This window comes from Miscanthus floridulus, chromosome 8 (assembly GCF_019320115.1).
Source record: "Miscanthus floridulus cultivar M001 chromosome 8, ASM1932011v1, whole genome shotgun sequence".
Taxonomy (NCBI): Eukaryota; Viridiplantae; Streptophyta; class Magnoliopsida; order Poales; family Poaceae; genus Miscanthus; species Miscanthus floridulus.
In genome coordinates, this window is record NC_089587.1 from 200,348,669 (window position 1) to 200,419,406 (window position 70,738).

Consider the following 70,738-nt stretch of genomic DNA (forward strand, 5'->3'; position numbering starts at 1 on the left):
TGCTTTTTGTTTCGGGTGTTAGCTTTTAGCTACCCTCATCGGCGGGCTCAAGCGTCTTTTCAGCTATTTTGCTCTCGGCCGGGATGCTCAGGCATGTTTTCAGCCATTTTGCTTTTTGTTTCGTGAAAACAACTCATTGAAAGTCATGACAAGACATGCTGTGGATGAATATCATCTTTATTGATCATGAATATAAACTAATACATATGTTGTCGAGGAATATTGTCCTTTGTCGATTGTGAACGTTGGTCCCTTGTGGCTTGCATATCTGTTTTTTCTTGAGTTGTTTTTACGCGTAGAATCTTCTTAGCTGGCTGATGTGCCATGTATTGTTGACTTCTCTTCCATCTTCGGTTATTAACTTGTATGTGCCTGGTCCGGTGACTTTTGTGACAATGAACGGACCTTCCCATGGACTGAGTAGCTTATGTCGTCCGTCAGTTTTTTGTATCCTTCTTAGCACTAAGTCTCCGACTTGTAATGATCGAGGATGGGTACTCTTGTTGTAGTGTCGTCTTAAACCTTGTAGGTATCTGGCTGATTGGAGGGTAGCGTTTACTCTGACTTCTTCTGAGCTGTCGAGTTCTAATCTTCTTGTGTGTTCTGCTTCTCCTTCATCGTATTGTTCTATCTTTGGTGATGTCCAGATCAAATCGGCAGGCAGTACGGCTTCTGACCCGTAAACTAGGAAGAAGGGTGAGTAGCCTGTTGCTCTGCTTATTTGAGTTCGTAGCCCCCATACTACTTTAGGTAATTCTTCAATCCATTTGGACCCATAGTCCACTAGTTCTTCGTATAACCTTGGTTTTAATCCGGCTAGTATGAGTCCATTAGCCCTTTCTACTTGTCCGTTGGCTTCTGGATGTGCAACAGACGCGTAGTCTATACTGAAACCACAGTCTTGTGCCCAGCTTTTGAATTCTGTAGCTGTGAAGGGGGAGCCTAGATCTGTGATGATTCGATTGGGCATGCCGAAGCGGTGCATAATGTCTTGGATGAACTCGACTGCTTTGGCTGCGCTGTATTTCGCGAGTGGTTTGTATTCAATCCACTTGGTGAACTTGTCGATTGCTACAAAGATGTACTCGAAGCCGCCTTTTGCTTTCTTCAGAGGTCCTACTTGATCCAGCCCCCAGCAGGAAAAAGGCCAAGCGGGTGGGATGCAGATAAGATTGTGAGCTGGCACATGGGCTTGTCTTGCAAACATTTGGCAACCTTTGCATTTTCTGACAAGTTCTTCTGCGTCTTTCAAAGCGGTTGGCCAGTAGAATCCGGTGCGAAATGCTTTGCCAACCAGTGTTCTTGAAGCGGCATGATTTCCACAGCAACCTGAGTGTATTTCGTCTAGGATCTCTTTGCCTTCTTCAAATGAGACACATTTTAGGAGTACTCCTGATGATGCTGCTCTTCTGTAAAGTCTATCTCCTACTAGAACGTAGTTTTTGCTTCTGCGAACAACTTGGGTGGCTTCTGCTTTATCTGCTGGCAATTTATTTTCTTTGATATAGTCGATGAAAACTTGGCTCCATGAAGTGTTGATTACCAAGATCTGAACGCCTTTAGCCTGAATTTCATGGGTTGTCTCACCGGGTTGTTTGATAGAGGGAACTGATAGCTCTTCTATGAATACGCCGGGTGGAACCTTCGCTCTGTCTGATCCGAGCTTGGCGAGGACATCTGCTGCAATGTTGGAATCGCGCAGGACGTGTAGAATTTCTAATCCTTGGAAATGTTTTTCAAGTTTCCGTATTTCAGCACAGTAAGCACCCATGTTTTCTTTGGTGCAATCCCAATCTTTGTTGACTTGGTTGATGACTACTGCTGAATCGCCGTATACGAGTAATCTCTTTATTCCGAGGGTAATTGCCACTCGTAGCCCGTGGATGAGGGCTTCATATTCTGCTTCGTTATTTGTAGCTTGCCATAATATCTGAAGGACGTACTTGAGTTGTTTTCCTTCTGGAGAAATGAGGAGAACGCCTGCACCGGCTCCGCCTAGTTTGAGTGACCCGTCAAAATACATCTTCCAGTGGTCAAAGATGGTATTTGATATAGGTTGTTGGATCTCTGTCCACTCGGCAACAAAATCAGCAAGGGCTTGAGATTTGATTGCCTTGCGTGGGGTAAAATCGATATTGAGAGCACCAAGCTCGACTGCCCACTTAGATATGCGCCCTGTGGCATCTTTATTGTGTAGGATGTCTCCGAGTGGAAAATCTATCACCACGGTAATCTTGTGGCTTTCGAAATAGTGGCGAAGCTTGCGTGAGGTGATAAGTAGAGCGTAGAGTAGTTTTTGTACATGCGGGTACTAGATTTTGGATTCTGACAGTACTTCGCTGATGTAGTATACGGGACGTTGCACTTTATACACGCGCCCTTGTTCTTCTCTTTCTATGACTATCGCCGTGCTGATCACGGTAGAAGTCGCCGTAATATATAGCATCATATCTTCGTCTTTCTTTGGAGGTGTCAGGACAGGCGACGAGGTGAGGTATTCTTTAAGTTTTTTGAAAGCTTCGTCGGCCTCTTTTGTCCACTCGAACTTGTCTGTCTTCTTTAGTAGTTTAAAGAAAGGTAACCCCTTTTCGCCGAGTCTTGATATGAAACGGTTGAGGGCCGCCATGCATCCTGTTAGTTTCTGCACATCTTTGATACTTCTAGGTGGGCCCATTTCTGTTATAGCTCGAATTTGCTTGGTGCTGGCTTCAATCCCGCGCTGACTGACCAAAAATCCGAGTAGTTGTCCTGAGGGAACTCCGAATACACATTTATTTGGGTTCAACTTCCATCTCCATCTTTTCAAGTTTTCGAAGGTTTGCTTTAAATCTTCAATCAGAGTGTCTGGGTTCTTTGTTTTCACCACTACATCATCCACGTATGCCTCCACATTTTCACCGATTTGATCCCCAAGGCAAGTTTGGATAGCTCTTTGGTATGTGGCGCCAGCGTTCTTTAGTCCAAATGACATGGTCTTGTAACAGTAAGCACCGAACGGAGTAATGAAAGACGTCTTGCTCTGGTCTTGTTCTTTTAATGCGATCTGGTGATACCCTGAATAGCAATCGAGAAAGGATAATAGTGCAGACCCTGCTGTTGAGTCAACTATCTGGTCAATGCGTGGTAGCCCGAACGGATCTTTTGGGCAATGTTTGTTGAGATCTGTGTAGTCGACGCACATGCGCCACTCGTCCAGTGTTCTTCTTCTGCACAAGGACCGGGTTTGCTAGCCAGTCTGGATGAAGGATTTCTCTGATGAATCCGGCTGCCATCAGTTTTGTGATTTCCTTTTTAATCGCTGCCTTTTTGTCGGGTGAGAATCGTCGTAGCCGTTGTTTTACAGGCTTAGAGCCTTCATTGACATCGATTCCGTGCTCAGCCAACTCCCTTGGGACACCTGGCATGTCGGCCGGTTTCCAAGCGAATATATCTTTGTTGTCCCGAAGAAAGTTGGTGAGCGCGAATTCCTATTTTGCCGAGAGGTGGGTGCTGATGATTGCTGTTTTTGAGGCATCACCAGTGCCCAGGTCGATTTGTTTGACGTCGGCTTCTTTTGGTGGTACTAGGATGCCGGGCTTTTTAGCCGGTATCTCTAGCTCCTCTGGGTTTATTTCTGCAGCAACGGTGGCTATTTCTCTTCTACTTTGGTCATCTTGTGCTCTGGCTGCAATCTGGATTGCTTGAACATCGCAGTCAAAAGCGCGTTTCAAGTCACTTCGAAGGGAAAGTACTCCATTAGGTCCTGGCATCTTGAGCAGCAAATACGGGTAATGCGGTATCGCCATGAATTTTGCTAGTGCCGGTCGTCCGAGAATTGCGTGGTATGATGACTCAAAGTCCGCCACCTCAAATTTGATGAATTCTGTACGGTAGTTCGAGGGTGTTCCAAAAGTGACTGGTAGAGTAATTTGTCCGAGCGGCATGGCTGCTTTGCCGGGTACTATTCCGTAAAAAGGTGTGCTTGTTGGTGTGATCATCCCGGCGAGTTGTAGTCCCATCTTCCTTAGTGTTTCTGAAAAGATGATGTTGAGTCCTAGCTCCCCCTGTCGATTAGTACTTTGGTGACAGTCATACCGGCAATAGTTGGGTCTAGAACTAGTGGGTAATGGCCTGCGTTCCCTATGCTAGTCCATTGGTCTTCTCTTGAAAATTGGATTGGATATTGTGACCAATTGAGATATCTTGGAGTAGCCGGCTCTGCTGCCATGATGGTTCGTAAAGCTAACTTTTCTTGATGCTTGCTTCTGGAATCTAAGGCCCCAGCGAAAATCACTGCTACCGTCCCTCTGGATTTTTGGAATCCTTTGTCCTCAGGGTTTTCTTCTTCTTTTTTCTGACCGTCCTGTTTAGTGTCCTTTTTGCTGTCTATCCTTGTGTATCGCTCTTTGAAGGTGTAGCAGTTTCCGATGGTGTGCTTTCCATTTGGGTGCAGGATGCAATGCATACTTTCAATGTCGTCATATCTCCTTGGCCTTGAAAATTTCTTTGATTTGTCAGCCGTTGCCACCGTGTTGTCCGGTCCATGTTTTCTTTCCTGATGCCTGTTGTTTCGATGATTTGTCTTGTCCGGGTTGTCTCGGTTGTTCCTTTCTGGGAACCTTTCTCGCGTCTTCTCTTCTGCAGTAATCATCTTTTCTACCGTTCGTCTGAATTCTTCGTTGCTTCCTTGGGTTTTCTTTGCAGAAGTCCTAAAATTGCCACCTGGCCATGATTCCGTGAGAAAAGGCTTCGATTACTTCTCGTTCGGTGATATCGTGTACTTGAGCACGTAGTTCGCCAAATCATCGATAGTAATCCCTGAGGCTTTCAGCCTCCTTTCTGCTTGAGTCCTTTTAGTTCTGCGTGGGTGATCGGGTGTGTGATGATACCCGCGAAATTTTCACAGAAAGCTCTTTGCAAGTCCTCCCAATTTCTGATCGACCCTGGGTTCAATTTATCGAACCATTGGAGGGGCATAGTTTCGAGGGCCATGGGAAAAAACAAAGTTTTGATGTTGTCATCTCCACCGGCTAGTTCAATCGATTGCGAGTATATTCTGAGCCATTGCCTTGGTTCAGTCTTGCCATCGTACTTGGAGTGATTGGATGGTTTGAATTTGTGAGGTAGTCGTATTGAAGCTAGTCTGCTTGCGAAACAGGGGAATCTATCGCGCGTCCCAGGCTTCTTGGTATTCCGATTCAGCACCTCCTTCTTGCTAGCTATTGTCTTGGTGAGAATAGTTCTGCAAGGCTGTCTGTGCAGGTGCTCTGCTTATGGTCTTTCTTGGCTGTTCAACTCGGTGATTTTGGCTATAATCCCTTTTACTTTCTCTGTTGTGACTTCCACTTGGTCCAAGTCTCGTAAAAGCAGATTTCCTCTTGCTTTGACCTTCTTGCTCATGAGATGTTGACTTCACAGGTGGTCTTGAGCGTGTTCTTCCATCATGCGTCTTTTGAATCGCTGGCTGGAAAAAATTCCAGAGTTGTTCCTGCCTCTCGTCGGGATGCGTAGTCGCTCTAAGTTCTTCCAGTGCTTCTCGGATCCTATCGTAGGGCGTGTTCGCTGCATGCCTTTCTCCGACTTCTTGTTCAGATTTTCTTCTATTGTACTCGGCCAGGTCAGACTCGTATCTTACCCAAGCTTCCTTGCGCTAGCCTGGCACGGTGTTGGCGCCCTTGTTTTAATTTGTTTCTTCTTTCTCTGGCTTGTTTCTGACTTTCGGTCTCACCATCATACCCCTGGATAAATGGTGATATGTTGGATTTAGATTCGTCTGATGACCTGACGTCAGGTGCTTCTGGTGGGTCCAAAGGTGATTGCGGACGACGAACCATGAACACCTCCCGCGTGTGAATTGCTTCGTCATAGGTGTTGTTTCCCATGCTGTCACAGTTGTTGATAATTTCAGTAGATGCTTCATGATTACAGATCGAATCCCCTTCTTGATAGGGTAGGATTGCTGTTGTTGTTGTGCCGACTAGTTGGGTTCCGCTATCTTCAGGAACGGAACCTGGCCAGTGGATGATACAGTCTTGTGATGTTATCGTTAGCACGAGACCCTCCTGGGCTCCTGTCAGTGGTATCCCAAGCATTGGATTGAAGGATCTTTCGAACTGTCCCTGATAGGATTTTGCCATGTTGTCGAGCCCAAATGGAAAAGAATTCGACTTCTTGAAAGAACTCTGAGTGTAATCCGAGTTGTTTTGGGTTGTGCTCTGGAATCCTGCCGAAAAAGAACTCAGTTTCTTGAAAGAACTCGGATAAAACTTCACCTTGGACACAGGAACTTGAATTCGAGTCGGATGCGCGTAGCCGTGAAATCTGATTTGAATCGGATATTATGAGCTGCGCGAATCTTCTGGTGAGCTGATCCGTCGTAGTTGTCGAAATAGGAAATTCTTCATGATGATCCGGATCTTTGAGGAGATGGCCTTGAAGCTTGTCGTAGTTGTTCGCCTCGCAGATCCATGAGCCGAAGATGAAAGTTGATCCCGTCGGGAAGATCATGTTATCGAGGTCCATCGAGCTCCCGGATGCAAAGTCGCCGAAAAGCCCCTACCTGGCGCGCCAGCTGTCGATGTTTTACCACCGATAGCCTGTCACGGGGGTACCCGAGGCAGTATGTTCGGGCTTCAGCATATGCAGAACTCGATGGTGAACGCAAGAGACAAACGACTTATCCTGGTTTGGACCCTCGATCGTTGATCGAGTAACAGTCCTACGTCCAGCCGGCGTTAGCCTCTACGTTGGATTGATTATGAAGTGTCGTACAATTATTGTTCTGTTGTCCTCTTCCCCAGGAGTCCTGCCCTCCTTTATATAGTCAGGAGGCCAGAGTCCTAGTCGGTTTACAATGAGAGTTCCTAGTAGGATTACTGAATAGTACTACTACTAAGATTACATGGGAAGAATCCTAGTTAGACTAGATCTTCTCTCTCCCTTGCGGGGTATCCTGTGGGTCCCGCATCGACAGTGAGGTAGATTCCTATGATATTCTTATTACAGAATCAAAGTATATATATACCCAACTATAGCTAAGACTAACTCTACTCATGTGCACTTTGGGACGCCGCTTAGATGGTAAAGCACCCACATTGGATAACTCTACTGACGCGACTACGGTCCTACAATTTAAGAACCTGCTCAATTCGAAGTGGACTACAAAGGATACACTGGGCCATCACCTCCCGCTACTATCACCCAACCAGAGAACAGGGTGCACTCACAGACAGAGCATCATATAAGCACCATGCTTACACGAGACTCGACTACTTAGCCTAACCGGTAAACTAGCAAGCTAAGCGCTCTATGAACCCGCACACAAAAGTATTGATAACCTTTAACTAAGCAAGATATATATTCAAAGTAAACATAGCCATGTAGATAAGAATATGATAAATTGATAATAAGTCTTACAAGATGTAGAAGTGAAGATATAAGGCTTTGTCGAGCCTCCAAGACTAGATTCGAAATTTGAGCATAAGCCCAACTCGACCCTCACTCCTGAGCTATTAATCTACTACATTGGAGAGCTCCAGATCTAATCCTCCTAGTGTGTCTTGATCTGAATGAGAGATATGAATTAGGGTTTTCAAGATGGCTCTAGGGAGGGGGGGTAGGACTGCTATATATAGGCCGAGGTAGAGTAGGGGCAAGGAATCGAGGTGGAGTAGGGGGCAAGGAATCGCCATATCATCGATCCGCGTCAACTCCCTTGACCACCGTTGGATAAACCGACCTCAAACCGCCTTAAAATCAACGGTGTAGATCGTAGGAAGGAGTATGAAGTGGCGGAGGGCGAGTGGGCTTCATGGCAGGCCGGCCGGCCTATGGGCTGGACCAGTCGGCCCACTTTGGTGGCCGTTTGGCCCAAGCTTCGGCGTGGTGTCTTCTAGAACCTTCTAGTGTTATCTTTCGTAGTTTTCTCGGGTTGAATCACTTGTTGTCGTTGGTTTGATAATGGTCCCGGAAGCTGTTTTATGGATAAATCCAGTAATGCATGGTCCTGTATACCACGTATGTGCTTCCTTTGTTTGCTTGCTAGTCAAAAGCAATGTTGGTTCTTGATTGTGTAAAACTCATCATGCGGCACGTAGCAAATATTGCGAATTTGTCGCAGAATCAGATCGGATCCTATACGAGTTGGGGCAGTTGAAGTCACCGCACCTTTCCTCTGGCGGTGTGAGGGTGGTTTTCTTTCTCCACCCTGTTCCACAGCGGCTGGCAGCAAATCTCCTACGGTCGACACGTCCATAGGAGCAGCAGATATGCGCAGCTTTTGTAGATTGAAACAGCACCGGTCTTCTTGATTGGTCGTTGAAGCTAGCAATCCCGATGCACAGGATCCCTGTGCCGTGATCCGCGATAGTAGATCCTCTCGTGCCAGTGCCGGGTTGGTTGATGCCGCCATCGGAAATCCGGTACCCGAAGCCGAGTAGCACAGGGCTTAGCACAAGCGGGCACCGGCCTAAGACGAAATCGCATCTGGACGAAGACGAGACGACACGTGGTATTCCTAAGGATGGCAACGGGTATATACCCGTCGGGTATCGCTGGAACGTTCTCTTCCCCGTTACGGAGAATTCATCCCGTCCCCATCCCCATTAACTGTCTCGGGTATAGATTCTTGCCCATCCCCGTACCCGTCGGGTATCGGTCGGGTAACAGATACCCAACGGGTACTGTATACCCGATAAATAAGGACACTTGGGGTCGCAGCTTTGCAATCAGAGACGTTTCTTCTTCACCCGGGTATAAGTGTCGGAGTCTCGGAGATGCCGAGGAGAAGGAGCGAGGTTGCGAGGAGGACGAGCAAAGGTGGCAGAGAGACCGAACTGAGGAAGCGAGGGGCACGAGCGCTCGTGAGACAGGCGTACTTGTGCTGCTGGCGGAGACGGTGAGGAAAAATTGAACGAGAGTTCCTAGAACACACAAACTATATATATGACTGTTCAGATTTGGACCAAAATATCTATGTTGAGCTTCTTTGGGCATAATACTCGCATGACAGCTCAAATAGTCGGGTTCCCCAACGGGTAACGGGGACGGGTAAACAGGGAACGTCCCCGTACCCGCTATACCCGTCGGGTATGGATTCTTGCCCATTTAGATGCCCGCGGATAAAGATATGATCCCATCCCCATCCCCTAATAGATCAAATACCCGTCGGGTATCGGGTATCGGGTCCCCGTTGCCATCTTTAGGTATTCCCGATGCCGAACTGTCGTGGATCACGGAACGTAGAATGCCGCGGCCGAACGTCAAAGTATCGCAATGAGTTGCTTAGCGACGTAGAGACGCCGCGAATAGCCTCAAGACGACGACTCCATGGTAGGTGAAGGACGCCGCCGTCAGAATTACGGATGGCGATGATCTCAGGTCCATCTGGTTCGTCTGGGAATCAACACGCACACCTTTTATTTGGCACGCTACTGTCTACGAAATCTGGTCGGCAGTCTATCGGGGGATATGCTCACGATAGTAGATGAATCGATGGAGATATATGTGATGGGAGCTAGATAGTGACACAAAATGCAGAGACAACGATTTAGGCAGGTTTAGGCCGTCAGCTTGACATAATACCCTACGTCATATGTCTTTGGTGAATTGTATTATGAGATGAGATAAAAACGATGGGGTCCCTACCCGTCTTATATAGCTCGGAGGTAGGGTTGCAGGTCAGTTGTATCTATCCTGATCGATTACATAATATGTGTTTATAAGGAATACGATATCTAGCATATCCGATTAGATCTTCTTTCGTCATTAAGGATGCTTCACTCAGTCTTGCGGTGCACGCTGACCTATGTCGTACCCCACACAGTTTGATGTTGTGGGCTGGGCCTCCCCTAGGAGCGCGGCCATGTAAGCCCTGTGGGTATATGGGGTTATACCCCCACAGTTACGAATGTTTATTTGCTTCAGACCTATATACGTTGTATTCAAGTGTTTTATGTTTCATAGAGTCATGGGCATGGCCCAGGCGCCGAGGATAGAGCGCGGTGAGCTGGGAGAAGGGGGCGGCGGATGGATGGAGCATGCTCATCCTCGTCCTGGCTTCTAGGTCTGGCCTATGCGGAGAGAAAGGAGGAGGTCAGGGAAAAGAAGCTGCAGGTGCGACGTTTCTTGTGGACACGTGTGACGGAGGAGGCACGGGTGTCCGGACTCAAGAAGAGAGAAGGGGGCAGGGAAAGGAGCGGTGGGTGCGACAATTTTTTGACAGGCGTACACGATGAAGGAGACGCGGACGTGTGGACTTCTGTCTGGACGTCTAGGTGTTGTGCAAGTTAGGGGGTGTTTGGTTGCCCCTCCTAAATTTTAGTCGCTGTCTTATCGGATGTTTGAACACATGCATGGAGTATTAAACATAGACTAATTATAACATTAATTACATAGTTTGCGACTAATTTACGAGACAAATCTTTTGAGCCTAATGAGTCCATGATTTGACGATGATTTGCTACCGTAAACATGTGCTAACGATGGATTAATTAGGCTTAAAAAATTCGTCTCATGGAGTACTGACGGATTATGTAATTTGTTTTTTTATTAGTATCCGAACACTCTATGCAATATCCTTTCGACACATATCTTAAATTTTAGTAGCCGGATCCTAAGACTATCTCCAACACCGAGAGGCAAACCCAAAATACGTCCCCAACAGTGCTTTGCCTATTCGAAAACACCATCCAACAGCCGACCCAAACCCGTCACCCATTTTGCCTACCGAAGCAATCGATACGCAAAAAAGCATCGCCTCTCTCCTCGCTACGCAAATCGTCCACGCTCGCTCGCGTCCGAGGTGGCCCGCTCCCGCACCGTTGGGGAAGAAGAAGGAGAGGGAGATCCGCCGAGCGCGAGTTCCGCCGAGCCGCGGGCGCGGACGCGAGCTCCGTCGGGGAAGAAGAAGGAGAGGGAGGCGGGCGCGGACGCGAGCTCCGTCCTAGGCGCGAGATCTGCCGGCGTCGGGGACGGCCCGCGCGGCCGCGGGGTTGGACGGGGTGCTCGGGGTGGCGCCCGCGCTGCCGGCGTCGGGAAGGCACGGGTGGTGGCAGCCGTCCTTGCCAGGGTCATCGTCGGAGGCCAGGAGGCCGTGCAGCTGCAGGCTGGAGGTGATGGCGAGCGCCCCGCACGCTGCCCTGCACTCCAGGTCCTCCTTCCGAGGAGTTCGACCTCTTCGGCTCTGGATCGGGACGTTGAGGATGAGGAAAAGAAGCGTGGGCGTCCGGCGGTGTGTGGGCGTGGATTTGGGTCTGTCTGTTGGAGCGGAGATATCTAGGTCGTGACTTTTTTTTACTGTAGACGACCTATAATAGCGAATGGGTATCGTATTTGGGTCTCCTTCGTTGGAGTCGGTCTAACCCCCTTATTTTTCCTGAAGCCGTTTTCTCTTGAAGTAAGAAGAGTCTAGAAGCCGAACCATGGAAGCACCTTCTGGCTACCGGTCATCAGTCGGCGGCGTCAGCTGATACCTATGGGCTGACCTGTGGGCCGCGTACCATAAAGGCATAAACACAGTCAGTAGCCGGAGCCCGGAGTCGGGCCCTCCCCTCCGCCCGCGACCGCGCGAGCTGAACCCGACCCAGCAACCAGGCCACCGCCCCTTTCCTCTCCGATCCGGATCTCCCCACCAGCTCCGGCGAGCCATCGCCGCGTCGCCTCCACGCGACCGACTACTTCCCATATCTATCTATCTATCCGGCATCCCCGCCGCCGCGCGCACCAAGGTTGCGTTCACCATATTGCCTGTTTGCTTATCTGCTCCCGAGCCCCGCAAACCCTAGTCGCCGCCGCCCATGGACATAGAGACCGACGGGCGATTCGGCAACAAGCGAGTGCACAATCGCCTCGGCCCGGGCTCTGGCGGCGCTCCGTCATCTACCAACGGGAAGGTCTGCAACTACTGGCGCGCCGGGCGGTGCAACCGCTTCCCGTGCCCCTTCCTCCACAGCGAGCTCCCCGAGGCTGCGCCGCCCAAGCGCCCCACTGGACCCGGGGGGAACGTGTGGCGCAACCCCCACACCGGAGGAAGAGGCGGCGGCGGTCACAGTAGATGGGGGAAGGGCCCCGGAGGCGGCAGCGGGATTGCGAGCCACAAGCCGCCTGACAGGCCCTGCAAGTACTTTCTCGCCGGTACCGAATGCAGCTATGGCGAGAGGTGCCGCTATCCGCACAGCTACTGCATAAGTGATAGTATTACGATGCTTACCCCGCTCAAGGGCCACGAGAAGGTAAAGTTTGATCTCTGCCAATTTGCCCTCTGGTAAAAACAAGGAGGTTTTCTAACTGAGATGCATTGGATGCCTTCAGGGTGTTACAGGCATTGCACTGCCCGCCGGGTCAGACAAGCTGTATTCCGGGAGTAAGGATGGAACTGTTCGCATGTGGGATTGCCAAACTGGCCAGGTAGCTGAGATGCCATTAGATTGAATCTTCGAGAGTTTTGTATGTTCCTTGTGACAAAATTTCAGTACTTCTTTGCTGTTGGTGGTCTGTTAGTGTGCCGGTGTCATCCCTGTGGGTCGTGAGGTTGGGTGTATGATCATTGAAGGTCCGTGGTTATTTGTTGGAATGCCTGATGCAGTGAAGGTACGTAATACTTCAAATTTGTGCATTGCTCACTGTTTCTGAAGTTGAGGCAACTTAGCACTAGCTCATCAATGTGATAGGCTCAAGGCACGACTCTCCCGCCTATCATCTAATTGGACACTAGGCAGCGCTGCTGCTCCCTTAGCTCTTTTTAAATTCTGATGAAGTTTATCACCATTGGTGTTCTGCATGCATGAATACGTAGTCTTTTCCTTCAGGTTTGGAATATGCAAACAGCAGCGGAAATGAGCCTTACCGGACCAACTGGGCAAGTCTATGCACTCGCCGTTGCCAGTGACTTACTCTTTGCTGCAACACAAGTAAGCTTCCCGTATTTTGGGTTTACCTTTGTTTTGTCTTGAAACTTCAAATTCTTCATTTATTCGATTCTCTTTTCTTGTGCTTGGTGCAGGACGGGAGGATTTTAGCATGGAGATTTAGTGCCTCAACTAACTGTTTTGAACCAGCTGCTTCTCTTGATGGCCATAAGCTTGCTGTTGTTTCATTGATAGTAGGAGGCATGAGGCTTTATTCTTCTTCAATGGATAAAACTATCAGAGTATGCAAAGCTTGTTCACTCGCACTCATGCTCAGTCCTAAGATAGATTCAATTTACGAAGATGTATATGTTGCGTCATGAGATTTTAAGTTCTTGTTGATGTTTGACTCCCTTGCTTTATGCCAACCTTCACTTAAAACCATATTGCTTTTTTATCATTTCTGTTCCCTGTGGTTGAAGTTTACAGTGCACTGCATGCTCAATTAATGCCTCGTGCTCACCATAGTTATAAGTTTCTCTGTATTTAACTGGCGGATGTTGCTATTTAACAGTCATGTAGGATCATCTCTTGAATGTATGATTAGTATTTCAATCAACATAAATTCAGCAAAATATTGAAACTTAATGCAGGTCCAAATCTGGTCCTGATTAGGCACCCTCGTAGTCTCGTTATGTAGGTGGTACAGGCATGCATCATATAGTATCTGCTCTGCGGTTGACAATCCCTTGATTCCCATATAATAGCCAGTTTGCATGGACGTTTTGTGTTGATATTTCAATTGGCTGCAGAACATTTGGAGCTAGTGTTTGAAAAAAGAAAAGAAAAGAAATGCACTATAGTACTGGATAATTTGATTGCCAAAGGATACCTTTCAGTGCTGGGTCTGTGTGCTAGTGGATAGAAGATATGTACATGGTGGTGCATCTGAAAGTTAAATTTATTCCCAGTGCAATGAATGCTTGTTAGTCCAGCATTTTGGTGTCTTTGCTCTTTTGGAGAAAATGGGATGTCACTTGTTGTAATGTGCCTGAATTCTCAATTGAATTCCTTGTTCGTGATAGCTCTCAGATGTTATTTTATTACATTTTCCATTTTTCCATCAAGAAACATCCTTGTCTATCGTGTTAAGTCTCATTCTCGAAATATAATGACCGAAGGTGTGAATTTCAGGTATGGGATTTGGCAACATTGCAGTGCATACAGACTCTTTCTGATCATACCGATGTTGTTATGTCTGTGCTGTGCTGGGATCAATTTCTATTATCTTGCTCTTTGGATCAAACAATAAAAGTTAGTCCCCACCTTCGCCATCATTTTGTTGAGCAATTTCATAAATTTATCTATCTATCCATATTAGGCAATTCCCATGTCAAAGCTGTTCATGGCTCTAATATTTATTTTGGCGCAGGTTTGGGCAGCTACAGAGAGTGGAAATTTAGAAGTAACATATACGCACAAAGAAGATCAGGTACAAGACCGTACACTAGTACAGTCTTAATTGTCTGTTGTGCTATTATAGTCTGTATTGTGACCCACTTTTCCAGTTAAAACTTGGGGCTAATTTGTCTACCTCCGTTCCCCAGGGGATATTTTTTTAGGGGAGGGGGGGCATGTTCCAGATTGTTTTTGGAAACATGTAAACCATCATAAAAGATCAAAATTCCTTTCATGTCACTAAAAAAATTCTTCTGCACCGAACAAGCAAGCGAGAAAGCTACTCTTCCTCCCTTGATTTCTCTCCTCTGAAGAACATTAGGCACTAGCTCTATCCGATTAAGTCCCAAGATCTCCCACATCTTGGACGCAGTCGTGGGCCAGCTCTTGTGCACAGAGCACTGTGCGGTGATGCAGGGGAAGGAGGTGCCAGCGGGATGCTGTGGGGTGTGTGTGTGTTGGGGGGGGGGGGGGGGGGGGGGGTGCCACTTGCTTCGTGCACAAGAAGCGCACTCGTGGATCAGTGATGCGGAGATTATGGAGGCGCATTGTGTGCTGCTGTTTGTGGCGCAGCCGTTGGTATCCGCGGAGGACGTGCAGGGCAGCAGGGTACTCTACTCTGGCGCTGCAGTCGCCCGACAGCCGGCACCACGCCGGTGTCACAAAACGGCATCCTGGCACATCGAAGCGCTCAATGGTACTGAGGTGCGCTGTGGTGGAAGCGGGCTAGGGGAAGGGAAAGGGGTGCGTCCTCAGCGGCAAGCGTCGACGCCGGTGGGGATGCCGTGTTCAGGGCTTGCAGCGACAACGTGGCAGCAAAGGATGACAGCAGCAAGACCTGCCTCTCAACCGCCATGGCAGAGGTGAGTCTAATTGCTGACCGGCGCTCAGCGTATGCGAGGTCGTCCTCGTTGTGGCCCATGTTGATTTGGTAGTCAAGAGGCAAAAGGGAAGGAGAGCACACATTAGGTGACGGACTGCGGACCTACAGCTGCACAACTCGAGCATGAGGCGGAGCACAGGACAGGCATTGGACGGGAGGCCTGCGGTTGCACGCACGGCAGAACGCGAGACAGGCGGCACTGCATCAAGGAACGCCGGCCTCTGACGCACAGTGGCCTATGTGCGTGGTGACGAACACGCGAGTTGCTGAGGTGAAGGGCGTGAGACGTGGCATACGGCAAGGTGCGTGCGATGCAAGCCCGAGGCAGAGCACGGGGCTGGCGGCACCATAGCAGGCTGCACTGACCGCTAGCGCTCAGCGCCTCAGCGGGCCTGCATCAAGCATGCGTCCCCTTTGCTCAGATTCTTTTACAGCTGTGTTCCAGTGACCTTGAGGCCTGTGTGGTGAATGAGAAAGAAGAGCTGGGTAGAGAAGGCAAAATAGACATTGTGGACTCCTGTTAGCCACTGTTTCTGCAAAATTAGATGTCAGTGATAGACAGGGAATAAAAAATCAAAACGATGGCAGAATAGGCATGGCAACAAACTTTTTTTGTGGCAGATATAGGATTTCAATCTTTTTTTAATGGCACATAAGGAATGGTCTTGTTGTTTTTTTAGTGTTAACCATCCAGGTGTAGTTATTGCCTTATGTAAGTTATGTTGAAACTTAAGCAATCCAAGAACTAGACTAGCGGTTCGATCTTGTCAATATATAATGATTTAGTTTTTTTATCAGTAATGTATGTGCACTACTATTTAGCTAACATCTATGCTAGTACTTGTCGCTGAGTAACTGGAGACTTGAACAGAAAAGCCTAGCCTAGCTGATTTCCATCTCTTAATGGTAGGCAGTCGTGTGCAAGGAGCTTGGGCCTTTCGTACCCAGACATGCATGGAAAGACCTCTGGATTAAAATAATATGGCCGCAAGAAGCAGGTCCCCAGGGTCAGCGAGGCATGTTGGTCGGCTGGCTCTGGATCACACCTGTTTCCTTGTGTCAGTTGTTTTTTTCCTCACAGCTCGTGCTAACCTTGCCCAAGTGGGAGAGCCAAATCGGCTCAACTGGCTCAACGAGGATTTTCTTGGTAGCGCCAGCAAGCTTGCCTAGCAAAGCAAGCTCTTAGTACTCCTACCAAATATGTATCCTTCCCAGCAAGGTCAAGTAAGGCTAGGCAAGAGATCGAAACGTGCCCAAGAGGACAACAACAGGCCTTTATTTCAGTCATATTTGTAGTCACCCGAAAAAGTACACCCTAACTGGTAGAGAAGTACACAAGGTTAGAATTTGAGAGAAGAAACGTCAGCCTACAAACAGAAGGTTCTTGAGGTTACGTTTCCCATGCCCACCAGGCACTAAGCCCTTAAAATGCCTTAATCTTCCTAAGGGATAATTGAGAATAGTATTTCGAATTCTTAATGACCAACAGCCAACTCCTTCAAGAATTCCCGGCTAACCACTTAGCTACTGCACTGCACTTTAAAACCAAGAACAGTTGCTATATATGTACTGTTCTTTTTTCTTTCTGAACTTTTGAATTGAGAACTATTACTTCTGCCTGTACTCATTAGTCATTACTGTCCATGAGAATCTTTCATTTTGTCAGCAGTTTAGCATTTCTTTTCATTAAACATGGTTCATGATTGTTGCCAATTTATTCTGTAGCATGCAATGCAATTCTTTATTACCCTTTCTTATGTTTTGACGGTTATGCTAATGGTTATCTTCTGCCTTTAGGGTGCGCTTGCCCTCAGTGGTATGCCTGATGCACAGTCAAAACCTGTGCTATTGTGTTCATTAAATGACAACACTGTCCGCCTATATGATTTGCCATCGTAAGCAAGCTGCAATATTTTGATATTTTTCATGTATTTTATTTATAATGTCCAGGAGTGACTCTTGCTTGTTGTATAGGTTCAATGATAGAGGCAGACTATTCTCCAAACAAGAAATTAGGGCAATACAAATGGGTCCCGGTGGTTTATTTTTTACCGGGGATGGAAGTGGTGAGCTGAAGGTTTGGCAGTGGGTAGATGGAGCCCAAACCTAATGAACATAGTGTGCTAGATTAGTTTCTCTCATGTATTTTATGAGGGAGTTCTTACAAATACGCATAATGAGTTGAGGTTGTGGTTGGTGGCCCGTTCTTTTTGTAATATGCCCCACATTTGTCGCAAAGGATATGAGATTCAGTCGATCTGTGGTATGCCTGATGCAAGCGGTAGAGTCTTACCGCCTGTGACCGGAAGGTCCCGGGTTTGAGAGCGGGAGCTCTCTGCACTGGGTACGCCCTTTGTGGTATGCCTGATGCAGTGAAGCGAGAAGCAGAGTCTGTGTTATGGACTGTAGTTTTGTCCTGGAATGAATTTCAAAACAGGAGAATAATTGGTTGTAATATGTAAGGCACTGGAACCAGCAAGTCTGACGACTGCTTGGAGGTGCTGACAGTTTCAAAAGGATATGCTAATATTAAAGGGTTTGTTGAGCTGCATTTGCAAATGAGTGGATCTTTTCAAAGCAGTGCCATTTTTCATTGTTTGAGGACTATGGGTATCTCTCATTTAGGAACTGTTGAACGATCATGTTTTTTCAAGCAGATCAGCCTCGGTTCATGTAACCTCATTCAGTCATTTGGCTCGGTGTGTGGCAGCAAGAGCAGCACAGTATGTGGAAGCTCCACACAAAACTTGTGACGGTATTTATCTATATTTGTGCTTGGATAGCTTCCAGGCTCTGTTGGTATATACTTCTCGGGGAATCACGAGAAAATAAATGATGTGGTCAATTGGAATTGTGTAGTAAGTACGTGGTGCTGTACTGATTTGTTTTCATGCGTCGTTGGATCAGAAACAGGTGCAACGGTTAAATCTGTACGTGGTACTTGTTTTGATGTCATCATTGTTTGCTTCACTTGAATATTCCATTCCATGATACGTTGCGGCGAAAAAAGTTGGGTTGGAGGCTTGGAGTCATGCTGGTCGTGTGACTCGTGTTGCCTTTTCATCGTTGTTGCTGGTACCATTGTTTGTGATATGATACATTGATCTTGTCAGCCGATCAACAAGAACTTCCGATCAAAAGTACACGATGATCGGAAGAAGTTATTGTGACCACAGAACATGTGATCGAAAGCAGCACTGCACATCCTAGCGCCACTGCACATGACAGATTCATTCTACAGTGGCCCCGCGATATGCAGTGCTTCGAAAGGTTGGAAAAGGAGTTTAAAAAAAAAAGGTTGGAAAAGGAGTTTTAAAAAAAAAGGTTGGAAAAGGAGCATCACAGGATCGATGATAATAGGCGACCCCGACGGCACCGACTGATAGGGAAGCGTCGTCGTCATCGAAGAGAGCACTCTGACGCGGCCTTGCACGAGATGCACTGATGCAGATTGAAGTGTATAGTGGCTGGGATACTGAATAGCAACACAAGAGGCCTTGTCAACCTTCTCATGTTGAAGCCAGTGTTTTTTCTCAACGCTAACCTGTATAGACAGTTGGCCACCTATTAGGCCCGGTTTAGTTGCACCCTAAAATGCCAAATTTTTTAAGATTTCCCGTCACATCGAATCTTTGGACGCATGCATGAAGCATTAAATATAAATAAAAAATAAAACTAATTACACAGTTTAGATGAAATCCACGAGACGGATCTTTTAAGCCTAATTAGATTATGATTGGACACTAATTGCCAAATAACAACGAAAACGCTACAGTAGCGTTTTGCCAAAAATTTTGGCATCCAAACCGGCCCTTATTTGAGCTAAACGATAAATGAGCCACATAGCTAATTAAATAAGATATGCGGCTAATTAAACAGAAAATGACGTGTGACGTTTACCGTTTAGGTCTTGTTTGATGTAATTGAATTCGCATTAATCCACATGTGCCCTGTTTCGCTTGGCTGATAAGCCATGGTTGAAAGTATTGTTGGCTGATTTGTTGTGAGAGAAAAATACTGTTCGTTGGCTGAAAAAGTACGGCTTATAAGCCAAGCGAACGGAGCGATAAACTAAATTTTACCCCAATCCATCCAACCCACTTGGATTGAGGTGAATCCGACAACATTCAAATATGGCCTTACCTGGTGTTTAGATGGGCTGAACGACCATTTAGCGAACAAGCACACATGAAAGGCGAGACGATCGATGCTGCCATTAGCATAAGTACGCTAGAGAAATATGTTTGCATGGGGATTCTGAGCTGATGTGTAGTTGGAACGATCGAGCTGACGAGTGTGCTGATTCTTCCGCCTTCCGGCAGTTTCGCCATCCACGATGACGACCTTCTGAAAGAAGAGATAATATATTTCTCTTTTGAAAAGCTAGCAGTGAGGTTCGCAAAAAACCGGGAAAAGCTAGCAGTGAGGAGGGAATATCCTTGGCACATCCCTTGCAGTCCTGTAGTACGCTAGCTCTTGTACTGTGGTAATATCTAGGAGCCATCCGTTTAGCGATTAGGCTTGGATTTGCCTTTGCCCCATGTGCAACGATATGACGAGAACACGTCTACGTGGCAACTCTCAAAGTCGTCCCAACAGTAGCCTCCTGCAGAAAAGAACGGAGGAATTTGGTTTATCTTTCATCGGCAGCTGCTTGTATTCTTGTTGCAAGTTACGGGTTTTCTTGGGACATTTCAGACCAGTGGTATATCTGAAAAATTTTACCAGGGCGAGGTAAATGCGCCCGTTTGGAATCTCGACATGTTGGTATAAGTTTTGTGGACAGAACAAGTATTTTGTTTGCTGGTAGTACTATGTGTTACTTCATAATCATATGCTCTGAAGAACGTATAATTTTGTTAAGTTATTTGGCACAGGCATGTCATAAGATGCGCTAGACATACAAATTTCGCCATTTTATACCGCAAACATACAAATTTATTTACTAGGTCTCATTATAAAATCATGCTTCTTTGCTCTAACACGACAACAATTATAATCTATAAATAAAATCGAAGTATGGTATTTCTTTGGTCTGCCATCTCACTTCGTTCGTCTGTCGATCCCTCTTCTCTCTCAACTATCACCTCTTCCCCTTTTATGCTGCCATGGCTCCACATAGCCACATTGGTCGACGTTTCTGCCACGTGTGTGCCGTCCTACTCTGTGGCATGCCATCTACATTCAAGGAGTTGGATGTGCGGGTGGGCACGCTCATGAGTATGCTCGTCCGCAAGGACAATGGCATGATGTTGGGCGAGGATGGTGTAATGTAGCAAATGAAAGGGGTAAAAGAGGAAGAAGACGTGGGCAAAATATAAATTCCTCCTCCTTCTATTTCTTCAAAATTAGGAAGGGAGTATTATAGTCGTTGCAGTGTTCTATAGCAAAGACCTAGATTTTTCTAACGGTACCTAGCAAATTTGGTCGTTTGCAGCGTGAAATAGCCAATTCTTTGTAAGTTGTTGGATATCCCAACGCAAAATTTACAATTCATAATTGGTAAGTAGGAAATTTCATGAAATCAGAAGGAAGCCTAAGTGTAGCATTAGACTTCAATAAGAAAATGTAAATGAATAGGCTTAAATGAATTGATTGATGTAAATCTGGGATTATATGGATTCGGTTTTGATATAAATGTAGATAATCACATGCACACTAAAATCTATATCGATACTCGTTTTGTCCCACAAAAAATATCATTCTCACTTTCCGATAAGTCAAACATTTTTTTTTGAAGCTTTAACGTGGGTGGGTGGGTGGGGGGAGATTCCCCACCTGATTTTATTGATATTTAGCTCTGGTTATATGATTACAAAAGGTTTGTAAAGGGGTTTTCGCTTGGGATGGTCTAAATTACATAGATACATTGTTCACCGCAGAATCAAGGATTTTTGCCCAATCCTCTATGACTTTTTTACTCTTATTGGGCATGTTCGTAAAGCATGTTCGCCGCATCTTTGGAGATTCTCTCTCAAAAATCGTCCCCAGCTTTTTGCTAGGAGCTACTCCTACTGATCGGTACTGAGAAAAAAAAAACATGAGGCGGTTGGCCTCTGGCCTTCCGGGGAAAGACGACGAGGTTTTGGCCTTTTGGGTAGGTGTATTGAATATTCTCGGGTTTATTCCCTGAGTGACTGACAGAGTGACAGTCTGTATCATCGGTGTTCCATCACAAAGTACATGGCACAGATTTTTTGCGGGTACTGGATTACTGGATGTTAACGACGAAAGTGATGGGAAACAAGCGTTGTCACGCGATTGGTGGAGCAGTTCTGTTTTACTTCCTCCGTTCACAAAAGATGCGATTCTAACTTTTTAAGGGGTGTTTGGTTTCATAGACTAAATTTTAGTCCATGTCACATTGGATGTTCGGATGCTATTTAGGAGAACTAAATATGAGTTAATTATAAAACTAATTACATAGATAGAGACTAATTTACGAGACGAATTTATTAAGCCTAATTAATCCATCATTAGCACATATTTACTGTAGCACCACATTGTCAAATCATGGACTAATTAGGCTTAAAAAATTCGTCTCGCAAATTAGCCACAATCTGTGCAATTAGTTATTTTTTTCGTCTATATTTAATACTTCATGCATGTATCCAAACATCCGATGGGACATGGACTAAAATTTTCCTGTAGGAACCAAACACCCCCTAAGTTAGATAATTTAAAATTTAACTATAATTACATAAAATACTAATATTTAGGGTATAAAATAATAACTATTAAATTAATTATAAAAAAATATTTTTATAGTAAGTCTAGTTAGAATTTAAATATTAATACTGTTTTCTATAAACTTGATCACGGTTAAAGTAGTTCGACTTATATAAATATCATAATTATATATATATTTTGGATGGATTGGATAGAAAAGAAAATATCAGTACTCCATGTTTGTTAAGAAAAATAGTGGCAGTTCGCAATTTGTTATAGTCTAAAGACAAATAGAGCTTTTGCCGTTTAGCAGCTTACAGCTACATCAAATCAAAGAAATAAGAAGTCTTAACCCTCAAACTTAAATCTGGCACACAACAAGATTTCAAGCTGGGCCTCTCTTCCTTTGTGCCTTTAGGAGAATTTTGCAAAACATATATGAGTACATTAGTTTTGAACTTTTGTCACTAGCCGGGTCGAAACGCCACCTATTTAGGAAGACAAACAACAGCCTTTAGGAAATTTTCTCATTGTTTTGATGGAGTTGTCCTAATTATTGTAATCATTGTTTTCTTCTATAACCTCCGTTGGGGACCATTGTTTATCTAGTCTAGGTCTTCTTTTTCTTTATTCAATAATCGAGAACTTTGCCCGATTTGTTTAAAAAAGAACTACAATGATTTAGAGGGAGAGGGTCATTGCACTTTGCAAGCGGTCTCATCCTTCGTCTCCCGGATGGTACCACATTGTCATTAAGTCTTGAACCAAGCAAACCACAACTCCTCATTAGTATTATTTGCAACAACACTAAGTTGTGTCCTGCTCAAGGCATATGATATGGTGACCAACGATGAACCATCTCCGATGCTACTTTGCTATTTCATTTAAGTTGAGTATATGGTGGGTTCGATGTCTTATGGATCGAACCTATTCCAAGTTGTTTGCCGGAGCTTTCAAAATAGTTTATAGGCTAAACACATGAGGAGCGCTACCAAGCAGGGGCGGATGTAGTGAAGGTGCATGGGGGCGCAGCGGTTGTCGGATATATAGGCCCAGGGTACCTGCACCGCCTGTATATTCGACCATACCTATCGACCAGGCGAAGACAACAAGGAATGAGGCCCAAGAAGGCCCGACAAACTCAGCAGCTTGGAGATCAAGTCGTATCGAGGACATCCAGAGCCGTCATATCCCGGAGATAGGCTAGAATAATTATGTTGCGCATTCCATGTAACGAACTAGAAAGCCAATATGTTTAGCCGATTGGATCTATTGTAACCCTACCCCCGGCTTATATAAGGAGGGGTACCCCCGAACTAGGAAACCAAAATGGCACCACGAGCATCACCCCCAACTAGACTAGGGTACCACGTGCCTGAGCCGGTATAAATCATGTGTCTCGTGTGCTATCATCTGATTCATCTCACGCGGATAGCTGCTAGGTATTGCCGAAGCTAATTCTTTCGACAACTGTACCCAATTTTTTTTGTAAAAATATTAAGTATGTATATCTATAAATATTATATATCTAGAGCACTTTATCAAATAACAATATGATATATCTAGAGCACTTTAAATGCTCATCCAAAAGGGAAAACAACCCATAGCATACTAGGCTACTAGCACTCTTTGTTCTAAAGCCTGGAAGCCTGAAATGAACCAATGCACACATAGCACAAGTACGAGATAAAAATGATAGAACGAGTTATGAAAGATAAATATGTAAAGTTGACTCTTTTTTCCCTTCCAGACCATCATTATATTTCTTTTTTGTGAAGTTTGAATCTTGATCTTGTTTAATAATCAGTAAATTTTGAAAAAGAATCATTTGTACATTACTCAATTAATAATTGATTTTATTTTTCTAGAACGGTCAAGGCATTAAGAGAAATAGTGATTTACTTTTTATGGACTACTCAATAAAGCACAAAAGATTCCACTCTGATTCTCTAAATCACCAAGAAACTAATATGCTTATCAAGACCTTGACAATGATTATCTTTGTATGAATGTTGATGAATTGTAAGCTTATTAATCCATATACCTCACTATTTTATGTCGTTATATTATATCATTAGCAAATTGCATCGCTTAGGTCCGTACTCCCATGTTTAAAATCCTGGATCCGCCACTGCTACCGAGCAATATATTACATTGAAGTAATTCTTTTTTTAGAAAAAGGAAAGTAATTCTATGCTAATTCTAGTATTCTATTCTCTAAAATAAACTAGAGGGCTAGGAGCTGAAAACTAGCTTCTCCTTATCCATTTCTCGCACAAAATCACTTCTTATATTGAGCTTAGTTATTCTATAGTAGAGAATCGCTTGGAGCTCGATCACGTGATACCCGGTATCATAGAACTTTTTGCGGTGCGGTTTCAACGAACAGTCCGCGCGCACCCGACCCCAACCCGTTACCCGTGCTGAAACCCAAACCATCTGGGCCGATGAATCGGGAAGGAGAGGGGGAAGGGGAAAGAAACAGGAGTGGGGAGCAGAGGTCAGGGGTGGCGAGGCATTTTTGGCCACAGGGGCGCTGCCAAAAGGCGTCGTCCCGATCGAATCAGCCACGTCCTCATCGGCGACCCGACAGCAACACGGCCCGCGGGGAGAGTGCCTGTCTCCGCCACCACAACCCCGGCGAGGTCCCCCCTCTCCGTCCACACGGCCGCCACACCTCCTTCCCCTCCGTCTTCTCCCTCCCCTCGCGCGTCGCCGCTATAAATACCTCCTCCCGCCTCCTCCTCCCCTTCCATCTCACATTCTGACTGACACAGACAAGCCTATTGCATTCATTCGCCGCACACGCGCCATTGCCGCGGGCGCACGAGCTCCCGAGGCCCTCATCGCCGTGGCGTTCGTCTCGCCGGATCGATCGCTCCGTCCCTGCGCACGCACCTGCATCAATTTGGCTTTCCTTCCTGGCTCTGAATGATGCCTTCCCCGTAGGGCTTGCGTTCTCTCTGCTTTGATTTGATCGTGCCCAGCTGGAGCAGACAAATTGCCTCAGTTTCCCGGTTCTGTACGTGCGCGATCGAGTTTGGTGATGGTCATCTAGCTAAGAGAGGCGATCGATCATCCGGCGAGATCGGAGGAGGGGACGGAGCCGCGCTCCGTAGCTCGTATAATTCAAAAAAGTGCGCCACGGTAAGCCATCTGTTCTGTCGTTATTCCCCTGTTTAAACCCGAAATAAGATTTATCTTCTCCTCATGTCGAATATACGGAATTTCGGCATTTTAATCAGAACTTGATTTTTTTTTGGCCATTTTGTTTGTTGCGCTTGGAACATACGTAAGTATAATTTCTTCTTTTTTTCGTCTTTTTCATTGGTGGTGGTAGTATATGCTACCTTTTTGTAGGCCTCTACTCTCTCACTATCTCAACAAACAAGTGATTGTGAATGAACGGTGAGAAGCACCGAAACACATTATATGTCTTTGTTTTAGGCAATCATTTCCAAATGGGTACCTTCTATACTGCACATGCCTGTCATTTTTCGTTAGGGAACCTTAGGAGTATCACCACTGATGGTTGAGATCAGAGGCTGCACCAGTTTGTATGTACTGATGAAGAAAGCATCTTCAGATGCAATTATTTTCTTCTTAAGATAATGGCATAATTTCATGGTGAATTTCATCCACTAATTTCCCATCAAAAATTACTTTTCCCGCTAGTGCATCCATTTTTTTTAAGAGTGACCATCCTCAGCTCTACGGGTCTTTTCTTGATCATCTAACCTGATGGTTCACTTTCGTGGTACCACTGCATATCAAGTCCAAACAAAAGTTTTTATTTTTCCTCTTTTGTCTTTTTTTTTAAAAAAAACAGAGTATGCATTGCACCTTCACTTTCCGGGCACAGCACAGTACGGCTTTACAAATGGCATGGCCAGTTCTCTCCACGCGCAGCATGTGCATGAAGAGCGTAAGGATGTCGTCATAAGGTGCTTAGCTCTTGGGAGCCCCTAGACCCGTTTTTGTGTGTTACTCTATAGTGTTACTGCACATATCCTCGACAGCGAAGGAGCATCTGTTCGCTCGGTGGAATTCTAGAGGAATCTGGATGAATCTAGAGGAATTTGTGAGAGAAAAATACTATTCCGGATGAAAAAAGAAACGGATCAAGTCGTATTTAAGGGCATGCGAACGGGGCCTTAAATTGGCTTCATCTGACAATGTCACTAGACGATTCTGTGTCACCTTGCTTGACACGTGCCATATCCTTTTGGATCTGTCTGGAAGAATTTTTGCTTTAGCTAGAAATTTTAATGTTATCTTAGGTTCTCGATTGTAAAGTGACTTTTGTCCAATTACTCATGTCGGGCTCTGGGTTTTTTTTTTTTTTTTTTTTTTTTTTTTTTTGCTTTCATGCAGGGTGACCCTTGATATGCAATTTAGCCTTAAGATGTGTGCTATACTAAATTACGGCAGGAGCCTCATTAAGATTTATTGTTGGGTCTTTTTTTTATCTAAGTGCATAAAACGCGACTGAAAATAGTGTCACAATAACCATCCTTTCAGTTTCAGTTTCAGGTGCTGAAACCAAGATGGTTAATTTCGGTAAGAAATTGATGGCGGACCAATTGGAGGAGTGGCGAGAGTAAGTTACTTCGGTACTCAGAAAATTTTGCAATCATTTTAAGCTACGGTTTCATTATGTAACTATATATGCAAACATAGATATTTAGTTCAAATGTCCTTACTGTTGTCCTTACTTTGCACCTTTGATATTAGAAATGCAACTGAAGCTATATATAAAAGGTTCTTTGTTATCGTGCTTCTTATAAACCCGATAGTTCTGTATACCTGGAATTTTCTTCAGTTCCATTTCTCATGAAACACCATTTCGTTCACAATATGAACAAGTTTTCCCTTAAAAAACCTCAATGACTCTTCTTTCTCTTTTGCTTTTGATAGATACTATATTAATTATAAGATGATGAAGAAAAAGGTAAAACAATATGTACAGCAGACCCAAACTGGTGGAAAAAATCGTGACCAGGTTCTTAAGGAGTTCTCAAGGGTGCTTGATGACCAGGTACCATTGAGCATATTTGCCCCCTACCCCACAGTTTAAACCATCAGCACCGAAATGTCCATCTTCAGTTGCATGTTACTACCTTATTAACAGCGCTCACATAAGCTTCTTTCTTGTAGATTGAAAAGATTGTGCTATTTCTTCTGCAACAACAAGGTCATCTGGCTAGGAGGATCGAGAATTTAGGAGCGCAGCGTGCCATACTTATGGAGCGGTCTGATGTATCCCAAATTTGTCAACTACGCCAGGCTTACAGGGAAGTTGGATATGATCTTGTGAAGCTACTTAGGTTTCTTGATATGAATGCTACTGGTATCCGGAAGATACTTAAGAAGTTCGATAAGCGCTTTGGCTATAAGTTTACAGATTATTACGTCTCTACCCGAGCAAACCATCCTTATTCTCAGCTTCAGCAGATCTTCAAGCAAGTGGTAAACTATCATGCTACTGCATCCTTTTTATTTGAAAAAGGATCATCCTTTTCCTCTAATTGCACTTCGCGAATACAGGGAGTCGTGGCTGTTGTTGGTGCTTTGTCTCGCAACCTTGCTTATCTACAAGATCATCAAGGAAGCTTAGCAAATATCTATGATTACCCATCACTCATCTTGAAGGTCTTACATTCTTTTTCTATCCTCTTAACCATATAATGTATTCCCATATGATCTGAACTCTAAAGTCAACATGCTCACCTTTTCTTCTCATTTGCAGGATCCCGTCATAGAACAAATAAATCATTCAGTACAAAAACTCACGCACTCCACAGGCTTTCTGCAATTTTTAGGGCAAAATGCACTTATCGTTGCGGAGGATATGCAGAGTGGCTCAGATCTCGGTGATGACAAGGATTACCATTTCTTGTCACTGCTGCTAAACTTGGTAAACACGTTTCTGTACATGGTCAATACATACATCATCGTTCCAACTGCTGATGACTATTCAGTAAGCCTCGGAGCTGCAGCGACTGTTTGCGGTGTGATTATTGGATCAATGGCAGTTGCCCAAATCTTCTCCTCAGTATATTTCAGTGCCTGGTCGAACAAATCGTACTTCAGACCCCTCGTATTTAGCAGCATTATGTTATTTCTTGGGAACCTGCTCTATGCTTTGGCATATGATCTGAATTCCCTAACTGTTCTTATTGTTGGACGACTACTGTGCGGGTATAGTTACTATTATCTCCTTGTTTTTCTCGGTAGAAATCAGAAACTGTTGATTGATCAAATTGGCAATCATCTGCAGTTTGGGTTCGGCCAGAGCCGTGAACCGCCGCTACATCAGCGACTGTGTACCCCTGAAAACCAGGATGCAGGCATCTGCTGGGTTTGTCAGTGCTAGCGCTCTTGGAATGGCATGTGGTCCTGCTCTTGCCGGTCTGCTGCAGACAAAATTTAAGATATATGGGCTTACATTCAATCAGAACACCTTACCTGGGTGGGTCATGTGTCTTGCTTGGCTTGCATATTTGTTCTGGTTGTGGATTTCATTCAAAGAGCCGGGCCACATTGCTACAGACAATTCAGTCAGCACGCAGTCATCTGATTCTGGTAAGCTCTTTTACTTTGCGTGATTGAAAAACACGACTGTTGTCACTATCAGGAACCATATGCTTTCAACATGGCTTACAAAATTTCTCGGTCAAAACAGGCCGTCGAGTAGGCGATCATTTGGAGGATGGCCTCGGGGAGCCTTTGCTCATTGATGCAAAACCAGGGCAGGATGACGATGGCGAGGACAATGACGACAACGATGAGGACCCCGAAGAATCTCATAGACCCGCGACATCGCTTGCTGCAGCATACAGATTGCTGACGCCATCTGTGAAGGTTCCATTCTCTACCATTTTTTTCAGATGTTTTGCTTGTAATGCCCTTTACTATCATAGATGCACGGTGCAACTCCTGCTTCTCAGTGTTTCTTCTGCATTAGCTCACGTCTATTCTCTAAAACTTATCAGGTTCAGCTACTGATCTACTTTATGCTCAAGTTCGCCATGGAAATTCTGCTCTCGGAGTCAAGTGTTGTGACCACGTTCTATTTTAAGTGGACAACTAGTACCGTGGCAATCTTTCTTGCAGTTCTTGGCCTGACGGTTCTTCCAGTTAATGTCATCGTCGGGAGCTATGTCACCAACTTGTTCCAGGACAGGTATGTGATGTTCGTTATTCACTTGCTCTGAAAGCCGGAGAGATCCTCAGACCAACCGCATTTGGCTCATTCTGCACTTGTTTTTTCTTGCTCAACTACCAAAGGCAAATTCTGGTGGCCTCCGAGATCATGGTGTTGATCGGCATTGTCATGAGCTTCTGCTTCACCCCTCACTATTCCGTCCCACAATATGTCACGTCAGCGCTCATCACCTTCGTATTCGCCGAGGTGCTCGAAGGTAAGTAGTGACTGGAGAAAGCTGCGTGCAGTGTTTCTGAAATAGTCATTCCACGTGTTTCCAACCACCTGTGAACAATGCGTTGCAGGAGTGAACCTGTCCCTCCTCTCTCGCGTGATGTCGTCAAGGCTCTCCCGCGGGACCTACAACGGCGGGCTGCTCTCGACGGAGGCCGGAACGCTGGCCCGCGTTGCCGCCGACATGACCATCACGGCCGCCGGGTATCTGGGGCAGAGCCGCCTCCTGAACGCCACCCTCCTGCCGTCCCTGGTGATCTGTTTAGCCTCTATCATCGCGACGTTCTGCACGTACAACTCACTCTACTGATGACCGATGAACCAACCGCTCTCCTCTTATACACGTTCTGCTTGAGCTGTGGAGCTGCTGGATTGCGTCTTTGCAGTGACGCTGTAAATTTTGCAGGCTGCCGCTGCTAATGTAAGCTAAGCTTCGAGTGGTCCATGTGTGCCGAAGCCTACAGGCTGTAGTGTTGCAAACTTGCTACGGCTGTAACAGAAACATGTACGCGTTAAATAAACTGCCCTACTGATCTAATATAACAACGAGAATCTGAAGCGGCAAGTTCAAAATTGCCGTCAGAGTTTAAAGTTCAGACATTCATTTGCTGGATTCCTTGAATAGGATATATACTAATTGGTTGCAAGCAGCGAACTAAATACTAGCACAGAACACCATACATGTTTGAATTTTGATGCGAGGTGCCGCGCGAACACAAGGTTGCCGCGTAATTCTGCAACCAAGTGAAAGGCCACTGGTAGTTTTTGCCGTTGGGTGGTTGAGGCCTTTCTTTCCTCACACTCATGGCATGCTCGGTCAAGCTGTGCAAAATCAAATGTTTATTTTGCCTATGGTCGTACCTTCATCATGAAGTCTCCGACTATCCGTATTGCCTTTCGGTTGCCTAGCAAGAAGCTGACAGCTATGAAGCAGAGCCAATTATTCACCATATCTGAATAGAAATGCTATACAACACATATGTGTTTTAACACAAAAAAAAAAAACACATGGATATTTTTATCTCTCTCCCTCTCTTTCTCACCGGTGACCACCGGCGCCGGCGCCGGCGACCGGCGAGCTTGCCCCGGCGCCCGCACCCGCGCCCGCGCCAGCCATGGTAGTGGCGGCGGCGGCGCCTGCGGCGGCACCCGACGCGCCTCCGCGCGCCCGCACCGGCCATGGCAGTGGCGGTGGCGGTGGCGGCGGCGGCGGATCTGTGATTTGTCCTTCCATAGAAAATAAAATTGTGATCTGTGATCTGTGGAGGTTGGAGGTAGAAGAAAGATAAAGATTGTTGAATTTTAATCCTATAATGCAAAAAAAAATCATGTGTTGAAACTGCATAAAACACACGGTTGATTTTCAGGTGACACAAAGGCTGCGGACCACGGAGACCAAAAGAGCCGGTGTGTCAGCTCAAACCGCACCAAACAAACTACCAACTCACCCAAGAACAGTTTCTTCAGCAAACTCTGATTGCTTGCTAGTATATAAGCACACGAAACTCTGAGAGTTGGCATCATCATCAAACTCGAAATCCAACAGCTTCCTTCCTGTCGATCCAATGGCTTCTGTCCTGATCTCAGCACAAGCAATGGCCGTCCTCGCTGTCGCAAGCTTCTTCGCACTCCTGTGCATCTCTCAGCAAGGTGACCGGTCTTCTTCCTGTTGTTGTGTTTCTTGTTTCTGATGTCAGGTTCGTCATTGCCTACGTTGTGACTGACTCTTCATTCTTTGTGATGTGTGCGTGGCAGCGCGAGCTGCGAACTACACGTTCATGAAGGACGCGGTGCACGCGCCGCGGATGGCCGACTACGACTACATCATAATCGGCGGCGGCACGGCGGGTTGCCCGCTGGCGGCCACCCTGTCGGACCGCTCGCGCGTGCTGCTGCTGGAGCGCGGGGACTCCCCCTACGAGGACGCGCGCGTGCTGAGCATGGCGCACTTCTCGGAAGTGCTGGCGGACACGTCGGCGTCGTCCCCGTCGCAGCGGTTCGTGTCGGAGGACGGCGTGATCAACTCCCGCCCGCGCGTGCTGGGCGGCGGCAGCTGCATCAACGCCGGGTTCTTCACGCGCGCGGGCGCCGGCTACGTCAGGGCGGCCGGGTGGGACCCCAGGGAGGTGCGCGCGGCGTACCGGTGGGTGGAGGACGTGGTCGCGTTCCGCCCGGCGCTGGGCCCGTGGCAGGCCGCCGTAAGGAGGGGCCTGCTGGAGACCGGCGTGCTCCCGGACAACGGGTTCACGTATGACCACATCCCGGGGACGAAGGTCGGTGGGTCCATCTTTGACGAGGACGGCCGGCGGCACACGGCGGCGGACCTGCTCCGGTACGCCAACCAGGACGGCATCGACCTGTATCTCCGGGCGAGAGTGTCCAGGATCTTGTTCCGTTACAAAGGTGAGAGCGTCTCACGGCATGCATAACTGAATGCCAAATCCGGTAAGCTTTGTTAAAAGTGTACTATCATGCAAGAAAAATAAAAACGGTTGCAGGTAACGGTAGTACTAGTACCCGTGGCATCTTTGTCGGTATCACGCGCTTTGGGCCGAGCTCGGCGTCACACCGGAGAAGTGATCGACGAATTCGATCGACTGCCAACCGCACTAGAAAAAAAGAAAAAAGGTTGAAACCGCGGCAATACATATTTTGTTGCAGGAACCAAGCCGGTGGCGGAAGGCGTGGTGTACCATGACTCGCGCGGCAACGCTCACACGGCGTACCTCAGCCCCGGCGCCGCCAGCGAGGTCATTCCTCTCAGCGGGGGCGCTGGGCAGCCCGCAGCAGCTGATGCTGAGTGGCATCGGCCCAGCCGACCACCTCCGCTCGCTCGGCATCGACGTCGTCCTCGACCTGCCGGGCGTCGGGCAGGGCATGTCCGACAACCCCATGAACGCCATCTACGTGCCGTCGCCGTCGGCGGTGGAGGTGTCGCTGATCCAGGTAGTCGGCATCACCCAGTTCGGCAGCTACATCGAGGGCGCCAGCGGGGCCAACTGGAACAGCCACCCCTCGGGCACGCAGACGCAGCCTCCTCGGAACCTCGGCATGTTCTCTCCGCAGACGGGGCAGCTCGCGACGGTGCCGCCCAAGGAGCGGACGCCGGAGGCCATCGCGCGCGCCGTGGAGGCCATGAGCCAGGTCCCCGACGCGGCGCTCCGTGGCGGGTTCATCCTGGAGAAGGTGCTGGGCCCGCAGTCCACGGGCCACCTGGCGCTCCGCAACCTGAACCCCGACGACAACCCCTCGGTGCGGTTCAACTACTTCGCGCACCCGGACGACCTCCGCCGCTGCGTCGCGGGCATCTCCGCCATCGAGCGCGTGATCCGCTCCAGGGCCTTCTCGCGCTTCACCTACCCCAACTTCGCGTTCCCGGCCGCGCTCAACGTCACGGCCGACTTCCCCGTGAACACGCTGTACCGGCGCGGCGGCGGCGACCCCAGGGCGCTGGAGCAGTTCTGCAGGGACACCGTCATGACCATCTGGCACTACCACGGCGGCTGCCAGGTCGGCCGGGTCGTCGACCGCAACTACAAGGTCCTGGGTGTCGAGGCCCTCCGCGTCATCGACGGCTCCACCTTCAACGCCTCGCCGGGCACCAACCCGCAGGCCACCGTCATGATGCTCGGCAGGTACAGAATCAGGACATCGATCTCTCGCGCGTCTCTTGGGTTGGGTAACATGGCGCGACGTTCGTTCTTGCCGGCGATTCAGTTCAGGGCCTCGATCTCACTGACGTGCGGTTTTGTTCTTTGATGTGGCAGGTACATGGGCGTGAAGCTCCTGAAGGAGAGGATGCTACTGGAACCATGAGGCAGGAAAAATCTCCAGTCTGGTACCTCTGCACACGCGCGTGTGCCGCCTGCGTTTAACCTTCAAGATTCTTTTAGTGACGATCGTACAAGTTATTGGAGATGCTAATTGTAATGGATGAATTCCACACCAATTAATTTGCACAAAATGTGGATGGTATTTATACCGTTCATTTCATGTCTAAAGTCTAACTCTATTGCGTGGAGTCCTAGAACATTTCTGGCCCCTTGTCGTCAGACACGCATTTTTCTTGCAAACGTGTCTACATGGACGTGGCCGTTTGTCAGTGAAACTAAAGGGCGGCCTTTGTTCTTAATCTTGAGCCAGAAACTCCACCAGCTTCTAAAGTACAGTACTCTACTTACTGTATTTATGAGACTCGATCTGATATTCTGATCCGTGCTTGTCGGCACGACCGCACGAAGTCACGAACCGTCCATTATGAAGCAGGACCGAGTAGCAGTCGCTTTCGCAGCCCACAGCAAATTGGTTGCAAAAGAGCAAAACTTTTCGCGCCACGGCTACGCCAGGGGAACCCAGTGACCAGTGTCCTAATTTCTGAATATGCCATACCAGAGTTGCCTATCAGCTAATCCGAAGGACGTCTAGTATCATCTACGTATGCTGCACTAGTACGTACCATTTGTGTACTAATGGGGGTGTTAATTAAGATATTTGAAGTGCAAGGTAAGGCTATCTTCGACAACCACGCCCAAAATACAAGACTTATTCGTTCTTTGGGTAGCGCTACAGGCAAAAGGTTCAATACCTATTCGGCATCTTCTTCAACAACATGACCCAAAAGAGAATCATTTCTGCAAATGGGTTTCCAGGAGAGAGGATACCTATATTTAGATTGTGCCACCAGCCAAGCAGCCTGTTCGGCAGCATATAACTGCATGTATCTGGCTTGGCTTATCAGTCAACCAACAGTGTTTTTTTTTCACACCAAACTAGCCAGCAGTACTTTCAGTCCATGGCTTATAAGTCAATCCACAGGGCGGAGGTTTCTGTTTTGATCTCAACTGATGCTCGCGTTGCAGGCTTGCAGGGCGTTCTGGCTTGGTCGGTAAAGCTAAAGCCCAATCAGTACTTCTTCGTGGATCTTTGATAATTTTTGCCTTTGGCAAACGCAGTACTACTATGAAAAAGAAAAAAAAATCTGGCTACGGAGATAGACACCACCGAAATATTTTATCTTAGGACAGAGGATTTATCACCTAGTCCTATGTCCCGCCCGCACATACCCAGTGAGAGGGATTATCCGGTGAGAAAACCGATCCATTTTACTTGTGCGTTGGGAACACAGGATAGACGAGGGGATTTTTTCCACGTGACCGACCAAAAATTCGCCTGACCAACGTTCAAACTGTGGTCACGAGGAAAGCCACCGGAAGGCTTGACCAATGCAGTACTACTATGAAGCACGAGTTCTACCGACATCATTTCTTTAGAACCTAATGTAATTGCTGAAACACTACTAAAAATTGTGGATCTCCAATTCAAAAAAAAAATGCGGATCTCAATTTATGAAACTAACCGTAGGTTTACATTAGGAAGTTTCATTTCATTCATGCTTCGGATAACATCAACTGATCAGCAAGGGCTGCAGGACTCGAGTGCAGTCAAGAATTGCAAGAGTACATACGGCCTAAAAAGGTACGAAGAGACATCGCAAGAACATGGCAGAAACACAGTGCATGCCGTGTAAGTTAACGTGGCCGACTACCCACGAACGGCCATTCCTTTTCTTTTTGTATAACCACTTCTTTTTTCTTCTTATAATAATAGCCAAAGATCCGATCGCTCTTGTGATGGGGCGCACATGACAGCGATACGGTCTAACGTCTCACTGGCTTGCGGGGCCAGTGGATCAACCGGACCCAACGGCCAGAGAGAGCAGGCGTCGCTGAGGTCCAGGCTCATGGGCCGTCTCCGGGCACGAGGTCACGTGGTCACGCTTGGTTCTCCCGTTCCACAGATAAACGCAGATCTCGGAAAGTAAACTAGCGGACAAACCCCCTGATTTTTTTATTTTTTAGCCATTTTTAAAAAAAAATCACAAATATATATCTGGAGGTATGATTTCAAAATATGTACCCTTAGTTAGGCGCCATAATTGCTGGTTAGCTTACATGTTCCGGCGCCATCGTTGCTGACGCCGAGCTCTTGGACTCGACGCTGACGTGGCGGTGACTTGGGCAGTCAGCTCGGCGCCATAGATCTTAGGGTCGAGCTCGGCGCCGTGGTTACTGGCGCCCAACCTGTCTTACGTATGGGCCCTAATCATTTCTCTCTTCCTCTCCCTCTCTCTCTCGCATCGTCAGCGCCTGCCCGAGCAGCGCACCGCCGCCGCTGCACGCGCCTTCTCTCGCCCCCGGTCGCCCGCGCCCTTCCCCGCGCCCGCGCCGGACCCCGTGCACGCGCCCTCGCCCGCGCCGGTCCCCACGCCCGCGTCGTGCCCTCGCTGCGCCCACGCCCGCCTGTCGTGCATGCATGGTGAGGACTGTCTAGTGCAGATGTTCATCGAGAGAATAGATGGAGGTCATCGTTTCTTCAAATACCCACGAGCATGGATAATTGCTATTACTATTTATTTCTTTAATATGTTCCTCTTATATACAACTTACATGACATACTTATTGCAGTCTTTCTTGGCTGAAAAAAACTATGGGTTCACTAGGTGGGTCGATCCTCGATCTATTTATCCGCATGCGGAGTACATCTACTACCTGCAGGACCGTATCTTCGATCAAGAAATAGAAGTTAGCAGCGGTTACAAGAACGAAGAATAGGACGACAACAACAATGGTGCCGATTCACAGGAGACACTCTGCAATGATCCATATTGCACCTGCCCTAATCATAAGAACAAGGGGCCTCCGCCGTCACCTCCGTCACCACCACCAACAATGGAAGGCTATTGTGGAGAAGGTGCAACATAATTTGCTATGTGGCCACACTACTAGGACAACCATATCCTTATTCACATGGCACATTCATGTGTTTGTTGTTTGGTTTAATTACCTAAGGCGTGTTAGGTTTAGTCGAAGGAACTCTGTACCCTAGTTCGGTACATGTTCTCACATGTCATTTTATGTGTTTTGTGTGTTGAATTATATAATGCCCTACTTCGTTAGGTTGTGTTTGCAGCACGTGATCATATTTCACTACGTCCGCAATATTATACTGAATATTATGACCACAAATAATGAAAACAACGACATAATGAAAAGTCTAAATACTATGCCACATTAAACAATACAATAATACTAGAAGTACGTACCGACAGTAGACAACATTGTTCGTGAATAAATCATAGAACTAGCAAGTCATGAAGACTACTGAGTGCAACGAGATCACTTTTCCTTCCTCAGGGCATCGGGATTCTCCTCCATCGCAGCTTTCGCTCGGCATGTACACTCAAGCTTCTTCTCCCCCTCCTTCATGTACGCAGCAACACGCCTTATTTTCTCCTCTTCCTTGTGCTCCTTTTTTGCAGCCTCCTCTCCGTGTCTCTTCTCTATCATCTCCTTGTCCTCTACCTCCCACCGCAACAGTTCTGCATCAATTTTTTGTCATCAGGCTTGATCTTAGTGTCGATCCACTGTTTAAAATCACAGAGCGATGGAGGGATCTACAAAAAATGTAATTGTTACAAAACAAAAAAAATCATACAAGATGTCATATGACACAAACATCAATTTCTCACCATCTTGTTAATACGGTGCTGATGAAGTGTAGCCTCAAACGCAAAATTAAAACACATCCAATACATCTGCCTATACGTGTTCTCTTCATCGGACTTGGCTACCTTGCAAGAATCGTCGTAAAAACACATGGGCACTAGAACACCACTAGGCAGAGGCAATGGGTCGAAGATATTTTTGGTCATCCGATCATAACTACAATACAACTAATTTCGTTCTAAGAACCGAAAACAATTAACATTAAACCCTAAACTTAGGGTTTCCCATTTGATGCACAACAATGAACCCATAACATAACAATATGCGCTGCGATTACCTTGGTTTGCTAGCTTTTTCACGCTTTGGCATCCTACGGTTGTATAATACAAATATTAAAAATTGTATGAAACCTTAAGTAACGACGATTCTTAGGTTAAAAATCCGACTAATATATATCGAATCGATGCGAAAAAAACTAGGAGGGGAGCGATGGTACCTTGCTCTCGAAGATCTATGGATCAAATCAAAGTTTTCAAGATCCAATATGTCGATTCGTGAGGTAGGACGAAGTGGGGAGAGAAAAAACCCGATAGAGAGGAGAAAGAAGAGGAAGAAGGCTCGGGCAGAAAGGCTGGGGGCGGAGTTAAAATACCACATCGACGCCATAGATACTGGCGCCAAGCTCGACGCCAAGATCTACTACACCAAGCTCGGCGCTAGGATCTACGGCGTCGAGCTATCTGCCAAGTCACCGACACGTCTGCGTCGAGCTCAAGATCTCAGCGCCAGCGCTAAAATCTTACCCTAAAGATATATCTGTGAATTTTTTTCAAAAAAAAAGCTAAAAATAAAAAATTCGGACAAACCCCACCGCGTCCTCACCAATTCCGCCCGATAATCAAAGTACTACTACTCCTAGTATCGCAATCGCAAGCTGTCTGTAGTAATTAGTGTAATGATAATTGAGCAATCGGCGTCTCCTTATAAATGAAAATTTTAACCACTTGGCTAATGCAAAGTTCGTAAAAGTGGTTTTTGTTCTCTGTCTCTCTCTCTCTTTTTTTTTTTTTTGAAAATTTTGCTCTCTCTCAAACTTCCAGCTCAGCTGTCGCGCAGCAACAGTTTAATCTGCACCCTGTCGGTGGATGCAGCCGTTACACTCCAGGTCATGGTGTGTGCGAAACACGCGGTCTGTTCGTTGGACGTGTTTGGTTAATAAGTCATGGATGAAAGTACTGTTAGCTGATTTGGTGTGATAGAAAAATATTGTTTGTTGGCTGATAAACCATGGCTTATAAGTCAAATACGACTAAGCGAACAGGCTGACGATCGGCCAGAGTGAGCCACGATTTTTTAACACTCTTTGTAAACTAATTTTAAATCTAACAATGTTTTATTTTTTTTCCCAGAACTAACACTTTTGCCTGCGTCTATTTTTCTGGCGCGGTGAAACGCTTGTACTGCGCCATGCATGGTGGTGCGGCGAGAGGGATGACGTGGTGACGACCGGTGCGCTGACCGGTAAAGTGGCAGGGTATGCTGCTCCACCGATCTTGGCGCGACATTATCGCGCCCTGATCGGTGGCGCGGCAGAGCCAGGTAAATATCGCCTGCGAGCCGCCCTCCCCTGTCTGCCTTAACGCGGTGGACGACTTCCGCGCCGCGCCCTCCCACCACTCAAAAGTGTTGTCGGCGCCCGGTCCTCCATTGCCGCCTCCCTCCCTCCCTCCCTTTCCTTCTATTTCCTGGCCGTCTCCCTCCCTCCTCGGCCTCGTTCAAGATAATGACGTACTTTTTATTTTTGTTTGAATGGTGGATTGAAATATTATGAATGAAAGTTAAGGTTAGGAGAAAAATTATGTTTGGGAACTATGGTCTATGGTTTGGAAGAAGATATTAGTTTAATTTTGTCAATGTTAATGTTAATTATTTAGTTAAAAGTATGTTTACCATGTATATTTTTGTTGCTATAAGTCTTGGTTATATTATTTGAGTTGCAATGCAAATGATTATATTTTATATTATTTTGCGTTGTTTTGATTGATGTTTAATTTGAACCGTTTTATTAGATGGAAGATATGTTTCGGGAGTAGTTGTGGCAAAAACGGGGTCGTCCTAGAGAATTGTACCCCGACGAGTCTAGCAAAGATGCCCCCGTCCCTCCTGACCTCTCTGTCCCTAACTGTGATTGTGGTCGTCCGGTCGACGTGTTTCAATCGAGACATCCAGACACAGCGGCTAGTTACTTCTACACATGCAGTCGTTTTAATATAAGTAATTGTTTCCGTATGTTTTAACATCTATATAAGGTAAACTACAACAACTAATTATACTAAATACAATGTATAACTAGACTCACTAATTGTACTAACTAAACTAACTAACTTTACTATCTATACTAACTTACTATATTGCCTATACTAACTAAACTAACTTTACTAACTATACTAACTATACTTTACTAATTATACTAACTTTATTTATTTTACTAACTTATTATACTAACAATGTCGATTCAATCAACAAATACACTAGGGAGTATCTCGCGGCAGCGGCGCTCGTCCTCGTGGCGGCGGCGTGCTAGACCGGGCCGGGAGGCGCAGGCGCTGGCCTCAGTGGCGGCGGTGGGTGCACACGGGATAGAGAGAAGGGTGTGCGGTAGTTGAGAGCACTGTAGTGAGGGCGGCGGCGGGCGTCCGTGGCGCAGCCGCCATGCGTGGCCGGAGGGCGTGGCGAGCGGCCAGAGGGGGTGGCGCGTCGACGTGCGGGCGCGGCAGGCACAGCGGGCGGCCGGCGGCCGTGGTGCGCCGACGTTCGTGGCGTGGCCGGCTGAAATTGCATTTGCCCCTATATGGGTTTTGGTGTATCGATGACATCCAAATTAGAGACTAATGTGATCTTAATGAGATATGTCGTAGCTATTAGTCCCATAAAAGAATCAAAGAGTTGATAAAGATGAAATAGTATCCCTCAATTTTTGAAGTTGTAAAGGTGGACAAACTCAAAGCGCTCTCCAAAGGTTTTATTTTTGCTTTTGAGTTTAGGATCCACCGCACTGTAAAGAGGGATGCAAACTTAGTTGGTCTGAGGAAGATAGAGAGCTCAAGCATAAAAATAAAATCAATAAAGAGACACTCTAGCACTCCATGAGCACATAGATTATTTTTCTGTGACTGTCGGTGTCGGAAGTCCCAACCCAAGTCGAGAGTCCCGACACCGGTGGTTCTGTTGGCTGGCTGTCTGCACCCGTCGGAAGTCCCAGACCATGTCAGGAGTCCCGACACCTGGAGCTTTACTAGTTGACTAACTGCGCACGTCGGAAGTCCCGACGTATGTCGGGAGTCCCGACCGTCGAAAGTCCCGACATTTATCGGGAGTTCCAACACTGACCTACTCGCGCAGACTTCTGACCCTTCGTGAACAGTGTTTCCTGTTAACGTCGGAAGTCCCGAGATCTGCGTCGGAACTTCCAACGTAGGTCTGAACGGTTAGATTTCTACTAAGAGTATAAATACCCCTCTCTTCACTCCTAACCGTTACGGACTCATTGACAGCCTGACCCACTAAGTGTTCAACAGCTCCTAAGCAACTAAAGCACCCCTCTCCTCCCCCTTTGCTCCAATCTTTGATTCCCTTAGGGTTTTGAGTGAAAGGAGAGTGGATTAAGTGAGAGCATCACTTTGGAAAAGCTTGAGCACTTGATTTCTTCGTCAAGTCAGTTGGTTTTGCGTCTATTACTCTTGGGGCTTTGCCCCTAACCGGCTAGACGTTGCCCAAGAGCTTCCATCTTGTGGAAGAGCCTTGGGAAGTTTGTATTACCCTTGATTTATTAGTGGAAAGCTCAAGTAACCTTTATTTTTGCTTTGAGAGAGGCAAATAGGTGAAAGAGACTCCGACCTTGGTGGTCATCTCAACAACGAGGACGTAGGAGCTCCTTTGTGGGGTTGCCGAACCTCAGGATAAATCCTTGTGTCCTGTGTGCTTGTTGTTGTGATTGCTAGAGATTACTTATATTTGTTTATCTCTTTCTCTCCCAAACTTTTATTTTAGGGTTTGGACTCGATCTACGGTTTGGAGGCTTTACGGTGTCAAGGGAGTGACCCAACATCTTCACCAAACCACTAGGAAGTGGGGTTGTGAGATTATGTATCCACAAAGTTAAATTTGGCACTACTTTTGTAGTTCACATTGGTGTCAGGACTGCCGACGTTTGTGCCGAAACTTCTGACAATGTCGGGAGTTTCGACCCAAATGCTAGGACTTCCGACATTGACTGATAAATTTGAACTTAGCATTTGTAGTTAATTTTTAGATACGCCTATTCACCCTCCTCTAGGCATTGTTAGATCCTTTCAATTGGTATCAGAGCAAGGTCTTCTCTTTGCGCTTCACCGCGTGAGAAGAAACAATGTCGAAGTCCGACAAGATGCAAGCCGTTGCCGCCGAGATGGCCAAGAAAATAGCTGAAGAGTTGATGGCTGCTCAAGTCAAGCTCTTTCAAGATAAAATGAAAAAGATGCAAGATGTGATGAGCAAGATAAAGGAAGAATTGAGCAAGAAGGTTGATGATGCAATAAGTGGCAAGAATGATACAAGTGACAAGAATGAAGCAAACAAAGATGCCGCTAATGATATTGGAGCTGGTGAGCATGCTCATGGAAAGGGAATATATTCAAACATGAGCTTTGACTATGGACAACTCATAAAAGGTTCAACACTACATACTCCGTTCGTCAACATTGGCAAGCCACCTCACTTTGATAGAACAAGATACACCAATTGGTCTTACAAAATGAAGATGCATCTCTTTACCGCAAGACTTTGGAAAGTTATGGATGTTGGTGTGATGATTCCTACCGATGAAGATAGAGAGATAACTCTAGAAGAAGTGCACAACCTCCATCAAAATGCACAAGCCGTAGCATTGCTTATGTCAAGCCTAGCTCCGGATGAGTTTATAAAAGTGAATGGAATGGAAAGTGCAAAACAAATTTGGGATACTTTAAAAGTGTCATTTAAAGGAGATAAAAGTGTGAGAAAAGACAACATTGAGTTACTTCATGGTGAATTAGAAAGATTTGTATTCTTGCAAAATGAAACAACACAATCTATGTTTGATAGGCTCATGGCATTGGTCAACCGCATAAGAGCTCTTGGAAGCACCGAATGGGATGACAACAAGGTTGCTAGAAAGATGTTGAGAACCTATAGAGCCAAGAACAACATACTAGAGTCCATGATCATGGAAAGGCCCGGTTATGATGAGATGACACCTCAAGAAGTTCTTTCAAAACTCAAGCATCATGAGTGTCTAGATGAAGATGCAATCAATGCTCATAATTAAAATCCTAATGCAATGGGATTCAACAAGAGTGTAGCCCTTAAAGCAACTCAACAACATGAAGGTCAAGGTTTAAGTCAAGAAAAGAAGAAAAAAGTGAAGGATGATTCCTCAAGTGGAGAAGAAGATTCCAATGCAGAGATTGCATTTGTGATTAGAAATCTTAGAAAGTTTATGAAGAAGAAAAGCAACTGCAAGACCTATGGTGCTGAAAAGAGAAGGTTCAAAAAGAGATTTTCCTATGGATGTGGTCAAACCGGTCACTTCATAGCCGATTGTCCTAATGAGAAAAAGAAGCACAAACACAATAAGGATGAAGACAAGAAGAACAAAGGCAAAAATAAAGGTGAAGCTCATCTTGGGGGAAGAATGGGAGTCAAGTGATAGTGACTCAAGTGATGATGAGAAGAAGAAGGGAGCCGCAAACATCGCCATCCACCACTCTTCTTCACCGACCATGATCTTTCCCGACTCAACTTCACCACCAAAACTCTTCCCCAACCTATCTTCACCACCGAAGCTCTTCTCCAACCTCATTGACAACGACTACTACACCCCCAACTTGTCTTATGGCAAAATGGGAGAAGGTACATAGTACACCCGTTCCCTCTAGTGATGAGTATGATAGTTGTGATGATAACATAGAAGAAATTGAAGCAACCATGATAAAGAAATTTAGTAAAAAGGCCTTCACTAAAATAAAAGCACTAATGAAGAAATTAGAGAAGAGGGATAAATGCTTAGAAATGCAAGGAGATATAATCACTCAAGAGAGAGAGAGAAACCTTGCTCTTGAAGCATCTATCACCGAGGAAAATATGAAGGTTGAGAAGTTAACCGTAGAATTGACTTTAGCCAATAACTCAATTGAGAAATTGACTAAAAAACATTCCTCAGTTAATGATCAAGTAGCTAGCCTTAAGAATGAGAAGAGTATAGCTCAAGAAAGCCTCACAAGCTTGGAAGAAAAATACCAAAATCTTGAGTTAAACTATAGTACTCTTTGGGCTAGCACTTCAACTTCTCCTAAGGCAACTGAAGACTCTAATGTCTTCACTAGTAATGGTTATAAAAAGATGCTATAAAATTGATGTGAATACATATATAACTAACCTTATTGAGTTAAAGAACAAAGATAAGGAGATTCATAGGTTGAAGATGATATTGAAGAATGGGTGCAAGTGTCAAGAGCAATCTAACAAGACTATATACAAGTCATCAAGGCACCCATCAATCAAGGAAGGCATTGGCTATAATAGGTATGATGGAAAGGCCAATGGAAGGAACATGATCAATGGTGTGCCTTGTGTGAATTCAACAAGGGTGTTGCTCTTGATGAGCTAATATGCAAGGCCAAACAACAAGGTCTACATTCCAAAGATCCAACCTACAAGTAATAAGACAATCAAGACGAAGCAATCCGATGTTCCCAAGCCATAAGCACCACTTCCACGGTGCTATGCTGGTGACTATATGTGTTGTTGGGGCAAGGATGGCAAGATTGTTGTTAAGTATATTGGTGCCCAAAAAAGAAAGGAAATTATGAGGAGTGTTTGGGTGCCCAGTTTTATGTGACTAACCCCCTAGGACCCAAATCTTTTTGGGTACCTAAAACAAAAGCTTAATTTGTCTTTGTAGGAATATTCCTCCGATGGAACAAGTTGGGTGTTGGATAGTGAATGCACAAATCATATGACTGGAGAGGAGGACATGTTCACGTCATTCCAACCAAATCCTGATCATAGTAGAAATATTGTGTTTGGTGACAATGGAAAAGGAGAAGTCCTCGGTTTAGGTAAAATTGCTATATCAAATGATAATTCTATTTCAAATATTTTACTTGTGAATTCATTGAGATACAATTTGTTGTTCGTCTCACAACTTTATGAGATGGGTTACAATTGTCTTTTTACGGATAAGGGTGTGGAAGTCTATAGAAGGGAGGATTCCTCTATTGCATTTGCGTGTCATTTAAAAGGAAAACTCTATCTAGTTGATTTTACATCAAATAGAGTAAATCTTGAGACTTGTTGAATGGCAAAATCTAGCATGGGATGGTTATGGCATCGCTGACTTGCCCATATTGGGATGAGGAACTTGGCCAAACTTCAAAAAGGTGAACACATCCTTGGACTAACAAATGTTTCTTTTGAGAAAGATAGGATTTGTAGCGCATGCCAAGCGGGAAAACAAGCTGGAGCTAAACATCCCGCCAAGAATATTGTGACAACCAAAAGGCCATTGGAGTTGCTTCACATAGACATATTTGGACCCATCGCTTATATAAGCATTGGTGGTAACAAATATGGTTTTGTAATTGTTGATGATTATTCTCGTTTCACTTGGGTATTCTTTTTGCGTGAAAAGAGTGAAGTCCAAGGTATCTTCAAGAAGTTTACAAGAAGAGCCCAAAATGAGTTTGATGTCAAAATCAAGAGAGTTAGAAGTGACAATAGGACGGAGTTCAAGAACACCAATATTGAAGAGTTTCTTGATAAAGAAGGAATCAAGCAGAGTTTTCGGTTCCATATACTCCACAACATAATGGTGTTGTAGAGAGGAAGAACCAAACGCTCATAGAAGCTGCAAGAGCAATGTTGGATGAGTACAAGACTCCAACCAACTATTGGGCAGAAGCAGTCAACACGGCATGTCATGCCATCAACCGCTTATATCTTCACAAGAAAAGAGAAAAGACCGCCTGCGAACTTCTAACCGATAAAGAGACTAAGGTGCACTACTTTAGAGTTTTTGGATACAAGTGTTTCATACTTAACAAGAAATCCAAAAGCTCTAAGTTTGCACCAAAGGTTGATGAAGGTTTCATGCTTGGTTATGGTACTAACGAACATGGATATCGTGTTTTAAATAAAACCACCGGTTTGATTGAAATCATGATAGATGTGACTTTTGATGAAACTGACAGCTCTCAAAAGGAGCAAGTCAATGTTGAGATTGTAGGTAATGAAGAAGCTACACACGAAGCAATCAAGAAGCTTGCCATTGGTGAAGTAAAGCCCGTCGAAGATGAAGATGAAGACTATGTTGTGCATGATGATCTTGATCCAAACATTCATCATGTTTCATCCAATGAACATGGTGAAGCTTTCGCGATAAGAAATAATCAAGATGGGAGATCAAATGAAGCACAAGGCCATTCTCATGAAGATGGTGTCAACAATGAGCAAGTTCAATCTCAACTCAACAATAAAGAAAGAAGTGAAGTCAACCCTCCATAAGCTCATGATTGTGATCCTCCAATTGATCATGACCATGATGATGACGATGATGGCCCCATCCAAAGATCAACTCAAGTGCCACATCCTAGAGTACATCAATCCATTCAATGGGATCATCCCGTTGATAACATATTAGGGAGCATTCGACGAGGGGTAACTACATGTTCCTGTTTAGCAAGTTTTTGTGAATATTACTCTGGTAACTACATGTTCCTGTTTAGTAAGTTTTTGTGAATATTACTCATTTGTTTCTCCTTTGGAACCTCGTAGGGTGGAAGAGGCACTTGATGATCCGGATTGGATGATAGCCATGCAAGAGGAGTTGAACAACTTCACTCAAAATAAAGTCTGGTCCTTGGTGAAAAGACCCAAGCAAAATGTGATTGAAACCAAGTGGGTCTTCCGCAACAAGTAAGATGAGCATGGTGTGGTAACAAGGAACAAGGCAAGGTTGGTGGCTCAAGGATTCACTCAAATTGAAGGCTTGGATTTTGGGGAGACCTATGCACCGGTGGCTAGGCTAGAATCAATTCATATTCTGCTTGCCTATGCCGCTCATTATGATTTCAAGTTATATCAAATGGACGTGAAGAGTGTATTTTTCAACGGCCCCCTATCTGAGTTGGTGTATGTAGAGCAACCATCGGGCTTTGAAGACCCCATGTATCCAAACCACGTCTACAAGCTCGACAATGTGCTCTATGGGCTCAAACAAGCCCCTAGAGCTTGGTATGATTGTTTGAAGGATTTCCTATTCAAACAAGGTTTTGAGATAGGAAAGGCCGATGCTACTTTGTTTACTCGTAAAATCAATAATGATATCTTTGTTTACCAAATATATGTCGATGACATAATATTTGGTAGTACTAACATAGCTTTTTGTGAGGAATTTAGTAGGATTATGACAAATACGTTTGAGATGTCCATGATGGGAGAGTTGAAGTTTTTCCTTGGATTTCAAATCAAGCAACTCAAGGATGGCACGTTCATAAGTCAAACCAAGTACACCAACAACATGTTGAACACGTTTAACTTGGACAAGGCCGAGCCCATCAAAACACCCATGCCAACTAATGGACATCTTGATCTTGATCAAGGAGGAAAGGACGTCGATCAAAAGGTATATCGCTCCATGATTGGATCACTTTTTTACCTTTGCGCATCTAGGCCCGATATTATGCTTATCGTGTGCATATGTGCAAGATTTCAAGCTAATCCGAAAGATTGTCATTTAATGGCTGTTAAGAGATTTTTTTGATATTTAGTGCACACTCCTAATCTTGGCTTGTGGTATCCTAAGGGCTTCACTTTTGAGTAACTTGGCTATTCCAATTCAGATTATGCCAGTTGCAAAGTAACCCGAAAGAGTACTACCGAGACTTGCAATTTATTAGTCGATCCTTGGTGTCTTGGAGCTCTAAGAAGCAAAATTCTGTTGCTTTGTCCATCGCTGAGGCTAAGTATGTGGCGGCCAGTGCTTGCTGTGTCCAACTACTTTAGATGAAGCAAACACTAAAGGACTTTGGATGTGAGTTAACCAAGATTCCACTTTTGTGTGACAACGAGAGTGCCATTAAGTTGGCAAACAACCCTGTAAACCACTCACGAACAAAGCACATAGACATCCGGCATCATTTTTTAAGAGACCACGAAGCCAAAGGAGATATCGCCATTTATCATGTGAGCACCGAAAAGCAATTAGTCGATATCTTCACAAAGCCCCTAGATGAGTCAAGATTTTGTGCTTTGAGGAGTGAACTAAATATCATTGATTCTCGTAACATGGCTTGATCCCTTGTACACACATTTTGTTTGATCTAGTTAGGAGAAAAGAATTAAGAAAACATTGCGTGACACTTTCAAAATCTATTTTATAATTTTAATGAGTGACTATTGCTTTGTGTTGGTTGAATGAAATCTAGTCACTTATGAAAAAATGTTAGTGTTCATCATATTTTTGCCCCACATGGTAGAGTGAGTGCGGGTTGAGGTGTTTTTCTGTTTCCCTGCGTTGGAAGTCCCGACGTACGCCGAAAGTCCCAACGGCCGGAAGTCACGGCTTGCGCCGGGAGTCCCAACCACTGGAAGTCCCAACGTAAGCTAGGAGTTCCGACGCAGATCTACATTTTTGCCCACCGTGTCGCCCGTTTTGACCGCGCCGCACCGTTTCACCTTCTCATTTACTCGGCCCGGTCCCTTCTGTTGCGGTTATTCTCTCCCTCCCCTCCCTCCTGTAGCCCCGCGTTCCTCTCCACGCACCGCCCTTGCGTCTCCTCGTGCCGCCCTCGGTCCTCGCGCTGTCCCGCGCCCTGCCCGTGGCTCCAGCGTGCTCTGGGTCGCCGGGAGCTCCGATGCCTTCTACTTTCCGGTTGTGCCATTGGAGGTTCTGTCTTCTCCGCCCTCGTTCCACCGCCCGTGCCTTGGTGTTCTTCCTCGGATCGGTGGTGGAGATTCCATTGGTGGTGCTACTCACGCTCGTGGATTAGTTCGTGGCCTATGATTTGTTTCTCTTCGTCTCTTCTTTCCTCGATTTAAGGTACTACCGTGGTGCCCTAACCCTTTTGTCAATGTACCTTGTGCTTTGCCTCTATTCTGTCTCCCTATCTACTCATCTATCTTCCTTGTATGAATATGTGTCATGATTTGAAGCCCCATGAATGGGATGGTCACCTTGGGCGTTGGAGGTCCCGAAGACCATCGGTGGTTCTGACCGTCGGAACTCCCGACGCCAGGGCGAAAATCCCAGCCGTTGGAAGTCCCGACTATGGTTGGAACTCCTGACCCTAGGGTGACCACTCCATTCATGTTTCTTCAATTCTCGATGTTCGTTCGCTTCTTGTTGTGTTGGTTCTTAGTTCCCCTTCCTGTTTTCCACAGTCATGGACGGTGGCAGTCCCTCGCGTCACAAGGAGAAGAGGTCCAAGAAGAACCCAGATCATGCCGCTGTTCCCAAGCCATCTGGCCGCACCAAGGTGGCATACCAGCGTGGTGGTGTTGGTGGTTCCTGTGCTACCCGTCGCCGTGTCGATCAAGGGTCATCGGCTGCCGCTCCTCCTCCTGCTCCTGCCTATGTTGGGGATGTGCCAATTATTGATGAAGAAGAGGAAGCTCTTGAGCATGCTGGTCGCACCATTGCTGCTCCACCGGCTCGCACCTCGACTCGTGGTTTGGGGTTTGTCTCTTAGCTTGTTCCGTTCACGGGTGTTTCACCGATCATGTGGGAGCCCGCCATGGCTCCAAATCCTGCTGGTGGCTGGACTCCTCCTCTACCAGTGGACTATCGTCATTGGGTTAAGGACATCAGGTCCAATAGGGGAAGGAACATTTATGCCAAGGACGAGAAGGATCTACGACTTGAGTATCGTTTCTAGCACCCATTCCATTATGACTTTTATGATTCCATTCTCTATCGGAAGTTCTTGAAGAAAAGGGAGCCACCGGTCCTTCAGATGAAGTGCATTGATGCATACTCTCTTGGTAAGTACAAGAAACCCGAGCTGGAGCAAATGGTTTGGGATATACACTCAATGGGGCTGTCCTACCTGCTAGAGTTTAGGAAGCATTGGAACAACGAGCTAATCTATCAGTTTTATGCTTCCTATCATCATGAGAGAGACCCTGCCGGTGTTATTGACGTTATTCATTGGACCACTGAAGGCAAACATTATAAGGTGGACTTCATCACTTTCTCTTGCCTTCTTGGTTTGAGTCACAGCGACCGCACTGCAACTAAGTTGACTGAGTATGAGGATGTCGCTTTGGAGGAGTATCAACATATGTATCTTGATGGACACACAACTAATGGACAGACAGTGTTTCTGAAGCCCTACAATTATGTTATGAACAACATCCTGCGACAGATCTTGTATCCGAAGGTAGGTGACTCCACCTTCCTTCGTGATGATTCACAGAAGGTGCTTCAGCTATTTGGAGATAAGTTTCAGAAATTTTCTATCAGCAGATACATTTGGAACAAGATACATGATGCTACTGAGGATCCAATGAAGCATCTTCCCTATGCACCGTACATTATGCATGTCATTGAGCAAGTATCCGGCATCCGATTTCCCTCTGACACTCAGCACAAGCTCCTCAAGATATCCAATAAGACCTCCATCATTGCTGTAAGAGAACTAAGGGAGAAAGGTGATGCAGCCAAAGCAAAAAGAAAAGGTGTTTCGGGTTCTCGCTCTCGCCGTGGTGCTTCACTGCCTGCTGCTGCTGCTCGCTCTTCTAGTGCCGAGCCCCTCTCTTCGTCCTCCTCTAGAAAGAAGCCCGGCAAGTTCAAGTTCCTAATGACATATATGTTTGGACAATGTTGTGCTAGTGCTCAACGTGAGCATGACATCCAAGAGAGGCTATATCGTTTAGAGCAGCACACAGGTATTGTGTCCTCTCCTCCGCCATCGTTTGTGCCTCCTCGTGATCCGTTGGCATTATATGATGAGGCATGTGCAGCGTATGAGAATGATGCCGCTTCTCGCCCTCGTGGCAAGGGCAAGGCCACCGACGACGATGAGGACTACATGCAAGAGGATGATGATGATGACGATGACGACGGTGGTGATAATGATGGTGATCAAGATGACGATGATGACTACGAGGATGAGTAGTTGGATATTCACGCGGCCTACCCCTTTTGGCACTTGTTGGCAAAGGGAGAGTGTTAGGCTTTGATTTCTCTTATAATAAGTTAGTTGGTCTTTTTATTTCGGAACTTTAAAACCTTCGGCGTGTATGAACTATGTCGTGTGGTGGCAAGCTTGTGATGGACAACTATCGATATGTGTTTGTGATGAATGATTGTAGGACAAGTTATGGTTATCTCTTTATCTTATTAGCTTATACTTGTCTCTACTTATGATGGTGAATGTTTTTCTTTGGAAGGCCATGTGTTGCTTCAAATTCTATTTTGAAATCTTGGCCATCATATTCTCTTTTACTTGTTGAGTGAAATAACATGTCATATTGCATTTTTTCTCATGGATATATATTTGTTCACACACACTTGTTGTACCCCACGGATTACAAAATTTAGGGGGAGCTTTTATCTTGAGGTATGCAAATCATGTATAGATGATTCTAATTGATATTCAAATTCATGCATACATCAAGGGAGAGCTCTTCATAAATTTTAGGGTTCAAAAGCTTTAAATTCTTTCATTCTTATAAAAGTCTAAGTTGGTTGTCATCAATTACCAAAAAGGGGAAGATTGAAAGTGCATTTGCCCCCTATGTGAGTTTTGGTGTATTGATGACATCCAAATTAGGGACTAATGTGATCTTAATGAGATATGTCGCAGCTATTAGTCACATGAAAGAATCAAAGAGTTGATAAAGATGAAATGATATCCCTCAATTTTTAAAGTTGTAAAGGTGGACGAACTCAAAGCGCTCTCCAAAGATTTTATTTTTGCTTTTGAATTTAGGATCCGCCGCACTATAAAGAGGGATGCAAACTTAGTTGGTCTGAGGAAGATAGAGTGCTTAAGCATAAAAATAAAATCAATAGAGAGGCACTCTAGCACTCCACGAGCACGTAGATTATTTTTCTATGACTGTCGGTGTCAAAAGTCCCTACCCAAGCCGGAAGTCCTGACACCGGTGGTTCTACTGGCTGGCTAGCTACACCCATCGAAAGTCCCGATGTACGTCGGAACTTCCGACCGTCCAAAGTCCCGACACCTGGAGCTTTACTGGTTGACTGACTGCGCATGTCGGAAGTCCCGACGTACGTCAGGAGTCTCGATGTTTGTCAGGAGTTCCAACACTGACCTACTCGAGCGGACTTCTGACCCTTCATGAACAGCGTTTTCTGTTAACGTCGGATGTCCCGAGATCTGCGTTAGAATTTTCGACGTAGATCTGAACGGTTAGATTTCTACTAAGAGTATAAATACCCCTCTCTTCACTTCTAACCGTTACGAACTCATTGACAGCTGGCCCACTTCGTGTTCAACAGCTCCCAAGCAACTAAAGCACCCCTCTCATTCCCCTTTGCTACAATCTTTGATTTCCTTAGGATTTTGAGTGAAAGAAGAGTGGATTAAGTGAGAACATTACTTTAGAAAGCTTGAGCACTTGATTTCTTCGTCAAGCCGGTTGGTTTTACGTCTATTACTCTTGGGGCTTTGCCCCTAGCCGGCTAGGCGTTGCCCAAGAGCTTTCATCTTGTGGAAGAGCCTTGGGAAGTTTGTATTACCCTTGATTTCTTAGTGGAAAGCTCAAGTGACCTTTGTGATCGCTTTGAGAGAGGCAAAGAGGTGGAAGAGACTCCGACCTTGGTGGTTACCTCAACAACGAGGACGTAGGAGCTCCTTTGTGGGGTTGCCGAACCTCGAAATAAATCCTTGTGTTCCGTGTACTTGTTGTTGTGATAGCTAGAGATTACTTGTATTTGTTTGTCTCTTTTTCTTTTAAACTCTCATTTTAGGGTTTGGACTCGATCTACGGTTTGGATGCTTTACGACGTCAAGGGAGTGACCCAACATCTTCACCAAACCACTAGGAAGTGGAGTTGTAAGATTATTTATCCGTAAAGTTAAATTTGGCATTGCTTTTGTAGTTCACGTAGGCATCGGGACTGCTGACGTTTGCGCTGGAACTTCTGACAACGTCAGGAGTTCTGACCCAAACGTCAGGACTTCCGACATTGACTGATAAATTTGAACTTAGCATTTGCAGTTAATTTTTAGATACACCTATTAACCCCCCACTAGGCAGTGTTAGATCCTTTCACCGGCGCGGCGGGCGCGTGCGGGCGTGGCGCGCCGACGTGCGTGGCGAGGCCGGCGGCAGGCACGACGGGCAGGCGCTGCCGACGGCAGGCGCGACGGGTAGGCGGCCAGGCGCGACAGCCGGCAGACGCGGGCGGGCGCGGCGGCCGCATGCGGGCAGGTGGGCGGGCTCGGGCGTGCGTGGCGATGGGCAGGGCGTGGCGTGGCTGGACTGGGCCACGGGCCTTTAGGCGGCTCTGCCGCGCCACCGATTAGGGCGCGTCACTGTCGTGCCACACTGTCGTGCCAAGATCGGTGGCGCGGCAGACCCTGCCACGTCACCGGTCGTCGCCACATCATCTCTCTCGCCAGGCCACCATGCAGGACGCGGTACAAACGTTTCCCCGCGCCAGGGAAATAGACGCGGGCAAAAGTGTTTATTTTGGAAAAAAATAAAATAATGTTAGATTTAAAATTAGTTTAAGAAAGTGTTAAAAATAAAAAAAAAATCTGAGCCGCCGTCGGATCGCGCACGGTTGCGGTGGACCAGGCTGTGTTGCGGCGTCACCGTCCGTGTTCGCGTGTCCCAGTCCCAGCCCAATCGCTCCGGACTCCAGACAGACCAGGGACTCTGACAGTATCAGCTCACCTCGGCAATAAAAGAGCATCCGCGTCTCCTCTGATCCTCTCCGCGCACCCCCCCCCCCCCACCCCCCAGGTCAGCTCCGCCTCGCCAGTCGCCACCACCACTCTGCCACTCCCCGCCCTCCATCCCGGATCTCGGCATGGGCGCCGCCACCACCAACGGCTCGGCGGAGCCGGCGCCCGTACCGGCGCTCAAGTTCCTCATCTACGGCCGCACGGGCTGGATCGGGGGCCTGCTGGGCGACCTCTGCGCCGCGCGCGGGATCCCCTTCGCCTACGGCGCGGGCAGGCTCGAGAGCCGCGCCTCGCTCGAGGCCGACATCGACGCCACCACGCCCACGCACGTGTTCAACGCCGCGGGCGTCACTGGGCGGCCCAACGTCGACTGGTGCGAGACGCACCGCGCCGAGACCATCCGCGCCAACGTCGTGGGCACGCTCACGCTCGCCGACGTCTGCCGGGGCCGCGGGCTCGTGCTCATCAACTACGCCACGGGATGCATCTTCGAGTACGACGAGGGGCACCCGCTCGGCTCCGGGGTCGGCTTCAAGGAGGAGGACACGCCCAACTTCGTCGGATCATTCTACTCCAAAACCAAGGCCATGGTACCAACTATAACTCTCTCTCCTCTTCCAGCATTATGCTATACGTAGCTTTTATGATCAAGGTTCTCTGCAAATGGCAAGTCGCAAGAAATCGTTCCCGTTTTGCTCAAATTGAAGTGACACTGTCTGTCTGATCGTGCGTCGAGGGTATGTCCCGGGGTGATTAGTTCGATGAGCATGGTACAAAACTGTGCCTCTCACTTGTCGATTTCTCACTAGTGGTTGGAGTTCGATTCAGGCGACAGGCACACTTCATCCTGAAGGGTGCTGTCACTTGGATCTGGCGTAGTACGTACAAGATCCGTACGTAGCTGATAGTGTGTGCATCTTGGTCAGCCGTCAGCATAATGGTTGATTGCGTTGCCATTCAGCTCTGGTTGACTTAAGCAAAATGATGACTTAGCCCTTGTTCATAGGATACTTTTATCTTCAGTTTGCATCGCATGGTTCAGTTAGTCTTGCATGTTTTCTTTCTGTTATGCATGCGCACGAGCACCGTTATTCTGTGGTCGCCGTGCGTGTAGGGGAAGTGGCCGAGAATAGCTCGCCATGATCCGAGTGATCGGGAGTGGGCGACGTCGCACGCGTGGGGATGGACGCGCTATCAGGCGACGTGCAGTCGGCCTCCGAGAGCTCTGCTATATTTTCATACAATAAAAGAACGCAAGATCAGAAAACGCTGCAGTGGTTGCGCAGCACCAAACCTTGTGTCCAAGTGATAGCGTTGAGTTTGTGTTGTGTTTGCTTTCACGGTTGTGATTGAGAGCTCGTCGGTAGTCAAGAACTCCGGCTGAGAACGGACAATTGGCATCAGAGCTGTGAGATAGGGCCTAGCGCGCCGCCATGACGTCGCCGAAGCGTCGAGGCCGTTCGCCGCCGCTGGCGGGCATGAAGGAGAAGGGCAGTGGCTCCGGCAGCAAGACTCCACCGCGCACGCCGTCTCCAAGCCGCTCGTCGTCGCGCCGTTCGCGGACCCGCGACGCCCGCCGTCCGAGAACGCGGCGCCCACGGGAGGTCGTGGTCGAGCGCGTGTTCCGGGAGACGGGAGCCTCAGGCAACTGGCCACAGCTGACCAAGACGAACTATGATTCGTGGTCGCTGTTGATGAAGTTAAAGATGCAGGCTCGCCACCTCTGGGAAGCAGTCGAGGACAACGACGTCGACTTCCACGACGACCGTTCCGCGTTGTATGCGATCTGCTCCGGCGTGCCCCCGGAGATGGTGCCCACCCTGGCGACCAAGCCGTCAGCCAAGGAGGCGTGGGAGGCGATCCGTTCGATGCGCATCGGTGACGAGCGCGTGAGAAGGTCGACGGCGCAGAGTCTCCGTGCTGAGTACCAACAGATCACGTTCCGCGACGGGGAGTCCGTCGAGGACTTTGCCCTGCGCCTCTCCAACATCGTGCAGCGGCTGGCGATCCTCGGCGACCCGGAGCCGGAGCCGAAGGTGGTGCCCTGCGCCTCTCCAAGGTACAAGCAGTTCGTAGTTTCCATCGAGACCCTCCTCGACATCGACACACTCTCCATCGAAGAGGTCACTGGGCGGCTCAAGGCGGCGACCGACGACGAACCGTCGCTGGCCCAGGACGTCGCCGGCAAACTACTGCTCATGGAGGAGCAGTCGCTGGAGCGCTACAAGAAGCGGAACAAGGACTCCGGCCGCGGCGGATCGACGGGGAAGAGGCCGCGGTCGCGGCACCGGCAGCGGCAGTGACTCACAGGCCGGCTCGAACTCGGGCCAGACCATCGCCGACGATGCGTGCAAGGCCTGGGGGAAAAAGGGCCATTGGGCCAAGGATTGTCGAAGCAAGAAGGTGTAGCAGGCCCATGTAGCCTAGGATGATGAGCCCACTTTGCTTCTTGCACTCAGTACCGTCCAGGAGGAGAGGGTTCTCCCTCATTCCGCAGCGCCGCCGCCGGCAACATCTCCGCCGATTCCCCCATCGATCCGCGACAACGACAGCCAGCTCCACTTCACCGAGAGCAAGGTGTTCACCGCCTTCGACGAATCCGGCGACCGGGACCCGAAGCGATGGGTCCTAGACACGGGCGCGTCAAACCACATGTCCGGGGCGCAGGTGGCATTCTCCAGCCTCGACGCCGGCGTCACCGGCTCCGTTCGGTTCGGGGACGGCTCCATCGCCCGCATCGAGGGGATCGGCACCGTCCTGCTGTCCTGCAAGAACGGCGAGCACCGCACCATCGCCAACGTCTACTACCTGCCCCGCCTCACCGCCAACATCATCTCCGTCGGCCAGCTCGACGAGATCGGGTACCAAGTGCTGGTGGAAGATGGCGTGATGCAGGTTCGTGATGAGGAGCGGCGACTCCTTGCCAAGATTCACCGCAACCCAGGCCGGCTCTACGTGCTCGACGTCGACATCGCACGGGCGCCGAGGAAGCCTGGGTGTGGCACGCCTGGTTCGGCCACCTCCACTTCGCCGCGCTGCGCAAGATGGGCAGGGATGGCCTGATCCGTGGCATGCCCCTGCTGACCCAAGTGGAGCAAGTGTGACGCCTGCCTCGCCGGCAAGCACCGACGGGCGCCGTTCCCTCAACGCGCTTTGGGGCGCTCGTCGGAGGTGCTGTAGTTGCTCCACGGCGACCTCTGCAGGCCCATTACGCCGCCAACACCGAGTGGAAATCGGTACTTTCTCCTTCTCGTCGATGACTACTCACGGTACATGTGGCTGGCTCTGCTTCCCAGCAAGGACGCGGCGCCCGCGGCGATCAAGCGCATCCAGGCAGCCGCGGAACGCAAGTCGGGGAAGCTGGTTCGTGCACTCCGCACGGACAGAGGAGGAGAATTCCTGGCGAAAGACTTCGAGCAGTACTGCGCCGAGCTGGGACTTCGTCGCGAGTTGACGGCGCCGTACTCCCCTCAACAAAACGGCGTCGTTGAGCGCCGCAACCAGTCCGTGGTCGGGACCGCCCGGAGCTTGCTGAAGGCAAAGGGGCTTCTGGGCGAATTCTGGGGCGAGGCGGTCACCACAGCCGTCTATCTGCTCAACCGATCCTCGTCCAAGAGCGTGGGTGGCAAGACCCCCTATGAGCTCTGGACAGGCAGCGTCCCTGGCGTTCAACACCTGCGCACGTTCGGCTGCATCGCACACATGAAGGTAACAACGCCAAACTTGAAGAAGCTCAACGACAGGAGCAGGCGCACCATCTTCGTCGGCTATGAACCTGGCTCCAAGGCGTATCGGGTGTATGACCCGGTGACCCGGCGCGTGCATGTCAGCCGCGACCTGGTGTTCGAGGAGGCGCAGTGGCTCTGGACCCAGGGCCAGCGTAGTGAGGTGGACGACTTTGTCGTTGAACACCTGCCACTGCCTGGATCGACCACCACGACAACGACATCGAGCACGACTTCATCGGCCGGAGCTGCTGCTACACCTTCGGCCTCGCCGGCGTCATCAGTCCCCGCTTCACCGGCTCAAGGCACAGGGAGCATGATGCCTGGAGCATCGTCGGCCAACGCCTCACCAGTGCAAGGCACTGGGAGCACGACGCCGGGCACAACCCCATTGCAGGACGCAGACTCAGTGGAGTTCGTGTCGCCACCAGGTGCCGGCGCATCGCAAATGCTGGATGTGGACCACGACGACGGCGCCCCACTTCGGTACAGCGACATCGACAATGTGCTCGGGCCAGCCACACCGCTGGGCTTCGCCGCACGGCAGATGGAGGAGCAGCTGCTGTTGGCAAGCGAGGCCGAGCCGACATCGTTCAAGGAGGCGCTGGAACATGAGAACTGGCGCCACGCCATGCTCGACGAGTTCATCTCTATTGAGGCGAACGACACTTGGAGGCTCGTTAACCCACCACCAGGGGTGCGTCCAATCGACCTCAAGTGGGTCTACAAGACGAAGCGGGATGAAGCCGGGCTCGTCACCAAGTTCAAAGCCCGGCTCGTCGCCAAGGGGTACGTCCAGCGCCAGGGCATCGACTTCGACGAAGTATTTGCCCCGGTTGCACGCCTGGAGTCCGTGAGGCTGCTGCTGGCGCTCGCTGCAAGCGAAGGGTGGGCTGTCCACCATATGGACGTCAAGTTCGCTTTTCTGAATGGTGAGCTCCTGGAGGATGTCTACGTCGAGCAGCCGCCGGGGTTCGTGCTGAAGGGCCAAGAAACGAAGGTGCTCCACTTGATCAATGCCCTCTACGAACTCCGTCAAGCCCCACGAGCACGGTACTCCAAACTCGATGAGTCCCTGATGAAGCTCGGGTTTCGACGGAGCACGTCGGAGCATGCTGTCTACCTCCGCGGTGTGGGCGCACGTCGCCTCATCGTGGGAGTCTATGTGGACGATCTGGTTATCACCAGAGGGGATCCACGAGACATCAGCACCTTCAAGGAGGAAATGAAGGCGACATTCAAGAAGAGCGACCTCGGGCTTCTGCGCTACTACCTCGGACTAGAGGTGACACAGAGGGGGAGCGGCATCACAGTCTGCCAAAGTGCCTATGCTGCAAAGATTCTGGAAGGCACCGGCCTGACTGGATGCAATCCAAATCACACCCCCATGGAGTCCAGACTTAAGCTCAGTAAGTCCAGCTCTGCTCCTCCAGTTGATGCAACAAAATACAGGAGCATAGTGGGTTCCCTTCGGTACCTGGTGAATTCAAGGCCGGACCTGGCTTACTCTGTGGGATACATTAGCCGGTTCATGGAGAATCCGACTACAGAGCACATGGTGGCTGTAAAAAGGGTGCTGAGGTACATTGCTGGAACCCTGCACTTCGGCTGCCACTACCAGAGGAAGAAGGAGGCACAACTCATTGGCTACAGCGACAGTGACTTGGTCGGTGACATTGATACAAGGAAGAGCACCACAGGCGTTCTCTTCTTCCTCGGCTCCAGCATCATCACATGGCAGTCTCAGAAGCAAAAAGTGGTGGCCTTATCTTCATGTGAAGCCGAGTACATTGCCACCACTACTGCAGCCTGCCAGGGTGTTTGGTTGGCCCGTCTCCTTGCTGAGTTCAGAGGCATGAGGAGCAGGGCCATCACATTGAAGATCGACAGTGAGTCTGCCATTCAACTAAGTAAGAATCCAGTTTTTCATGACCGCAGTAAACACATAGATGTGAGATATCATTATATACGAGAATGCGTCCAGGAGAACAGGGTGATACTGGAGTCCGTTGGGACAGTTGAAGAGCTTGCAGACATTCTGACGAAGGCGTTGGGGGCGAGAAAGGTTCTGTGAACTGCGCTCCAAAATCGACGTCATTGATGTGCAGACCATGAACAAGGCTTAGGAGGAGATCTGTTAGTAAGTCTTGTTCATAGGATACTTTTATCTTCAGTTTGCATCGCATGGTTCAGTTAGTCTTGCATGTTTTCTTTTTGTTATGCATGCGCACGAGCACCGTCATTCTGTGGTCGCCGTGCGTGTTGGGGAAGTGGTCGAGAATAGCTCGCCATGATCCGAGTGATCGGGAGTGGGCGACGTCGCACGCGTGGGGATGGACGCGCTATCAGGCGACGTGCAGTCGGCCTTCGAGAGCTCTGCTCTCTCTGTATTTTCATACAATAAAAGAACGCAAGATCAGAAAACGCTGCAGTGGTTGCGCAGCACCAAACCTTGTGTCCAAGTGATAGCGTTGAGTTTGTGTTGTGATTGCTTTCACGGTTGTGATTGAGAGCTCGCCGGTAGTCAAGAACTTCGGCTGAGAACTGACAGTTCCCACCCTAAAACTTTACACCATGTCACATCGAATATTTGGACACATGCATGGAGTATTAAATATAGACTAAAAAAATAACTAATTGCACAGTTTGCGTCTAATTTGCGAGACGAATCTTTTAAGCCTAATTAGTCCATAATTTGATAATAAAGTGCTACAGTACACATGCGCTAATGACGGATTAATTAGACTTAATAAATTCGTCTCGCGGTTTACTGACGGATTCTGTAATTTGTTTTTTTATTAGTATCCGAACACCCCATGCGACACCCTCATGTAACATCCGATGTGACATTCCAATACTTTACACGCTGGATCTAAACAAGCCCTTACTAGTATTTCTGAATGAAGCCTGTAGAAATTTCTGTAGCCCTTTGAGTTCCCAGAGCAGTCTGATCCGGTCTTCCCCATCCATCCACACTAGCTAGTTCTGATCCTGCCATGGTGCTCTGTTTTTGTACCTGTACACTATCATGTGTATGGTTTGGCGAAAGATAAATTTTGTTTCATTTGGAGCAAATATTTTTTGCTTCTGCTGGGTTTCAACTCTAGCCTACCCCAACTTGTTTGGGACTTAAAGGCTTTGTTATTGTTGTTGTTGTTGTTGTTGTGGAGCAAATATTTTTATAGAGGTCCTTGATTTAAATGCAGATGCTCACCTCAACATATACTACCATGTTACACTAATTCAAATATATGTGAGGCTAATTCAGTTTTACTCGGAGGAAAACCATGTATTTTGAATAGAGACAGCAATTTGGAAACTAAAATAGAGACTTGTATAAGCTGAACAAGTAATTGACGATTTTTTTTTGTTCGAAACATCAGTAATTGACGATATCAGTTGCTACATTTCTGTTTGTATTTTACACGGTGTATGTGATTGGCTGATTGCTGCAAAACGCACCAAGTCTTATTTTAGAATGCTCGCTTTTGTTTTCTCAAACTGTAGTTTCTTGCCAAACAATGACTTGTTGAATGGCATGGCTCCTGCATCTTGTGGCTAAACATCCACGCTTTGAGTCCCACTAAGAAGAGACTAGCTGGATTTAGAGTGGAATTGACAAGATATGGTCCCATGATCAGTTCCTGCTCGGTGCTCGGCCTTAAGGACATCTTGACGACTGTTGATTTGAATAAACTAGAGTAAATTGCACGGTCGGTCCTTAAAGTATTGGGCTGATTTCGTCTGGGTCCCCAAACTATGAAATCGCACTCTTGGCTCCCCAATCTACTTAATTTGGTTCATTTAGGTCCTAAACCACCCAGGCGGTGTCAAGCAGTCGACGTGGCTGTCCACGTACGTACGTGAGGCACACGTGACCCTCGGCAGTTACTGGCTTTTTAGCCAAAAAACCCCCACACGAAAAGCCTGCGCCTCCTGCGTGCTCGCCGGCGCTGGCGGCATGGCCTGCTCGTCCTGCGCGGCAGCAGGGCTCGCGACTGGCGCTGCAGGCGCAGCTCGTGCCCGCGACGCGCACAGCCCGCAAGCACTATCGTACGCTCGCCCGCGCTTCGCCCGTCCGCACGCACTCCGCTCGCCCGCGCACAGCCCGCCCGCCCCCATGCGCTTCGCTCGCATGGGCTCTGCCCTGCTCGCCCGCCCGCATGCGCTGCCGTACGCGCTCGCCTGCGCTACGCTCACATGCGCCCTTTTCTTCTTCTGCTACGGCGAGCGCCCGCAGCCTCTTCTGCTACAGCATGGCCCCGGCGGCGCGGCTCCTCACGCGGACGGATGCAGCAGGCGCAACGGCCCCTCGCGCGGCCGGATACAGCAAGTCCTCACGTAGCTATGGCGGAGCGGCCCCTCGCGCAGCCCTGCGCGGCGCGTGTGCGGGCGTCCGTCGAGTCGTCCTCGCTCTCCGTGGTGCTGGTGGGCGCACGCCGCCGCGGCCACGCACGGCGCCGACTGCGTGGAGCAGCACATGCACAGCCTGCTCTGGAGTGTCGCCGTGGTGCTGGAGGCCGTCGAGCTTGTCTCGGAGGTCACGGGGTCCGACCCGGACGAGCTCGCCCGGCGGCGGCTGCTGTTCGCCAAGGACTACGACATGGACATGCTGGAGCCGAGGCTGTTCTGGCAGAGGCTCGGCGCGGGGTACCTGGCGACGCGTGAGCTCGCCGCCAGGATGGACGCGGCGTGGAAGGAGGACCGGTGGCTCCTGTCGCAGTACCTTGATGAACGGAGGAGCCCGGGCTCGCCGGAGCCGCTGACGCGGGAAGGTGCACCCGACGTCCGTGCTCCTGCAGGGCGACTTCCACGTCCGGAGGCGGCTGGTGGGCAACCTCAAGGAGGTGAAGTGGATGGGGGAGGCCTTCGCGGTGAAGCACTTCGTCGGCGCCGACGCCGTGGGCGCCGAGGCCGCGCTACTCACCTCCGTGGCGAGCCCCGGCCGGATGCTGAAGCCCTTCTCGCTCGCCGTCGTCGTCGACGTGATGCTGCAGATTGCGCGCAGGGCCGCTCCCAGTGCAGACCGGCTTCCCGATCTCCCTCGCCGACATCGTCGTCAAGAACCACGGCCGCCTCAGGAACCCCAGACGGCGGCACCGCGCCCCCGGCGCCGACCCGCCGCCCACCGCTGCCACGGAGCCGGCGCTCGTTGTGCCCCAGCAAAGGCACGAGCTTTCGGTGGATCACGACACGGCGGCGGCAGTGGCAGCGGCAGGAGCACCGGTGCCATCCTGGAGACAGTGGCCACGCTCGCGTCGGTGGCGCTATCGTGGATCGAGTCCGTCAGGACCGCTCGTCCTCGGCGGCCGGAGACGAAGGAAAAGGTGGATTCGCGCCGCGGGCGCGGGCGCGGATCCGTCTCGCCGATCCGCGAGGCGGCGGAGTCGCCCAGGCTGAGCTGCGGCGAGTTCGAGTCCGACAACGGAGGCAGCGATGCCGCCTCGCTCTGCTCTCCCGACGCCGGTAGCGGTGGCCTCGTCGTCGGGAAGCTCTCGGCGCTGGCGCTGGCCGTGCTCTGCGCGGCGTTCTCCAGCTCAGTCGAGAGAGTTTCAGCAGGGCAGGCCAGCAGGTAGCAGAGAGTTCAGTGAGCAGGGAGCGGCCCCGCGTGGCCCGGCGGGCGCAGGGACGCCAGGAGGCGGCGCAGGCGGCTGCCGCCGGAGGACGGGCGCTTCAGCGCGCTCGTTGGCATTGCGTACGTGGACAGCGACTTGACACCGTCTGGGCTGTTTAGGACCTACATGGACTGAATTAAGTAGATTGAGGAGCCAAGAGTGCGATTTCATAGTCTGGTGACCCAGACGAAATCAGCCTAATACTTTAAGGACTGGCCGTGTAATTTACTCAATAAACTAGCTTCCTCAAGTATGTTTTGAGTGCAGACACCCAAAGCTAATGCAATAAGATATTAATAATCTTTCTGGATAATGGTATATTATGTCACCCCAATCAGGTAGTAAAAAAGTTTGAACTACTCTTGATTGGAAAATAGCAATTTGAAATTAACGCTGTGACGAAATTTCTTAAATTGTATTGAGAGTTGTGCTGATGTGAGAGTGTGGAACTGATGATTATTGTGCATAACCTTATCATTTGACATTTACTAACATCTTGCTCAGGCTTTAGATGGTTGAATAAGTACTGAAATGTGCTTAATATTACAAGGTGGTGGTGTATGTTGTTGGCCAGTACATCTCTTTGGTTTCTTCTGAACAGTCTAATACCATGAGCTTGAATCTTGGAAAATAGTTGCTTATTGCAATGCAAAAGGTGTTTATTTTAGCAGGGCCCTTGTGTACTTTGTTTCTTTATACTTCAATGTAGCACTCAAAAGCACAAGCACAAGTAGTGGGACATGGAATTGCAAGTGTTTTTCACTTGATGATAGAGCATTTCGATAGATTTAGTTTTCTTTGCCTCATGCAACTGAGTGGCATAGTGCTCCTAAGAGTTATCACTGTATCCACAGTTCCACACACTTCACCCATTTGATGTTTTCAGAGAGAAACTAAGCCGTTCTGGACAAATATTTTTGCAGTATTGCTGGCATGTTACTTTTTTTTTGCCTCGATGTATTTCATGTTGGTTGCTGTATCCGATTGGATGGTGTAACATTTATTCCTTTCATGTGAACCTAACATTTATTTTTATAGGTTGAGGAACTGCTCAAGAACTACGAGAATGTATGCACCCTTCGTGTAAGGATGCCTATTTCATCGGATCTCTCCAATCCTCGCAATTTCATTACCAAAATCACCCGATATGATAAGGTTGTCAACATCCCAAATTCAATGACAATATTGGATGAACTTCTTCCCATCTCAATCGAAATGGCAAAGAGAAACCTCACTGGAATATGGAATTTCACAAATCCTGGTGTGGTGAGCCACAATGAAATACTAGAGATGTACAGAGACTACATTGATCCAAGCTTCACTTGGAAAAACTTCAACTTGGAGGAGCAAGCAAAGGTCATAGTTGCACCGAGGAGCAACAATGAGCTTGATCAAACCAAATTGAAGAGAGAGTTCCCAGAGCTTTTGTCAATCAAGGAATCACTGATCAAATATGTTTTCGAACCAAATTGTAAGACGTCCAAGGCTTGAGAAATGGAGCTGCACACAACTGTATGTTGATGCTATTTGTTCCATCTGAATTGACATTTCTTTCCGGGGATCTCAATAAGCACACCCCGTGTGCAATGTATTTGAAACAGATAGGTTTATCGTAGGAGATGTCATGCCATACTCCTTTATACTTTCAGATTAGCAAACAGAGGAAGGCAAGGTGTAATTTAGCTCAACTTTCGTATTGACTCCTAGCCTCCTAGGGTATCATCAATACCATGGAATGAACTGAGGAGCTTCCTGCCTGCTTCTGTTGTGCCATATAACTGTAGTTCGCGATGTTTCATTTGTGAACTTTTATCTGAAGATGACTTTGGATTTGGATTCTGAGCAAATATAGGACCTCTGTTTCATAAAAGATGCAATCTTAGAATAGTGTTCAATCAAATTCTCTTGAGTTTAACTAAATTTATATAAAAAGTTATCAATATGTTTATACATTCCATGACAAGTTTCCCCTGTGGCTGTAAGATTTATATCTTGAATGCAGTCATAAGATTTTAGATCGGGTCTAACCTATACTTGCACGGAGGGAGTATGGACCAGGACTATGGAGCAGCAGTATGGTCTGTCGACCTGTGTGCGTGAGAACTCCTATCTGACTGACGAATTCGCTTCTGTGGCATTGGCCCATTGGGTGGAGTGAAGTTTTTTTCTAGGGTAGCGTGTCAGTTGGAACTGCTGAAGCTCACAGTCACAGCTTTTTACACTGCCGCGTCGCATGCCTGCAACTGCAAGCCTCCCGTGTGGACTCCGACGAGGCGACGACAACGGCCTCGCACTCGGCATGCGTTTGTTTGAAAACCTCTAGTGAGCTGTACTCCGGTCTCCGTCACCGCCGAGCTCGACGTCGTCACCGGCAACTGGCAGACCGTCCGAACGCGGCCGCCAAGCTGGGTACAGCTCCACGCCGTACACGGCTGCCCCCGTGATCAGCCTCGTAGTCCCGCCCCGCGACCGCGAGGGGCCGGATCGGGGTTACGGCCCAATCATGGGGTGATAACAGCCAAAATCCGTGGACCGCCGCGGCTGCCGCCGTGGGGAACGACACGCCATGTCCTTGCCAGCATCCGTAGCACGCGCGCGCCCGCCCCGGCTGGCACGAGCTTGCTGGCGCCTGGCCGCTGCACGCGCCCGCCGCAGCGCGGACAGCGCCACAACGGTAGGGTCCGGGTGGAGCAGAGGAAACAGATCGCTCATCCCGCTCTGGCGCTCTCCGTCGGCGTCTCCCTCCCGTAGACTGTAGTCAGTCCCGTGTCATGTCCGGACGTTCGACCACAGTTTTTTGTTTTTTTTTTCCCTCGCCGCGGCCCGGTCTCCGTCACGGTCAGGTCCGGTCTCCCGAGTCAGCGACTACCTCTCGCCGCTCGCCTGGCCACTGGCCAGCCTCGCCGCTTCAGCGCAGAGCGCCAGGGGAGGCGCGACCTGCGACCAAAATTTTTGGTGCCCTTTTTTTTAGGCTAAGCTGCCGTTTGGATTGGACAAAGATTAGATTCTTTTTCTTACTCTTTCGTGTCATATAAAATAACCGCGTATGTCGCTTTTTGAGGAGTCCAAATTTTCTAAATTTTAAAAACATTTATATAAAATATCATCAACTTCTAGTTCTTTACATATATTTATTATGAACAATATTTTATTAATAATTTAACTGTATTTATTATGCTTCATAAATATTGATATTTTTATGTATTTAATCATATTTAAAAAAGTTTGACTTCTTGTAATGCTAGATGTGTTGATATTCTAGGACAGGAGTTGATTAGATCTATTTGACCTAACCGAAAAAACCGGACCTAACTCGTTAGTGTTGTAGTTATTTTCCACCCATGATCTAAACCAGCCGAAAAAATCCGATCTAAAGTAGGAAACCATGAAAACACCCGATAAATAGCACGACCCAATCTGACCAGGTAGTGCATTGGGTCAGGTTCGAGCCAAAGATTTGTCGACGCCGCGCGATGCGGCGGCGCCGGGGAATCGGAGATGGGTAGGACGAGAGCCCGCCGGACAGGCTGTCGGCTTCGGTAGAGTGATTAGGTTATGTCTTTACAGAGTAGTTGGCTGATCTCTCTCTTCCTTCCCTTCCCTCTACTTCTACTCCTCACTGCTGGGCTTGGGTTCACAAATGTTACAGACCCATTCTGGGCCGGACACTTTCTTGTTCTTGGGCCTGTTGCGAGTACTCCTCTTGGGCTCAGTGTTGACTGGGTGCGGCGTCGTGACACCCCCCCCCCCCCTCCCCTTGCGACCCGACATGTCCCCAGGCCGGAGCAAACGGAAAGCGCTGCTGAATTGCCTCTGCATCTTCCTAGGTGGCGAGTTCCACATCCAGGCCGGACCATTTGATCAGGATTTGAACAACCGCACCTGTGCGACGGGGATGGAGACGGCGCTGCAGCACTGCCTCAGGGACTTGCAAGCCTTCTGTCGACTCTGGTGGATCCATCGAGATAGTATACTTGGTCGACGGGGTAGCCTTGAGTAGAGAGACGTGGAATACCGGATGAACAAATGACGACTTCGGCAGGTCCAGCTTGTAGGTGACATCTCCAATCTTCTCTAGCACCTTGTATGCCCCAAAGTAACGGATTAGTGCTTCTGATGGGCACGAGGAGCAAGTGACGACTGGACGTAGGGTTGGAGCTTGAGGAACACCATGTCGCCGATGTTGAAGGATCTCTCTAATCGGTGCTTGTCAGCATACATCTTCATGCGATGTTTTCCCCAGATCAAGCATAGTGGAACGCTCAGTAAGCATAGTTTCAACATCAGGTACAGATGATGCTTCAGGTGGTGAAAGGCCGAAGTGGCCAGGAGGGTGTCCGTACAGTACCTCGAATGGCGACCTATTGAGTGAAGAGTGGAGACTGGTGTTATACCAATACTCCGCTAAGCTGAGCCATCGCAACCACTGCTTAGGGCAGGAGTGGACGAAGCACCGTAGAAACGCTTCGAGGCACTGGTTCACCCGCTCTGTCTGGCCATCGGATTGAGGGTGGTAGGCGGAGCTCATGCATAGCTTGGTACCCATCAAACAAAACAACTCCTTCCAGAAATGGCTCATGAAGATGCGGTCGTGGTCGGAGATGATGTGGGTTGGCATGCCATGTAAGCGGTAGATATGGTCAAGGAAGACCTGAGCCACTTGTTGAGCGGTGAATGGGTGAAGTAGACTCACGAAGTGGGCAAATTTGCTGAATTTGTCGACGACGACCATGATGCAATTAGCTACACCAGAACGGGGGAGCCCCTCAATGAAATTCATCGAGATGACTTGCCACGACTCCGCGGGTACAGGCAACGACGAAACGAGTCCCGGGTACTTGGCATGATTGGGCTTGGCCTGCAACCAGATGGTACAAGAAGCAACAAGTTGTTTGATGTCAGATTTCATACCCTTCTAAGCGAACAGCTTCTTGATTTGGGCGTAGGTAACAAGGAACCCGGAGTGGCCACCGATAGCGTTGGAATGTAATGCTTCAAAAATTCTCAGCTGGAGGGTCTTATTGTCACCCACCCAAATGTGATCTCCAACGTGAATAACACCATTGACCAGAGTATAAGGCGGGTGATTATCAGAGTTAAGTGTCGATTCTTGCAATAACTTGTGAGCTATTGGATCATTATCATAACCAGCAACCACATCCGATAACCATGTCGGTGATGAAGTAGAGATGGCATTGAGCTGTTCTGGAGGCAAAGGGTGCCGTGAAAGAGCATCCGCTGCCAAATTGGAAGCCCCTGGTTTATAGACAACCTTAAACTGCAACCCAATGAGCTTAGTGTAAAGCTTCATCTGCCACAGAGTCTGTAGGCGCTGCTCAGTAATATGCATCAAGCTCCTTTGGTCAGTGAAAATAGTAAACTCACCGTGTTATAAGTAGGATCTCCAATGCTCCACCACCACAAGAATAGCCAAGTATTCTTTCTCGTAAATAGATAAGCCACGCGAACATGGGCCAAGCGACTTACTAACAAAGGCCAATGGGTGGTTGTCCTGGAGCGTCCGCCATAGCGTACTCCTAGGACAGAGGGTAGCTAGGCGCCACGACGTCATCGACGCTAGAGCCATCGCTTTCGACCTCGTCATCCATGAGGTTGTGGAAAGAGGCGGGAGCGTAGCTCGCCATCCCCACGAATTTAGTTATGAGAGGGGGCGGCGTCAGCATCTTTTGGAGCCCCCGTGCGTACACGTCCGTGGGGGACGCAGGGCCGTAGGGGAACCGGTTGCATGGCGGTCACGGTGGGGACAACGGGGTCCCTTCGAAGAGTCGGCGGAAGGTATAAAAAAGCGAGTGGGCTCAGAGTGGAGTGCAGGTGCCTCATCGTCGAGGTCGTCGGGTGGCCCGGAGCCGACGGAGGGCGCTCCTCCTCCGATGGGCGCTGGGAGAAGTGCCTCCTCGTGAAGGCGAAGCACGCCGAGCTGGTCGGCAACGAAGTCCAGACTTCCGAAGAGGAAGGTCTAGGATAGCTCAAAGACAGGAGGAACCCACATCCCAACAGGTGGGAATATGGGAAACTCCAGCGAGCCAAAGCGAATCGTATCGTTCGAGCCCGCCATGACGGAGATGGCGGAAAAGGTGGGCCATCCGATGATCAAAAGTATGAACGTACAGCGTCTTTCCCACGGAGGGCGCCAACTGTCGGTGCGAAAAGTGACCAACAAGTAAATATTTGTCATTTTGTCGTACGTTGTGATCGGATATGGCCTAGCACTCAATGACACGGGGTTTATACTGGTTCAGGCAACGTGCCCTACGTCTAGTTTAAGTTGGTCGGTGACTTTATTCCTGAGCCTAGGTGCTCAAAGTTTGCTGTGGGGTTACAAATGAATGGGAGTAAGATGGGGGTGTTAGAAGTCCGGTTGGACTCAGGACCGAAGGGTCGAGAGTGACGAGAGCTCCTACGTGTGCTATGTATTGGAACGTATGCTCTGTGTAGCTTTAGGATGTCTAAAGCTAGCAGGGAGTGAGCTAGAATGATCCGTCTATCGTTCGTCTTGTGTTGTTGTCGGTTGGGAGAGGGCGCATTCCCTTTTATATATGAAGGGGACAGCCTTATAAGTGAGAGTGTGTGTGTGCTACCTAGTCTTGTTGCCCACGCCGTTGGGTATAAGACGGTTTATCGGCGCCCACAATACTGTTGACGTCCAGATGCATGTGGTTGGCTCTATCGTGTTCTTCTGGTTTGGCAAATGTCGGTGCCTACCATACTGTAGGACAAATGTCGGCGCCCATAACACTGTTCGTGTTCTGACATGTCTAGAAGGATTGCAAAGTATCCTTCTGACATGGCCTGACAGTACTGTCCTGCAGATGTGTAGGGTATTGTCCTTAGTATTACGATTGACTTGTGCGCCTCACCTTATCAGCTTCGCCTGATTTATCGGGTCCTCACCGAGCGGGCGTCCCCGTTTGGTCGTTTCTAGTGGGCTCCGACCGCGCCGGTCGGAGAAGAGCCGTAAGCAGAGGTTCGGTGTATTTCCGGCCGGAGTCGGAAGCGAGCGTCGTCCTCTCCTTGGCGAGGTTCTCGATCGGAGACGCGGGTCGGAGTCGGAAGCAAGCGTCGTCCCATCTTTGACCAGGCCTTCCGGTCGAAAACTGGATTGCTCTTCCAGGCTGTCGTTTAGGTATCTGGGCCAGTGCAGGAGTTATGTGTCGTTCGCAACGTCGTCTGCTGGGCCGAGTTTTTATTGGAAAACTGGCTCATTAGGAACCCCGGGTTTATGAACCCGACATAAACATTCTTATATTTTATTCTATACTAAGTTGCATTGATCCGGGATTATAAGAATCTCCGTGTTAAAAAATATTCTAATACTCTTTCGTGAAAGAGAGTTATTTTTGCTTCTTGAGAAGTCAATAAATTTTAGATTTAATCAAGTATAGGAAATATATAGTAATATTTATGAAGTGTAATAAATATGAACCACGCAATATATTTTGGTAATAAAATCTACTTATATCGATATAAATATTGATAATATTTGTATAACGTCTTCTTCTTAAGCACAATGCCCGGATGCTGTCTTACCCCGCGGGTCGAGTTTTTTTATTTAAGCTCTAAATAAATTTAACTTAGTCTAAGCCCTTGTTTAGTTTCCACACCAAAACCTTACACCCTATCACATCGAATATTTGAACACATATATAGAGTATTAAATTTAGACTAAAAAACAACTAGTTGCTCAGTTTACGACTAATTTACGAGACGAATCTTTTAAGCCTAACTAGTTCATAATTTGATAATAAAGTGCTACAGTAACACATATGGTAATGACTGATTAATTAGACTTAATAAATTCGTCTCGTGGTTTACGGACGGATTGTGTAATTTATTTTTTTTATTAATATCTGAACAACTCATATAACACCCTATGTAACATCTAATGTGACACTTCAAAATTTTAAGACCTAAACTATATTTATATTTTTCAGCTTGTTCGCTTGTTGGTTTCAGCCAGCCCAAACCAGTCAGCCAACAATATTTTCCTCTCACAATAAACCAGCATCAGTCAAACTAAACCAACCCAAAAACCATCTAGCAAACAGGCCGTTTAGGCCAAAGAAGCAGAATCGTATGGTTACGAGATTTTTCTTTCGAATCCGGCCGCATCGAAACGGGTCTTAAAAAAAGTGATGTCCTTTTATCGGACGGAAAGAAAGCGTACAAGTGGGTTTTAGGGGGCAGTCTTTACTGCTCTCGAAGTGGCTCGGTCACGGCATGGCGCCATGGCGGAAATTTTAAAGAACGCGGAACGATACAAAAGGCTGACACCGTGTCAGAAGTCAGAGAGGGAGCCTGATCTTCACGTGATATGGCGAGTAGATCCACGCGGGGTTTTTCCCTTGCAGCATTTTTGTTTCACCGGTTTCTCTTACAAATTGTTACCATAAATGAGGAGCATTTTTTATTACTACCTCTAATCAACACCATGTTAATAAATCAGCATCCGTCAACCGCAGAATCATCGGCCGAACAGAATCCATATCAAATATTTGACGCTGCGGTACTCGTACCAAGAACTGTAGTGAGAAAAGAATGGGGCAAATCGGGAGAGGCATTCGTATGCTAGGCCTCGTTTACATCACCTCCAAATTCCAAGTTTTTTAACTCTCTCTCCATCACATCAATTTTTAGCCGCTTA

At 47.9% G+C, this 70,738-nt stretch overlaps 3 protein-coding genes and 1 pseudogene across 4 annotated transcripts; all 4 read left to right on the top strand.

The window, feature by feature from the left end:
- The first annotated feature begins 11,484 nt into the window (after positions 1-11,484).
- LOC136477910 (zinc finger CCCH domain-containing protein 17-like) lies at positions 11,485-17,420 on the top strand. The gene is made up of 9 exons (XM_066476170.1): positions 11,485-12,209; positions 12,289-12,384; positions 12,478-12,567; positions 12,786-12,887; positions 12,980-13,126; positions 14,019-14,138; positions 14,257-14,316; positions 16,963-17,060; positions 17,140-17,420. Exons 1-9 carry the CDS (start codon positions 11,775-11,777, stop codon positions 17,273-17,275), a joined length of 1,284 nt encoding a protein of 427 aa, XP_066332267.1. The 5' UTR covers positions 11,485-11,774; the 3' UTR covers positions 17,276-17,420.
- Positions 17,421-24,347: 6,927 nt separating this feature from the next.
- Positions 24,348-29,879, top strand: LOC136477911 (SPX domain-containing membrane protein OsI_08463). 2 transcript variants are annotated; one of them, XM_066476172.1, is made up of 11 exons: positions 24,348-24,981; positions 26,362-26,434; positions 26,752-26,872; positions 26,992-27,303; positions 27,382-27,486; positions 27,584-28,035; positions 28,115-28,419; positions 28,520-28,698; positions 28,830-29,020; positions 29,125-29,258; positions 29,347-29,879. In XM_066476172.1, the coding sequence occupies exons 2-11, from the start codon at positions 26,382-26,384 to the stop codon at positions 29,583-29,585; spliced, it is 2,091 nt and encodes a 696-aa protein (XP_066332269.1). In that variant the 5' UTR covers positions 24,348-24,981; positions 26,362-26,381; the 3' UTR covers positions 29,586-29,879. The 2 variants fall into 2 exon arrangements, with proteins under 2 accessions (XP_066332269.1, XP_066332268.1); XM_066476171.1 differs by having other exon boundaries at positions 24,349-24,981; positions 26,356-26,434.
- Positions 29,880-30,822: 943 nt separating this feature from the next.
- Positions 30,823-33,543, top strand: LOC136474560 (protein HOTHEAD-like; annotated as a pseudogene).
- Positions 33,544-52,787: 19,244 nt separating this feature from the next.
- Positions 52,788-63,933, top strand: LOC136474561 (bifunctional dTDP-4-dehydrorhamnose 3,5-epimerase/dTDP-4-dehydrorhamnose reductase-like). Its single transcript, XM_066472130.1, has 2 exons — positions 52,788-53,326; positions 63,115-63,933. Exons 1-2 carry the CDS (start codon positions 52,862-52,864, stop codon positions 63,565-63,567), a joined length of 918 nt encoding a protein of 305 aa, XP_066328227.1. The 5' UTR covers positions 52,788-52,861; the 3' UTR covers positions 63,568-63,933.
- Positions 63,934-70,738: the final 6,805 nt, after the last annotated feature.

Coding starts and splice junctions, on each gene's coding strand:
- LOC136477910 (XM_066476170.1), top strand. CDS start 11,775: ATGGACATAGAGACCGACGGGCGATTCGGCAACAAGCGAGTGCACAAT. Junction 12,210..12,288: donor CGCTCAAGGGCCACGAGAAG/GTAAAGTTTGAT, acceptor GGATGCCTTCAG/GGTGTTACAGGCATTGCACT. Junction 14,317..16,962: donor ATACGCACAAAGAAGATCAG/GTACAAGACCGT, acceptor TTCTGCCTTTAG/GGTGCGCTTGCCCTCAGTGG.
- LOC136474561 (XM_066472130.1), top strand. CDS start 52,862: ATGGGCGCCGCCACCACCAACGGCTCGGCGGAGCCGGCGCCCGTACCG. Junction 53,327..63,114: donor ACTCCAAAACCAAGGCCATG/GTACCAACTATA, acceptor TTATTTTTATAG/GTTGAGGAACTGCTCAAGAA.
- LOC136477911 (XM_066476172.1), top strand. CDS start 26,382: ATGGTTAATTTCGGTAAGAAATTGATGGCGGACCAATTGGAGGAGTGG. Junction 26,435..26,751: donor CAATTGGAGGAGTGGCGAGA/GTAAGTTACTTC, acceptor TGCTTTTGATAG/ATACTATATTAATTATAAGA. Junction 29,259..29,346: donor ATTCGCCGAGGTGCTCGAAG/GTAAGTAGTGAC, acceptor AATGCGTTGCAG/GAGTGAACCTGTCCCTCCTC.